Source organism: Juglans regia, chromosome 6 (genome assembly GCF_001411555.2).
Source record: "Juglans regia cultivar Chandler chromosome 6, Walnut 2.0, whole genome shotgun sequence".
NCBI classification, from domain to species: Eukaryota; Viridiplantae; Streptophyta; class Magnoliopsida; order Fagales; family Juglandaceae; genus Juglans; species Juglans regia.
The window spans coordinates 29,918,582-29,979,529 of NC_049906.1; the positions used below are offsets into that span (position 1 = coordinate 29,918,582).

At 35.1% G+C, this 60,948-nt stretch overlaps 3 protein-coding genes across 3 annotated transcripts; 2 read left to right on the forward strand and 1 right to left on the reverse strand.

The window, feature by feature from the left end:
- The first annotated feature begins 35,469 nt into the window (after positions 1-35,469).
- Positions 35,470-37,460, forward strand: LOC108998038 (ethylene-responsive transcription factor ERF118-like). Its single transcript, XM_018974467.2, has 2 exons — positions 35,470-35,934; positions 36,103-37,460. The coding sequence occupies exon 2, from the start codon at positions 36,271-36,273 to the stop codon at positions 37,195-37,197; it is 927 nt and encodes a 308-aa protein (XP_018830012.1). The 5' UTR covers positions 35,470-35,934; positions 36,103-36,270; the 3' UTR covers positions 37,198-37,460.
- A 2,459-nt stretch (positions 37,461-39,919) lies between these two features.
- LOC108998044 (carbon catabolite repressor protein 4 homolog 5) lies at positions 39,920-52,667 on the reverse strand. Its single transcript, XM_018974474.2, has 14 exons — positions 52,181-52,667; positions 51,240-51,403; positions 50,531-50,596; positions 50,387-50,439; positions 49,946-50,027; positions 49,506-49,549; positions 48,605-48,692; positions 48,158-48,250; positions 48,008-48,040; positions 47,770-47,867; positions 47,066-47,204; positions 46,647-46,732; positions 46,475-46,559; positions 39,920-40,332 (listed from the first exon to the last, which is right to left on the reverse strand). The coding sequence occupies exons 1-14, from the start codon at positions 52,518-52,520 to the stop codon at positions 40,261-40,263; spliced, it is 1,443 nt and encodes a 480-aa protein (XP_018830019.2). The 5' UTR covers positions 52,521-52,667; the 3' UTR covers positions 39,920-40,260.
- Positions 52,668-56,994: 4,327 nt separating this feature from the next.
- On the forward strand, positions 56,995-60,050 carry LOC108997963 (lysM domain-containing GPI-anchored protein 1-like). Its single transcript, XM_018974351.2, has 5 exons — positions 56,995-57,828; positions 58,682-58,796; positions 58,969-59,133; positions 59,494-59,519; positions 59,652-60,050. The coding sequence occupies exons 1-5, from the start codon at positions 57,159-57,161 to the stop codon at positions 59,903-59,905; spliced, it is 1,230 nt and encodes a 409-aa protein (XP_018829896.2). The 5' UTR covers positions 56,995-57,158; the 3' UTR covers positions 59,906-60,050.
- The last annotated feature ends 898 nt before the right edge of the window (positions 60,051-60,948 follow it).

The window sequence follows — 60,948 nt, forward strand, 5'->3', positions numbered from 1 at the left end:
GCCAGTTCATAACCATGTAAAATCTGATTCAAACCTGCCCATTCTTGTAAAGGGGCCCTACAGAACAGCAAACTATCATCTGCAAAGAACACATGGTTCATCTTTATTCTTCCTCCTGCCAATGGAACCCCTGAAATTACACCATTCTGTTCTGCTTGGTTTAACTTAGCATTTAATGCTTCAACACAGATTATGAATAAAAAATGAGATAAAGGGCAGCCTTGTCTTAAGCCCCTTGATGGTTTGAAAACTTCTTGAGGTGTCCCATTAAGTAAAACTGAGAATGATGAAGAAGTTATACATCTTTGAATCAGTTCAGTCCACTTTTGATCAAACCCCATTTTAAGCATGGTTTCTTTGAGAAAACTCCATTCTACCCCATCATAGGCCTTGCTCATATCCAGTTTCATTGCCATATAACCTTTGTGACCTTTCAACTTGGTTCTCATAGTGTGAAGAGTCTCATAAGTAGCTAAGATATTATCAGAAATAAGCATTCCTGGAATAAAAGCACACCGATTCTGTGATATGATGGCAGGCATGACCTCCTCCATTCGATTGGCTAAGAGCTTTGTAACAATTTTGTACAACACATTACATAAACTAGTAGGTTTGTACTCAGTAATGTTCTTTGGGTTATTATGCTTTGGTATCATCACAAGATAGGTATAATTAATAGATGATATATCTTGCACAGAATGAAGAAAAGATAGAATGGCATCACATACATCATCACCCACAACAGACCAATATCTTTGGTAAAAACAAGCTCCATAGCTATCTGGGCCTGGTGCCTTGTATGGCACCATTTGAAAAACTGCATCTTTAATTTCATCTTTGCTAAAAGGTAGAAGTAGCTTGTTATTCATCTGTTGAGTAACTTTTCTTTCAGTAGCATTCAGAAATTCCTCAATATGATTAGGCTCAGAAGTAGCAAACAAGCCTTTATAAAATTGAGTAAAAGCCTTTCCAATATCTTTAGAGTTTGTCAAAGTAATTCCTGACTCATCCTCAATTTGCAAAATTATATTCTTATTTTTTCTTTAACTTGTACAGAGATGATAGTATCTTGTATTACGATTCCCTTGTTGCAACCATAGCACCTTAACTCTTTGCTTCCATTTCATATGCTCCCTCCAAAGTATATCATCCACTTCTTTTTGAGTTTGTTTCAACTGCTGCACAGATTCTGCAGTAAAAGTTTGCTGAAGATGTTGCAACCTACTGGATTTCTGAATCAAACTTCCTCTTTCCTCCAATTCCCTTTTATAACTCCATCTCCTCAAAGAGAGTGCTATTTTGAAAGGAAGATTTGTTGGCTATTTGTAAATGAAGCGGTTGATCTTATCCTATCATAATATTTCGATAATTAAATTTTTTACGTAAAGATTACTTTTAAGGAAAATACTAGTCTTCCTACTGGGGGCTCTCGCTTGAATTTTTTTTTTTTTTTTCAATCTTTCATTTAAGAGTTTCCCCTTTTTTTGGGGATATTTTCTATAATTATGAGGGTAGTCATCCAAACCCACCCTTTTTTCGAAATTGTTTCGGATAAAGTTATTCCTCATCCTCCATTTTCTTTTTTATTTGCATCATTAAAAGCATTATAGAACATTTACCGAAGGAAGAATGTTATTATGGAAAAGTTCGATTGTGGGAATGCATCCTTTAATGTCGAAGGGCATAGCCATTGGTCATGACTAATTTGTATGGTCATATGTTTACAATACAGATGATTTTACAATTTTTTATCTGAGCATTTCCATATATTTTTAGATGTTTTCTATAATGAGGGCAATTATCCAATCCTCCATCATTTTGCCATTATTTTTTGGACAAAGTTAATCTCCATCCTTTATTTTTCTTTTCCAATTTGCATCATTAAAATTTAAAAGTATCTCATAAAATATTAAGTAATGTTAGATACAGTTTATGCAAATTCCGCATACTCTTTTAAAAAAATGGGGTCCCAAATTTTTTATTTATGTCTCAAATTTTTCCTACTTTTTTTTAAAGATACTATCCGAAAAAACTGTATAAATAATTTCTCTAAAATATTTACTAAACAATCTCTCAAAATCGAAATATTTAAGAGCCCTTCTCAAAGATACAGACTGTGTAATAACTTTGTTAGGAAAATCTAAGCCCATTAATCGTTGCAAGGAAGCCATATTCCAACCAGATGAATCTACAATTTTAGTAGTTGTTGAGGAAACAAGCCACAAATTATTTCGTTTATGAAGATAAAGTTGATATCCAAAGTTTGGATTAATCTCTCCATCAAGTATAAATGAGAGAAGGATGAACTACTCGCAGGTACTTGCCTTGAAAATACCTAAGCCCAAAAAGAAGAACCATGCATGAAATTTCAGCTTCACATGTAATGTTTTCTTAGGCCCGTTTAGCAACACAATTATCCTAAAGTATTTTTAAAGGGTGATGCTAGCGGGCCGGCCAACAGTTACCGTTGGGCATACCACTAGTATAAATTTGAAGTTAATTCTTTTTTTTCTTTTTTTTATCATTTTTTAAGTATTTTCTTAACATTCTTAATCCTTAAGAAAAAATTTAAAAAATATACAACTTCACTAATAATTATTTTTTTAATCATTAAATAAAAAAATAAAATACTCTAGCAATAACTTTGAGCGGTAACTTTGCGGGGGCTAAGTAGCATTTTCCATTCTTAAATATTCTCATATAATCTCAAATATCTTATTTCTAAATATTATTTAAACATAAATACTTTTCAATTTAAAATTTATAAATTTTTCATCTAATCATTACTTAATCATTACAACATTTTCAAACTCTTAAATAAAACATAAAAAACACTACAATTTTTTCAAGTTTCAAAATAAAAATTATATTAAAAAATTATATCAAATATTTTTTTAACTTTATAATACTTTTATCAAACTTTTTGTTTCTCCTTTCTTAAAATCCAATAAAATATTTTAAATCAAATTATTTCACTATAATTCATAGATATAATAATATATTCAAGTATTCAAACGGGGCCTTAACTTCAAACAAATCTGCAATCCCTAATCCACTTTCTGCCATGATTTGCAAGCATTTCACCTTGGTCATCCCAGTTGCATGTATAATACGTTCTTAATTTAAAAAAATTCTAATTTTAATCCTTATTCTTGTTATCATTAATTTACTTGTTGATGTGGCACATGTTAAATGATTGAGATATAAAATCTTTTAAAGTGTACTGCATGCATCAACAAATGTGACTAAAGAAGATAAGACTTATAATAAGAAATAGCATTTCTTAAACAGTTCTGCGACGGGCAGGAGACTTGATGAAGGAGACTTGCACACGCCTGCCACGTCAGTTAGAATTAAAAAAAAATAAAAAACTAAAATAAAAGATGAAGAGATGAAAAATGTTAATGAAAGATGAAAAATAAGACTATTTTTATATACTGTATTTTAGTGTATTTTAATTAAATAAGTATTTTAATTAATTTAAATACTGGTTATCTTATTTTAAATTTATTAGATTTCTCTTTGGTTTATTTTTATGATTTTTAAGTTGTGAAATTTATTTTGATATGCTTTTTTAATATTAATTATTTTTTTGTATTTAAATTGCTCTTTGCTTTAAATTAGTTTAATGTTGGACTTTAAAATTATTGTATTATTGAATTTTTATTATTATTTTATTTTAATTAGTCACTGCGTTTAAATTATTTTATTCAACTTACTGTTTTAAAATTAATTTCGTTGGATCAATTTTGTGACCCAAGTTGTAAGGATTGGATCTCATTTATTTCCCTCACTTTTTCTTTTCCCCATTTTTCTTTCTACTCTTTTCTTTTTCCTTATTTTCCTTTCTCTCATTCTTTCCCTCAGCTTTTTCCTCCCGCGCGTATGACAACCCCTCCTCACTCCCCATCCGTTTCTCCTTCCTCCTAATGCGCCGTCGTGCACCGCCCGTGGCCTCCACTATCCCTCACATTTTCTTCCCCTCCAACCGGCGACCATGCCCCTCCATTTTCAGCTCCTCCCTCGCTGCCTTTAGCCTCCATGCATGGCTTCAAGTCGCGACCATCTTTTGTTCCAGCATTGCCGTCGTGCAATCATTGGCCACCATCTTTTCACCACACCACCATTGGCCCTTCAGCTACCTAACCCATCCATTCTTAGCTCCAATCTGCCACCGGTGAAACCCCTCCATCCCCATTTTCAATTTGGGTGTTTTGGCCTTCAATTGCAACCCATGGCCAACCACCACCACCAGTAGCTTCACCAACACCCCTAAGCCCTTCCCTAGCCATCCCAAGTCTTCACTTGTTGTCGTTCAAAAGTTTGGTTTTTGAGACTCACAACCCTTGTCCATTTTGCACTGTTGCGTTGATGTGCCACCACTTCTAGCACCTCCTTGATCTTTTGAAAATTATATTCTAGTGCTGTAAGTATATTTCCAAAAAACTTTTGAAATTTAAATGTATTTTTACGCTAACTCATATTTATTGTGATTTGGTTTGGTTGTGTTGGACTGAGTCCGAGAAGTAAGAGAGTAGATTGGATTGGAGGGTGGAGTTGTTGTGTGATTGGATTATGCTGGGATTTGTTGGCTATTAGATATTTGCGTCGTGTCATATACAATGCATAATTGCACGCATGTTCATGTTTGTAAATGAAAATTGAGTTTTCGCATAATTGCATGTATGTTCATGTGTATATTTAAAAACTGGTCTTTTATGTGAGAAATGGTTTTTGGTTGCGTGTGTATCACAACCCCAAGCCGAGATGAGGTATTATCTCGGTGGAGCTCCTCTGGTCACTGTGGAATATACTAAGTGACATCCCCTGGGTTGTCGCCGGTTGACAATGGGATCGGATCGGATGGTAACGCTCTTGTGTCGACTCTGTGGCCCCTATTGCTGGCCGGGGTTAGAGGATGCTTGGCCACAAACGTGCTGGGCACGCAACTGGGCATCACTCATTACGAAGTCACTCGCACGGTCGTTACTCGTGATGTGACAAAGGGAGCCAGGGTGTGCAGATGGTCCTTAAAGGAGATCATGGTGCATACGGTTAAAATGGATTATTGAGCTATTTTTTGAAAAAATGACGTGTGTTAGATAAAAAGATTTTGTGTGAATTATTTTCTAGAAAAATGGTGGATTATTGTTTTGGGTCATTTTCAGGGAAAATGGCGGGATATGTTTTAATGGATATATTCTTAGGCCAGAATGGGATTTTGGCTTGCGTTGGAAGTATTCATTTTAGGGGAAAATGATGTTTTGGGTCTAATGCATATTTCATCATATGCTTGCATAATTATTGGTTGCATTAATGCATTTTTATCTCTTGGGTTGCTTGGTTGATTACTTGCTGAGACTCAAAATCTCACGATATTCAATACCCCGCGGTATTGTTTTATGGTATCGCAAATTTTGATGAAGATGATGCTGATGTTGAGCATGAGAATTCGGCTCTGCCAGAGGAGTGATATGAGATCACTCTCTCGTGTTTGAGATTTGTTTCCCGCTTGTTGAATTATGTATTTTGGTATTATGATGTTTTATGGGATAACTGTTTTGCTTTTTGAAATACTTTGATTTAAGTAAATTTATATTAAATAATTCTGGTACTTAGTCGACTTATTTAAATTATCCGCTGCTTTGTTTTGTTTGTATACTTTTGCATGTATACACACTTGGTACTTATCATTGGGATGCATGACCGTGTTGTCATCATCTAGGCGTCTCGATTCCTGAGTTTCCGTACGTGGGGGTCGGGGGCGCCACACCATCTGAGGAGGTTAAGTTTCATTCAGTTCTCCACAGCGACAAAGATCTTCTAGTTCCATTTGTCTCCATCGTGAGCATCATTTTCCGACCCCAACATTCGTCCTTCCTTCACGACCCACTCCTCGGTTGTGCTGCATTCCTCTGCCACCTACCCCATTGTCATAAGATGTTTTGGAGAGAACTCCACCTCCGTTTGTCATTTGTGTCGGTGTAATCTCTAGTAGCTTCGAACACTTCACCTCCACCAGTCCTCGGCAGCATCTGTGCTATATGCTCAATACTTTGGAATTTGTTGTGTAATTTGTGGAATGTTGATCAGACTGTGGAATGTTGGGGAGAAAATTTTTGAAATAGAAAACACTCACGATGATGTCGATGAAATAGAAAGTTTGCATCTTTCTATAATCATTGTAAAATCTGTGATAAATATTCATCAATGATGTTTCGAAGCTTCAGTTATAAAATGATTTTTAATGTTATAAAATGATAACTATTCTCTAGATAGATGGAGAATGGGAAGGAGCACGCGCATCTCCTATAATACCTCCTACCTCAGATCCATCAAGAAATCCATCAACCTAGGTATTCATCAAGTTCATTTGATTGTTCTAATAATGTCTATATTTATATTACTACATCTTTGTTTCATAATCATTATTGGTTTCCATGTTAGATGATACCAATACAATTTTATTTGGATTTCTCAAACTATATGCATGGTTGCCATCCACTAATGCCACATGCGTGGTTACCACCCTTTATTCCTAGTCCTAATGCCAACCCATCTATATTGACTACTCAAGTGATAAGTTTGTTCCTTAAGTAGTGCGCTTATTTTTCACCATTTTTCTAATAGATTTAAAACATTGATTTGTTTTGTGGGTGTAAACTGCAGGAAAATCTAATGTGCCAATTTCACTTATCAGTTAACCCTTCGATTGGTTTAAACATTACAAGTTCAAGAAATGTGGAAGAGATACTGAGTGCCACACCTAACTCTAAGGAGGTTGAAAGTTTGTCTACGCGACTGTTCCTAATACTGTTGAATCCAAAGATGATGATGAGTCCAGGACACATAATATAGTGCATACTGAGGTGAGCAATAGCAATGAGGAGCCCAAGTTGGGATGGTATTTAAATCCGAAGAAGAATTACTTTCTTATTATAAGAAATATGGGAAACAATGCGGTTTCGGAGTAAGTACGCAATGTTAACAAACTATTCGTATTTATATTATATTATATTTTATTTGTATTTAAAAAAATATTTTGTGTAATCGGGTTACTTTCATCTATTTTTTTGTTATTTAGCCACGTGGAAACATCCCCGAGATTTTTAATACTAGTGGAACCCAATTTGGCGAACCAGTGATTGAGACTCAAGAAAGTGTACTTAATGATTCCATTTTGTTTCATCTCTACTTGATATTTTGGTATTGGCATGATCTTAAATCTAGTTTATAACTGTTAAGTTATGTTATATTATCTTCACAGATGCATCTTGGGGTGGATGAAACATAGCCAAATAATGGGGATGGAACACAGCCAGATGTTGGAGATTTTGCTTTATGGTTTCAAGATGTACTAAGTGTATTTTGGAGATGTATTATGATTGTAAACAATATGTAAGTGAGTGATTGCAATATGTGAGTATTTTGTTATATAAGACGTTTCAGTTTCTTTTTTTTGGACAGTACTATCGTTAAATTTATGTGTCTTCCAATCATTCTTTATTTTGTGCGTAGCTTTACACTAAGACACACAATAAATCTGTTGCATTTAAATAAACCTGTGTCCAGTGATGCATTCACATAGTACACAAAAAAATTCCAAATAGAGTTGAGAAGGGAAGACAACAAACAATTAAGTAGGTTGCATTTAACTCAATCTGCGTCTAGTGGCACATTCTCGTAGTACACAACAACATTTCAAATAGTTCCATAATACACAACATTCCAAATAGTCCCTAACATACAATGTACAAGGTTTCCATTAAGTGGAGCTTCATTTTGATTGTATCAAGTACATGGTTATTAATATGGTAATAACCCAATAGACACGAAGTAGTGTGCGTTAACGCTGGATGTCTGATTGTTGCCTTTCAATTTCAACTTCTTTGTTGTGGACTTCCAACTCCCTCTTCACAATTTCTTCCCCTCTTTGTTGAAGCTCTTCCTCCTTCAAATACAAGTAAGCTTTTATCTTTACCATTTCTGTTTGTCTGCCTTCACTACTATTTGCCCATTAAGATAGTTGCAGTATTGTAATCCCTGATTATGCACGAAGGAGTATGTTAATATTATACTTTGAACACCTAAAGAATGATCGTCCCGAATTTTTTGGCCTATTTGATATTCTAAGTGAAGCTTTCTCACCGCACATGCACGTTGGGCCATCCATCCTCGAATGATTAACAAAAGAAGATGACAAAACTAATGATGTCATTCTAAACTTGTCACCTTAATTTTAAATGGGAGAATCAAAGGGTGCCTAATGCACCTAACCCAAGTCAGTCCATGCCTGAATATGAATATTTTTACATCAACTTGCTCAAGTTTCTCGTAAATTTCACATTGAAAGAAGTTCTATCGTCTTCTTAACTAGTCTGAATTGAAGATTTTTGGAGGAAAAAGAAGTTGGGTCGAATCAACTTGAGATTGCCATACAAGGGCCTTCTAGAGCTAAATGGGCCTGATTTAAAGTTTGAGATGTTTGGAAAAAAGTTCAAGAGTCCATTTTTTGAGCATTTTGATTAAAATTTTGTTTCTTCTCCACATTGACTTTCTTGCTGTATGAAATGATTTTAGTTGACATCTTATCGGTTTCCTTAAAAGTTGAGCAGTCCCTTCTTTTATTGATGTAAGAACCTGCTTTAACTTGTTACTTTTTTGAATTGTTTTAATAATTAAGACATTTTAGAAAAGAACAGTCTATCCCTAATGGGAGGGGAATTCATCTTCTATGCGATAGGTCTCTCTCCATCATGTTTGACCCCTTTGTCTTCCAAATTTCTATGTTATTGCCATTTTTTAGATGGAGCAGTGAAACAAGTGTTGTGATCTATCACCTTTTTGTGAAATTAATTTTTGTTCAATTTTATCATTTTGCTTCTCAACTGTAGCTTGTTTAATTGAGCCTTCTAAGGAAGTATTGCAGTGATGCTATAACTTGGGTTGTTGATGGAGTCCCATGCACTTTAGAAAGACTTGTGAAGTTGAGGGTTTTTTCTGTTGTCTTTATGAATATTATTTTCTTGGATTGACCTTTGTAGCTTGTTATTCTTGTGTTCATGCCTGTGTGTATGGGTGGTGAGTGTTTATACTCTTTTAAATTGCTACTCGGGAAGCAGAACCAAACCAATGCTTGTGAGCCTTTGCCTTTCTTATAAATGAACCACTAGGGAGGTAAACGAGTTGAGTCCAAGCGAATAATAAGTGATCAAGTCTTGTTTGTTTAATTTTTATTGGAATACGAGTCAATCTCAAGCTTTTCATCGAGCTAGATTTTGTGTTCATGAACAAGTCGTTTGTTTAATACTCAAGTGAGTTTGAGTTTATTCATGAGTTGTTTCATCTAGATGAAGTATATTATTTATATTGTATTTTATAATTTTATCTAAGGAGTAAGGGGACCTTCGCTTCATTATAAATTTGATCCATACCTTCTTTCTTCTCCAGCGGAGTTCTAAAAAATCATCGGTAGCCAGTAGCTCTTTTAAGGGAAGAACCACTCATTTCCTTTTCTTTGCAAGCTACCTTCGCCTACCTCCCATCTATAGGTGGCAGGAGCTAGTGCTTCACATTCTATCTAGGTTCCACTCTTACGTATGTGCCACCTAACATAGAAGAAGGGGAACTCTTTTTATAGAAGAACCCGTGTGGATGGGAGGGGATATAAAGTCCTTACAAACAAATTATTACTTCTTACTAATATCTTCATAAAGTTGTATCTACATATATATCTAACAATTAAATTTAGAATGATTTAAGTAATATGTTTAGTATTAGGAGCATAATTTTTTTAATCTCCTTAAATATTTTAAATATTCTCATTTTACATATAGATATAATACGATAAAATAATAAATTAGAAAGTATTCAAGTTTATACAATTTCATACGAGTCAAATATATTTTTGTACGAGTTATATCATTCAATTTTCAGAAACACCAATTTCTCTCAAGAAATAGTCTCCTCTTGTCCTTCTCTCAACGAAAGAATGAAAATATGGAGTTCCATAGTCTGATCTTACTTGAGGAGTAAGAGAGGAAGAGTCCCATAGATTGAGCTTTGCCTTATTCTGTGTGGGTATGGAAGAGATAGAGGAATTATGGTCTCAGTTATGGCTCGCTGAGGAGGAAAACTCAGCGATAAACATAAATACAGAGACGATGGGAAAGGTGCTGAAGAATGGGGAAAAAAACTTGGCAGGAAAACTATGCTTAGATTGTGTGGTTAGGAAAGAAATAGTGAGATCAACAATGGCAAAAATATAGAGAATAAGCAAGGCTTTTGTGTTCCAAGACATTAGCCTGAATTTATTTACCATAACAGCTGATAAGCAAATGGATTGAGATAGGGTACTTGCTGGAAGGCCATGGCTTTTTTACATCAGCCTTGTTAACCTCAAACTGTTTGATGGATTGACACCCCTAAAGATGATGAATTTTGATTATAAAGAATTTTGGATCCAAATGCACAATCTCCCATTGATATGCATGACCAAAGAGATAGGATCGCAAATTGTTAGTACTATTGGGATGGTGAAGGAGGTGAATGTTAATGAAGATGAAATTGGATGGGGAAGTTATCTTATAGTTTGTATCGAGATTGATCTACGGAGAGCAATTTCAAGGGGCAGAACATTTAATTTACTAGGAAAGAAGAGCTGGGTTTCATTTCAGTATGAGAAGATACCTTGAGTATGTTTCATGGGTGTGGAAAATTGGTACATGGGGTTAAAGGTTGCAGTGTTGAAGGGCCATGAAAAAAATAGAGTAACACAAAAAATAGTTAGTTTGGAACATGGTTGAGATCATATTTGAACATGAGGAGGAAGGTCATTGACCGAATGGGAAGGGAAAAATATAAAAAAATTGCAAAAGCTGAGAGGGAGCCAAAACAAAGGCCATCGGAGAATGCTGGGGTGATGAGTCAGAAAACGTTTTCGGCAATGGATGGTGGTACAAAAGCAGTGAAAGCTTTAGGTGGAGGCAAACAAAATGTGAAAATATCAGGAATTCAAATTGTGTTTTGAAAGCTCTGAGATTGGTGGATAAAATAGCAAATTTGAATGAGATAGACCAGAATTTGTTACTGCCTAAAAACAAGGAGAAAATGATAAGAGGATAACATATAAGGGAATTTTCAAAATGTGTGTCAGGTCAGCATGCTCATATAGAAAGGCAACAGGAGAAGGAGGAAAACAGTGCGGGTAACATGGGCTTGGAATACTGATGCCGGACATAATAGTGATTATTATGCAGACTAGTTTCAATAGATAATTCACAAGAAAGGAAGACAAGAGAATCGCCCAAAACATAGAGAAAATGACTCTGATGTTCAATTCAAAATTGTCAATATCCAAGAATGACCAAATCAACCCACAAGTTGGGTAGTTATAGCTGAAAATCGATTATATCAGAATTTTACCAAAAATAGAAAAATCTCAATGATCACACAAAAAATAAATACATAATAAAAGAAGTAATCTATAAAAAATTTGACCCAAATTCAGTTCAGAATCACTTCCTAAAGATAAAAGAAATATTACCATAAAAGGCAACAAATAACTAAAAATAAGGATTCAAAGGGGAAAATAGTAGAATTTGGCCTAAAAAATGATGCACACTGAATATAGTTGGGTGACCACAACGTGCATGCCAAAAAGAGCTTTTCGAATTGGGGTCATATGCACGATTCTGATACTCGTAGCCAAAGTTATGGCGAAAATATTGAAATGTGACTAAAACTGCCCCAATCAAGGAAAGATCATGATTTCCTACCATCTTTGTGCTGATCTGTCACCACAAGGTCTTTCAACGTGTAATATGACAACTCAGTATGATCTGATCCAGATCCTCCTGCATCAATAGAAGGATGATGAGCCTGGGACAACAAATGGGCTTGGAGTATATGAAAAAGAACTGTCATCAGCAACTCAAGCCTTCTGAAATAGAAAAGAGTTTCAGCGAGACAATAGCTTCTGAAGAAAATCTGTTGGGGAGAAAAGACAACAAGAACCCTAGCTCTGAGGATAGTAAAACTATGGTGGGAAGATGGAAGAGGAGAGCCCACAATTCTAGTAAGATTACTAAAATTCCCTTGAGTAGTGTTAGTAAATGTAGAGTTGTATTTGCTGAAATTGGTATTGAGAAAGATGGAAACAGAAAAAATGTAGGAGTAGTGAGGTAGTTCAGGATGATCAAAATCCTTTATTTTTGGCAATAGTTGTGGCTCAGCCTCGCCAATCATTATGAATTCTTTAAGCTTGAAATGTTGGCGGCTTGGGAACCCTCGGACAATTTAAAATCTTTATCTTTTGATAAAGGAAGACACCAAGTAGTTTTTCTTATGGAAACTAAATTACTTGCGAATAAATTTGATGGAATAAAACGTAGACTAGGATTTGAAGGTTGTTTTATAGTAGATTCGATGGGTAGAAAAGGAGGTTTGGCATTGCTTTGAGATAAGGAAGTTGAACGTGAGATTAAAAAAAAAAAAAACTATTCACAACACCACATCCATGCAAAACTGAGTTACCCAAATAAAAATACTAGTTGGTGGCTTACTGGTATGTATGGTCATCTAGAGTGGAATAGAACAAAGGAAACTTGAAATTTGTTATCTCTATTAAAGGCCCTACAAACCAAGCTTGGTGTGTGTTAGGAGACTTTAATTCGATAACTACTCAAGATGAGAATGTTGGAGGTAGGGGTGTAAAAAAACTGGCCAAACTAGAAGTAACCGAGTCAAACCAGCCATTGGAGTAGAGAAATGGTCGAAACTGACAGGAAACAAGTCCGCTGGCGGCAGAAATATCCTAAAACCGACGTTGGCTTGTTTGGTTCTGAAACCGCTGAACCAGTCGATTATATATATTTAAATTATACATATATAAAACGTCGTTTCACTTAAATAAGTGAAATGATGTTGTTTTATTCCTGCAATTTGTAAAAACAAAACTAAATGAAACGAAGCCAAACAACGTTGTTCGACCTAGGGTTTAAACAGCCCCCTTCCCTCCATCTTCTTCTCGATTTCCGCTTCCAGACTTCCCTTCCTCCCCTGGCTCCTCCCCACTTCCACATGGCGCACACAACGATTTCACCCCATTCGTCCCCCTCAGCCATTCCCCTCCCTCTTGTCTACGATACCCATTTTTCACCCCCTCTGTGAATCTATTCCCCTACCTCCATGTGTCATTGTGTTAAAATGCCCCCATGGCGGCACAACCCACTGTCCCAACTCCCACTGTGTGTTAAAATGACGCCCTAACCTCATCACAGTCACCGTCGCATGCAAGTGATTTTCTTGAGGTGGGATTTTGTTCTCACTTCTCATGTCAGCTGTCACCTTTTTTTCTTTTTTAAATTTTTTCCTCCTTTTTAACTTTTAAAGTATTCGGCTTTGATGTGTTTATCATCATATCAAACTATTTTTCATATTATTTTTTGTCTAAATTATTTATTGTGTATGTACAAGGATTAAAAAATTTTGGATCAAATTATTAGACCGTGAACAGTAATTCGAGACCTAATTCCTATCGTGAGTGTTACTGTTAGATCAAATTATTAACTTGTGTGTTGATTTAATATTGTGTTGAAAATTTCGAGGTTGATGATCGAACTAAAATTTATATTAGAGTCTTAGACTTGTGATGTTTGCCATGTTGCAAACTAGCTATTGTGTAATTGTGTTCATGTTTGTTCTTTGTTTGATTTAACTTGTTGTGTTTTGTAATTAATTATGTATTTAACTTTTCACATATTAGTTGGATTTTTCGTCAAATCCAATTGATCTTGATTCAAATGAAAAAATCATTAATTTGGAAGAGACCCAAACACCAAGACCCCAAACTGCCCCTAACATTGCTAGTTGTCAACTTTCTAAAAAACGGAATGAGAAAGATCCATCGATTGTTTGGGACCATTTTACAAAAGTTGAGGGTTGTCCCGTTAATGATCCTAAGGCCAAGTAAAATTATTGTGGCAAGATGTACGCTTCCCACTCAAAGAGGAACGAGACTTCAACCATCCAAAATCATCTGCCTTCATGTCCCAAAAATCCTCACAAACGTGGGTCTTTAGATAGATACCAAAAAATATTGGTAGGTGATGCAACACCTGAGGAAGAGGTTGGAAAGAGTGATGGTAGTGTGGTAAGGAATCTTGTAACCCACAAATATAGTAAAGATGTTGTGAGATTGACGATTGTAGAGAAGATAATCATTGATGAATCGCCATTTAGAATTATTGAAGGGCAAGGATTTAGGATGATGATTAGTTTGCTTGAACCTCAATTTAAAGTACAAAGTTGTTTCATGGTTCTAAGAGATTGTATGAAACTTTTTTGCATCAGAAAAGGCCAAGCTTAAAAAGTTGTTTAAAGATAGGGATATAAGAGTTTCATTGGCTAGTGATACATAGACATAGGTACAAAATCTTAATTATATGTGCTTAACTGCATATTTCATTGATAGTGACTGAAAATTGTAAAAAAAAAAAAATTATTAATTTTTGTTTAATCCCTATTCATCAAGGGGATACTATTGGGAGATTTATTGAATCGTGCCTCCTTGATTAGGGTATTGATAAGATATTTATTGTTATTATTGATAATGCTAGCTCAAGTAATACTACAATTTCAAATTTGAGGTATTTTTTAAACGAGAATGTGTTGGAGGAAAGTATATGCACATAGATGTTGTGCACATATTTTGAATCTTGTCGTAAATGAGGGTCTGAAGGAGTGCAATGACGCCATCACAATGTTTAAAAATGCGGTTAGATGTGTGCGCTCCTCCCCTGCAAGATGAGAAAATTTTAAGAAATGTGCAGAGAAAGAGAAAATTGATTGTAAAAAAATGTTGTCTCTTGATATGCAGACCCGGTAGAATTCAACTTACATGATGTTAGAGGCGGCTGAAAAAGTTGAGAAGGCTTTCAGGTGGATGGAGAGTGAGGACTACAATTCTCTCTCTTACTTTAATGATAGACAAATGGGGGCCTCCTAGAGTTGAGGAGTGTGAGACAATGCGAGTTTTTCTAAAATTTTTGAAGATGTTTTATGTTGTTACTAATCGATTTTCTAGGTCATTATATGTCATGAGAAAAACCAGTTTTTTTGGAGATTTATATGCTCCAAAAAGAGTTGGTTAGGCTGAGTGAGAGTGAAAATAGCTGTTTGATGAATATGACCATAAGCATGAGAATGAAATATGATAAGTATTGTGGTTCATTAGAGAGGATGAACTTGTTGTTGTTGATTGTAGTTGTGCTTGATCCACATAGTAAGTTAGCATTTCTTATTTTCCACTTGAAAAAAATTCATGATGAGACTCAGGCTAAAGAGTTGGTGACGAATGTGAGACAATTATTAGCATACTTGTACGTGGAGTATAATGCTACGTTCGGTTCTACCTTGACTAGCCGAGAACATGAGCTCCCTCCAACATTTACAACCACAAAAGATGGTGAAGACAATCACGAGTCACAATTGTTTTATGAGTGGTTGCTAGCATCTTCTGCCACTGGACCTACAGTTGCCAAAACATAGGTGGACCAATATTTATCAAATGGTTGTGAGGCACTCATTCCATCTTTTGACTTATTGATTTGGTGGAGAATTAATGAGTCTAACTATCCTATAGTTAAGAAGACGGCACTAGACTTGTTGGTCATGTCTGTTTCCATGGTTGCATCAAACTCATTAGTACAGGAGGTCATGTACTTGATCATTTTCAGAGTTTGCAGGCTCCGAGAACTGTTGAGACACTTATTTGCGCTCGGAATTGGTTGCGACATCCGTCAACGCAAATTCATTCATATTTGATATTTTAAACTTATTAATGTTTCTATATAGAGTTGGGAGCACAATCAGGCGTCACAACTATTGAAAACTGAAGACTACGCTTGGGAATCTATTTGGATGTTGAAGATTTAACATAATTTTATTCAAGAACAATTATTGCTTACTTGTTTAAGACAATTTGTTTTGGTTTGTAATGTGTGCTAAACATCTAGTGGAGTTTTTATTTATTTTAATTATCTAGTAGTTAGTATAGTAGTATATACGTAGTAGTTACTGGTTAGTAATAGTATCAATGACATTAAAGTTAAAATGAAATTGAATATTTAAAATAGATTTTAAAAATTCAACAAAAAAAGCCCGAATGATCTTGAATAATGAATTAAGGAAAAAAATGCCCTAAAAGATGTTGAATTGGGTAAAAACAAAGGCAAAAAAAGAGCACTAAAAGATTGACCCAAACCAGCCAAAACAGACAAACCGACCATGAACTAGCCAAAATCGGTCCGGCCGGTTCTACCCGCTTTATCGGCCAATATTTCCCTAAAAAACATCGGTTGGTCGGTTTCGATTTTAGGCCAAAACCGAACCGACCATGTCTGTTTTCACCCTTAGTAGGAGGCAGACAAAGGCTAGAACAACAAATGGAAGAATTTCGTGTAGCTCTTGAGATTAATAATTTGTTTTATTTGGGATGGAAGGGGGAGAAATATACAATGAGCAATAAGCATGAGGATGAAACCTTTACAAAGAAGAAATTTGATAGAGTAGTAGCTAACTCTCAATGGTCAAATCTGTTAAAAAATGTGGAGGTTGAGATACTACCTGCAAGCTATTCAGACTATAAGCTACTCCTACTTTTGATCAGAAGCGAGATTGCCCAAATAAGAAGAAAGAAGTGATTATTTAGATATGAAGCAAAATGGTCTTTAGAGGAGGAGGGAGAGACTATTATAAAAGAAGCTTGGAGAAAGAATGTTGTTGAACCAGATGGCTTCAAAGTAGTAAAGAACAAACTTAAATGGTGTAGAGGAGCTTTATTGAGATGGAGCTCTCAAAATAGGCAAGAATCAGAGAAGAAAATAAATATATTAACCAAAGAATTAACAGGGAGCAAAAACATGAAGGGTCTCATAATGCAGTATTCATAAAAAATTTACAAGAGAAATTAGGATTACTGCTCGAGCAAGAAGATATGAAGTGGAGGTAAAGAGCAAAAACAAATTGGTATCAATTAGGGGACAAAAATACCAAGTTCATTCTTGCATGTGCCAGTCAAAGAAGAAAAAAGAACTGGATTAAGACGATTATTGATTCACAAGGCAAGACATTGACAAATCAAACAGAAATAAAAGGGCATTCACTCAATTTTTCAAAGAGATATTCAAGTCTACAAATCCTACTGTGGAGAATATAGCTTCTTTTCTAGAATCAGTTGCACCAAGAATCACAATATCTATGAATGTAAAACTGGAAAGGGAATTCAAAGCAGAAGAAGTTGAGGCAGCAATGAAACAGATGGCTCCACTCAAATCTCCAAGGCCTGATGGCTATGGGGATTGCTTCTATCAAACCAACTGGAACACAGTAGGGGAGGAGGTATGTCAAGCTATCTTGAGTTTCTTAAATGGGGGAAGGTTAGATGTGGGTAGTAACTTTACTTATCTAGTTTTAATTCTAAAAGTTAATAATCCTTCTATTGTAAGTAAGTTCAGACCAATAACTTTATGTAATGTTCTTTACAAACTTGTATTAAAGGTGTTAGCCAATAGATTAAAAAAGGTCATGCCCTATATTATTTCAAGTAGCCAAAGTGCATTCATCCCGGGAAGACTCATGAGAGATAATGTTATAGTGGCATACGAGACTATGAAAAGTAGACAGAAAAGAAAGCAAGGTATCATGGCCCTCAAGCTTGAGATGTCAAAAGCTTATGACAAAATTGAATGGTGTTATTTGGAGGCCATTATAAGGAAGCTTGGGTTTGGAGACAAATGGATTTCTTTAATTATGGAGTGTGTTACTACTGTAACATATTCTATATTGGTGAATGGACAACGATAAAGTAATAAAACCTTCAAGAGGGTTAAGACAAGGGGACCCTATATCTCTATATCTATTTATCTTATGTGTTAAAAGACTTACTGCATTAATAGAAGCATCTGAAAAAAATAGAGAAACTAAGGGAGTAGTTGTCACAAGGGGGTAGAAGAATAAACCATTTGCTATTTGCTGATGATTGTGTCTTTTTGGGAGAACTCATATTGTAGAATGAGAAAAAAATCAAAATCTGTTGAACACATATGAGATGGCATTAGGTCAGTTTTTGAACAAGTAGAAAACCACAATATTTTTTTAGTTCCAATATTGAATGTGCTACTAGAACACAAATCTTGCAAGTTGCTGGAGTCTCTGCATGTGGAAGTTATGAAAGATATTTAGGCTTACCATCCATAGTAGGTAAGTCTAAGTACAATACATTCGGGCACTTATAGGAGAGGGTGTGGATAAAGATAAATAATTGGAAGAATATCTTCCTCTCCAAAGATGGGAAGGAGATTCTAATCAAAGCAGTAATCCAAGCTTTGCCAACCTTTTAATGAGTGTATTCAAGATGCCTCAAAAGCTGTGTAAAGAAATAACATCCATGATGTCTAGGTTTTGTCGGGGAGTCAAGAACAATGGAACAAAAATTCAGTGGAGAAGTTGGAAGAAAATGGGTGTTTCAAAAAAATGGGAGGGCTAGGTTGTAGAGATCTAAAAAGCTTTAATAAGGCCTTACTTGCAAAACAATGATGGAGGATAATACAAAATCCTTCTACTTTGATTACTGCAATAATGAAGGGAAAATACTACAAGAATGGAGATCTACTGGAAGCAAAGCTAGGATCAAGACCATCCTCGATATGGAGAAGCCTTTTTTCATCTCTTGAACTTATCAGATTAGGCATGGTATGGGGAGTAGGTAATGGCAGACGAATAAAGATATGGCATGATAAATGGCTCCTAGTACAAACTACAAACAAACTCGAATCTCAGGTGAAAGTTTTGGATAGTGAGGCAAGGGTAAGTGACATCATTGAGGAAGAAACAAGGCAGTGGAAGGAAGATTTAGTATAAGAAATATTTAGAAGGGAAGAAGCTCAGGTTATAAGGAATATACCAGTAAGCATCACAAGTGCTGAGGATAAACTTATTTCGGGCCCCAGTTCTAAAAGCATCTTCACGGTAAAAAATGCATACCATGTAGAACAAAATAAAGTGAGATTAATGAGAGGGGAGCCTTCTAGCCTCTCTGAATCACAAACTGGTTGGTAACAGATATGGAAGCTTGGTGTACTAGGTTCTGTCAAACACTTTATTTGGAACGTAGCTTATAATATTCTTTCAACTAGAAGTAACTGGTTCAAGAGGAAGATTATTGATTCGACTTTGTGCCCAAGTTTTTTTTTTTTTTTTTTTTAGAAGAGTAGGAAGTCACATGTCCAATAGTGTCCCCTCCCAAATTTTATTAATAAAGCCCTCACTTATGGCGGAGGAATACCGTGGTTACAAGAAAGGATCATGGAAAACAGATCCAAAAAGAAGAACAAACTAGAACAAAAATAAAAGACCATTATTAAAAACAAAAAACACCACAACCCAAACCAAGGCTTACAAAATAACACCAACTTATACAAAAACTAACATCTCAAGGAAGGAAAGCCCAAAGAATCCAAACGGATCAAACCTCTAAGAACCCGAGGCAAATTATAACTACTCGAAAAAACCCACTCAGATCCTAAGGCCCCTGCCTTTGCTAACCAATCTGCCACCCTATTACCTTCACGATAAACATGCTGAAACCGACAACGAACCGTGCAAACTAATTCAACAATTTCCTCCCAAAAATCCTCCAGATACCAAACTCCACATCGCCCTTTACTCCACCAAGAAATAACTATCATAGAATCCATTTCAACTATCACATTTGATATATTCAGCGATTTACATCTTCTCAACCCATAAAGAAGTGCCATAAGCTCCGCCTTATTATTAGAACCAAACCCAACATAAGAAGCATAAGCCTGAACCATTCCACCAGAAGCATCCCTAATAACCCCACCAATACCACAAGAGCCCGGATTACCCATACTACTACCATCCGTATTCAATTTAAACCACCCCAGCGGAGGTTTATCCCACCTCACCACTTTACAATTTGGAGTTTTCGGAACCACCGGAACTATCCGCAAAGCATCCAAAATCATAGCATCTCGAGAAGAGAAATTATTAATTTGCTTAGCCACCTATGAAATGGAACCTAACCACACACAAATAGAATGAACAATAGAATTATGCGATTCCACAATACCTTCCATTCGAGCAAGACACCTTCTTCTCCATAATCGCCAAGTAATAATAATGGGAATAATGCCAACAATAAAGCCCACCTGTGAGGAAGAGCTAGCCCTCCTAAACCCAATCTCCACATTCTGTCTCCAAGTTCTACCAAGAGGGATTCCAATAAGATTACCAAAAAAAGACCACACTCTGAATGGAAATTCGCCCTAAAAAAACACATGATTAATATCTTCAATATGACCATGACTACAGCAATTACATTTAGAAACCAAAGGAATACCAATACGGCGTAATCTGTCATCCACACTCAAGGCAACAGATGTATGGTCTGAAATGGAGAGCCCAATTAAAAAAGGTCAACTACAGAGGAAGACTTTATGGAGTTGTGGAAGAGAATTAATGAAAGATTAAAGATTGAAGAGAAAGAATTGGTGGCTTATGTGATGAAAAGACTGTGGTTAAGAAGAAATCTACTAATATATGAATAGAAAGTTGAGAACCAAACACAAGTTTTCAAGATTGCAAAACAATGCTTACAAGTCTTTAGATCTGCTCAGAGCCATAGGCGAGATGAATATCACTTTAGCAGTATAGTGAGACAATAGACAAAGTGGAGCACTCAAAAGAACTATGATATTCTGTATGGAATTGGGACTTGGTTTTAGAATGAGATGCTAAGGCTGTAGTGAAAGCTATTACAAACAATGAAGAAATAAACACAAAGTATGGAGTATTAATTGAAGATGCAAGAAGAATGCTTGTGGTAGACCAAATTGGAGTCTAAAATTCATCAATAGAGAAGGAAACATGATAGCTCATAAACTTATTACACACTACAAATGATCAAGCTGCAGGTCGTGCATCTTCAAAAGAAACTACAAGTCATTTGAGCCTAAAGTTAGAAAAGGGATAAATTGTATTTATTCGAGTTTGCTTCTTTCCATTACTCTAATTCTTTTTTTTTTTTTTTTTTGTAAATGATTCTTATTCTTTTATTTAGCTAGCTGCTACTTTTAGTATAGACGGTTACTCTGTACAGTGCTCAATACACAGAGAATATTCAGAAAACTTTTCCTTCATCCTTCGTGCAATTGCTCTCTGCCTTCCTCCTTCTTCTTCTTTGAACTCTTACATGGCATCAGAGCTCCGAGAGCAACATCTATGGAGGATATTGAAGGTTCCGATAGCTCATCAAACAATTCCTCTGTTAGTTTAGGCAAAACCTCAAACACCACTCGTGCCACATATATGGCCAAATACTCGAACCTCGCCGATCCCAGCAACCCCTTCAGCCTGGATACTGGCAATAACCCTGCCATTATTATGGTCACCGACCTACTCACCAACGACAATTATGCTACTTGGTTCCGCGCAATGAGAAGAGCCCTCCGTGCCAAAAACAAGTTGGGCTTCATCATCGGTTTAATCCCTTAACCCACAAACCCAGACGATCCTTTTCTTGACATTTGGGAGCGCTGCAACGATACGATTGTCTCATGGCTTCACAAATCTATCAGCTCATCCATCAAATCCAGCGTTGCCTTCATTGACGATGCCCATGCCATTTGGCTTGATCTCTAGGATCAGTTCTCGCACTAGAATGCACCTCGCATCTACCAGCTCAAAAAGACCATCACCAGCCTCCTTCAAGAATCTGACACTATAAGTGTGTACTATGACAACTTTAAAACTCTTTGGGATGAATTGCTCATTTACAATCTCATTCCCATTTGTGCTTGTGGTTCAATGAAAACCCTCTCAGACTGTTTCCAACGTGAATGTGTGTTTCAATTTTTGATGGGTTTAAACACCACCTATTCTTCTGTTCGAGACCAAATCATGCTCCTAGATCCTCTCCCTCCCATCACAATTTTTTTTTCCTTCATTCAACAGCAAGAACGCCACCACCAACTAATCCCTAATTCCAGCCCATCTGACTCAATGGCTTTTTCCATTCGAAAACCTTTTCAATACTCTACCAGAAACTCGCCCCAACCCAAATCCAAGAAAGAAAAAGCCTATTGCTCTCACTGCAAAATCACATGACATTCCTTTGAAAACTGTTTCAAGGCCGCTAATGTTGAGGCATCCATCTGTTCTCATTGTCACATGTCTGGACACACCATGGAGAAATGTTACAAGCTCCATGGCTACCCCCCTAGACACAAACTTTTTAATAAGTCTCAGGGATCTAATGCTCTTGTTGCTCAAATTGCTCCTAACCTTGAGGACATCTGTGATGATCGAGTAGGTATTACTAAGTCTCAGCACCAGCAATTAATGGCTTTACTTACCAATGGAGTCTTCCACCACTGTTCAGCCCTCTGCTAACCAGATCCAATCCAACATTCCCTCTACTTCAATTGCCCACATATCTGGTATCCCTCTTTGTTTGTCCTCATGCAAACACAATTCCTTGTTCTTTGAAAATGTCCCTTGGATAATTGATACTGGTGCAACTGACCATATGGTCTATTACACCACCTTCTTCACTACCATTACTACCACTGCAACTCACTTTGTTAAATTATCAAATGGCACAAATGTGCCTGTTACACACACTGGCACAGTCCACTTAACACCCTCCATTTGTCTCACAGAAGTCTTGTGTGTTCCATCTTTCAATTTTAATTTAATTTCAGCCAAAAAGTTGGCTGCCAATCTCACTGGTTGCCTAGTGTTTTTCTATTATTTTTGTCTAATTCAGAATCTTTTATCTTGGACAACGATTGGGAATGGTGAAGTGAAGAATGACCTATATCACCTACTTAACACTATTGTCTCTACTTTTACACTAGTCACCACACTTTCACACTTATCAAATGTCAAGAACTCTGCTACAACTTCTGTTTTACATACTAAAAATGTTACTGACCTATGGGATTGTCGCCTAGGTCACATTTCCTTTCCAGTTTTAAATCCGATTTTATATCCCATTGTAAAGCAAAACATTTCTACTTCTAATACAAAGCCTTCTTACATCTGTCTATTGGCCAAATTTAATAGACTTCCCTTTCCTCATAGCACACATAAAACATCAAGACCCTTTGAAATTGTGCACTGTGATCTCTGGGGACCTTGTTCAGTCTCTGCTTATGATGGTTCAAAATATTTCCTGACATTAGTTGATGACTTCACTCGAAATACATGGCTATATCTCCTTCATACTAAAGCAGAAACCAAAAACAACATTGACACCTTTGCCAATATGGTTGAAACTCAATTTAACCTTAAAATGAATTTTTTAAGAGGTGATAATGGATGAGAATTCCAAATGCAAGCCTTTTTCCACACCAAAGGAATCATTCATTAAACTAGTTGTGTGGCCACTCCACAACAAAATGGAGTTGTGGAGAGAAAACACCAACACTTGCTTAATGTGGCTCGTGCCCTAAAATTTCAAGCTGGTCTCCCTCTTGAATATTGGAATGATTGTGTCTTAACAACCACATATCTCATAAATAGGACTCCTAGTCCTTTACTTCAAAACAAGACACCCTTTGAACTCTTGTTTAAGTCCCCACCCACTTATGCTCACTTAAAAGTTTTTGGATCTCTTTGTTTTACTGCCACACTTTCCCAAGGTAGGAAAAAATTTGATCCCCGAACTCGCATGTGCATTTTTCTTGGGTACCTATTTGGCACCAAATGTTATAAACTACTTGACCTTGAGTCCAAAACCACTTTCACCTATCGAGATGTGCTTTTCCATGAGTCCATCTTTCCCTTTCAATCTTCGCCTCATCTCTCACCAACTCCCTCTCAAAATCCCTCCCTTGTCTTTACACAACCCTTGCCTGATTCCCTTGATTTCCCTACCACATCTGCCCCCTCAAATCTGCCACTTCTTTTCCCCACCATCCAGCGACTTCACCTTCCATTTCAGTTCCAAACTCATCACACCAACCTGTCACTACATCCCACAATTCCCTCCCCTCTTCCCATCATGATGACCCTTCCATTTTCACCCATTGTTCCCCACCTTCTCCTCCTCTTTGCAAGTCAAACAGGGTAAGGAGAGGTCCACAATACTTGCAGGAATTTCACTACCACCAAACTTCACTTCCAGCCCCTTCTCAATTGTTGTCCAGGTCTCCATCATCCTTTACTGGTAATCTTTGTTCCCTAGCTAATTTTCTGACATACTAGAATTTTCCCCCGTCATTTACTATTATTTCCAACTCTATTTCCATTGTTTCTGACCCAACAACTTACAAACAAGTTGTCAAACACCCTGGTTGGTCTCAAGCTATGAAAACTAAACTATCAGCCTTAAAACAGAACCAGACTTTGACTAACACTAACTTGCCTCCTAGAAAAGAGGCAATTCACTATAAATACGTCTACAAAACGAAATCTCATGCTGATGGGTCTGTAGAAAGGTTGAAAGCAAGGCTTGTTGCCAAAGGTTTCACACAACAAGAAGGGATAGATTGTACGGAGACCTTATCTCCAGTAGCCAAGCTTGTTACTGTCAGAGTTTTGTTATCTGTGGCAACAGTACAAGGCTAGTCACTTCTCTAATTTGATGTTCACAACACCTTTCTTCATGGCGATTTGGATGAGGAAATATATATGCGAAAATGACCTGGATATAACAAAGGAGGACCCATTCAAGTATGCAAGCTTTTCAAGAGTCTTTATGGCCTTAAACAAGCTTTCAGATAATGGTATTCTAAATTTTCCTCCTCTCTTATTGCCTTTGGATTTGAGCAATCTAAAGCTTATTACAGCTTGTTTACTAAACTAGATGGTTCATCCTCCACTGCCTTACTAGTTTATGTAGATGATGGTAACTGTCCTTCTTCCATCACATTAGGGCTGTGCATAATGGGCCGTAAGCCCGATCTGTCCGAAAAAATAGATTTTCCCAACCCGTGAAAGACAGGCTCATCTGGTGAAAGGTATGATTTTGGGTTTTAGAAATTCAACCCGTCGAAACCGAAAAACACTACTGAAGACGAAAACCCTCAGAAGTTTGAACTAAATACGAAAACACTCTTCTCTCGACTGCGGAAACCCTAGTCACTATCGATGTTCGACGTTCGCCGTCGCCAGTCGCAGAGGTCATCGCAGAGGTGCGTTCTCTCTCTCAGTAAGATTTAAGTTTTCTACTTGGGTCTGTTGTGGGATGAAGAGTTTATGATTTTGTGGTGGATTTGTGTAGCTTTAAATGGTGGAGCTTACTATTAGACTGATGGTTTATTAAACTTCTTGCGAGTTCATCAGGTGCAGAGGATCTGTTTCTCATTTGGGTTTTGCGATTCTTGGTTAGTTTTCTTTTTTTAATCCTTTCTGTATTCATTTTCTAATTCTGCCAGTAATGTTATTTCAACGAGCATTTGTACTTGAATCTTCGTATGAAATCAACTTATATTTTCTAGTTTTATTTAAAAAAAGATGCTAAGAAAATGAAATGGGTCTAAACATTGAACCTTGTTGAAATGCTATTTTTGCTTTTGATGGGCTTTTTCGTAGTTCTGTTTCTTATATTCCCCATGGATTACAACTATTTTGGTGTTATGTATATTCTAAATCTGTGGTTCCTCAGGCATGTAAATGTAAATTAGAAACTTCCACTACCTAAATATTATTTGTTTGGCACAAACAATACATACTAAATCGGAAGTTCCTTCATGAAGGAAAATATACCTCTTGAAGAACTTATTGGATAGGTTGAATAGATTTGTGGTTAACAGACCCAGGCAAAACTGGACAACAGAAATGGGTAACTCCTGCTGGCCTGGCCATGTCAAACAGATGAATGAAACGCTTTTACTGACTCAAAGCTGGCTCTTTCCTTCCTTCCTTGTTAAGCCCAAAATACTTGTCAATATATAGTCTGTGTATCAGCCCGTTAGAAATTCATTGGTGGAATTTCTATTGACTTTAGGAATCTCGTAAATACCCCATAAGTTTTTACGAATCGACCAATCGTATAGGTTTTAGTCTGTCAACATAGTCAGTATTATCACTCACTATGGTGCTAGAAATATGAGTTTTATTTATTTCAGCTGGTTAGAAGTGTCAGAATGCATTATGGTCTACGCCATTAGACTCAGTGGATTATTTAGGATTTTATGGCGCAATAGCCTATTTTCATAATTCTAGATAAAACGCCTGTTGGAAATTGTGAAATTATTTTTAGGAGCACTTCGAGGTTGAATTTCAGTAAAAGATTTTCACTATAGGTTAATATGAATATTTAGGAATTTTTAGTGTTAAGTTTATGATTCACTTTTTCGAAATGAATAGTAACCTCGATAAGCGCACCAATTGCAGTGTTTCAAAATCACAATGTGGAATGTCCAAATTCGATTAGAGAAATTTTATTTGGACACTTGGCAAGATCTTAGCCACACTTAGTGAATAATATTAGACACTTGGCACCATGAGGAGCGTTTGATGGATTTGAAGGAATCAAGCTGTGAAATCATGCCACTTAAACAAAACTTTGTTTCATCTGCTCAACCAAATTGTGCCATATCAAAGAGGTTTTCAATCCTAGTGAAATCCTAAATGGTGGGAGTCCAATTGAAAGCCCAAAAGCATGGTTGAAATCAGAACCCTAAATGGTTTCCCCAAAACCCTAAAGTTGGCCTCTAAACATTTTCTAATCCGATTTCTAGCATTGTGTTTAATCACTTGATTAAATCACTTCCGCATGCTATTAATCCTTCAAATTTGTGTTAGAATATCATTATCCAACCTTGTTCACGTTAAAAATTGATTGGGCCAAGTGATATTGGATTTGGGCTTGATAGCAACCGAAACCCTCAACCCCAAAATTTAGGCCCATTCGGTTTAGGCCCACTAAGGCCCGCGAAATTGACCACATTAGCATTGCTTCATGGCTAAGTTTTGTACCCCCACTTGGCTGGGCAGATCTTTACAAGAAAGGCCTAGAAGGTTCTTGAAGTACAAAGCTAAAGGGCCACCTCACTCTTTTACTCTTACACTCCACTTTGAGAAAAGATTTTGGACTGATTTTTATGAGAAGAAAAGGCCAACACTCAACCTTTCCTTCAGTCCTATCACTTTCCATAACTTGTGTAAGAGGCTCTCCAGTCCACTTCCCACAAAAAGCAACTCTCCTTTACACTTTTCCTTCATAGAACATAAAAGACACTCTCGGACAGTTTTTCGTACCTCTATTGAACGCCCGTTTCGAAGCTTTTTTAAGTGTTTTCTCGCAAATTTTTCTTCATTAAAGGTGTTTCTTTTGGAGTCTAGTTTACGTGAATATCTTATTAATTCCATTTGGAGATCATTTGATTGGTCAAAAGTTGTTTAGACCCCAAAAAGGTCATTCTGGGCGATAAACTAGAGAGTGTGTTATATTTTAGAGTTTTTGACCAAGCTAATGAATAGATCTTGGTCCGAAATTTTTATGGAGTACTTTTAACATGTGTATATGATTATTTGTTGAGGATTTGTTGCATGATTAAAAGTTTTGGTGAAATATTTTCTTAGGTCTAGAAACTTAGAAACTGGAAGAGGAAAAACAGTTTCTGTTTTGAGAAAGTTTAAATCTTTTATGGTTTAATCTTATTCCAATGGCTTTGATATTTTTATTGGAAGATCCTAAGCATCTTATATACATGTTAGAATATTATTTTGAAGATATTTGATGTTAGTTTCGAAGATATGAAATTTTATGCATTGAGATATTTGGTTAGGCCAAAGTGATGATGTTCTTGGCTACATTTATGTTTTGGGTGATGTTTAACCATGTGGTCTTGAGTTTGAAGCTTGGATCTGTTTTAGGACACTTTTTTAAACTATGTGATGTTTTGGTTTGAAGATGACTTCTTTATAAGTCATGGAACAAGAAGTTGATCAAAACAAGTTAGAAACAAAATTCTATTTTGAACTTAGAAGAAAAACCAAAAAGTGCAAGTATGGTTTTAGTGATTTTGATGACTTTTATTCATGATTCAAAACATGATTATTCTTAGGAATATGTTATGAGTATAGTAGAAGAAAAATTTTGATTTAATCATGAGTTTTGAGATTTGAAAGAATTACAACAAAAATTAAAGGAAATAGCCTTTGTAAGTTTCGGCCCTACAGAGTTTTAATGGTTGTATTTAGTTTTAAATTTTTCTGAATTAATATTTGAGTTTAGGACAAAATTTACATAAGGTATGTAAATTTTGGTGATTTTTGGAGTTAGGATGCAAAATCCTTAAGTTAGGGGTAAAATGGTCATTTTCCTACATGTAGAGAATAAAATGGTAATTTTACTCTAAGTTGATATTTCTCCATATTCCTAATTGTTAGTGATTAAGTTCTAATTTTTAGAAATCACTACTTTCAGTTTCTCGTGATCGCACTTGAGTTTTGTCTAAAAGTGCGAAGATCGAGGTAAGTTAGCTTTTAACTTACTTTCAGTTTAATGTGTATGAGTGATAAGTAACGGAACTAAAGTATATGTATGCATGTTATCATATGTGTCATGCCAAGTCATTACATATTTATCTGTTACACAGAATTTATTCTATCATGAATTATTCATCTATTATACAAGATATTCTGTCACGTATTACTACACATTGCTATACAGTGCAAGTATGTCATGTTAAGTTAAGTATGCCATCTGTTACATGCATTTCATGTCATGTAATATTCACTGTCACATGTTACGCCATGTTACAAAATATTGTCTGTTACATGTTATGCCAAGTTACAGAATATTGTCTGTTACATGTATGTCATGTTATGAAATATTGTCTGTTATATTTATGTCTTAAAGTATGTCATGTCTATTGTCTTAAGTTCATGTCACGTTATGCTACATCAAGACTTCTGTCTTTTATGTCACGTTCATATTACGTCACGTTACGAAATGTCATGTATGCCAGTTAAGTTATTCATGTCAATCACGACCCTAAGCGCTAGGATGAGAAAATATCCTAGTGGAACTCCTTTGTTCACGTTGGAGTGTCTAAATAGGTGTAAATTCCCTGTGTTGACGAAGTACAGTCAACAGGTTGCGAATGGGGCCTAATTAGCCGATCACTGGAGCGCGCCAGGCACTAACGTCGATGGTGCTACACATTATGTTACGTGTGTCCACAGCAAGTATGGCACAAACAAATAAGTCATGGGGCCACAACAACTGTGAAGCATACACTACATGAGACACAGCAATTGTGACACGTAGAATACGTGGGGCCACAACAACTGTGGAGTACGTATTAACGCACTCACAACTGGTATAGAAACCTGTGATGTGATGCGATAATCGATAGGGACACAGGGTTCAAGGAGACCTGTGTAGCACCCATATGGTCACTTTAATGATTAAGTCTATTGAATAAGATTCCAAGTTCAAGTCATGTTTCACGTTATGTTATGTTCAAATTTACGTTCACGCAATCATGATAATCTCATGAGACAAGAATATGTTTCAAGTTCATGTTATGTTATGTTCACGTTTACGTTATATTCCAAGTTCACATTTATGTTATATCATGCTCAAGTTCATGTTATGTTTCAAGTTCATGTTCAAGTTCATGTTATGTTTCAAGTCTATGTTATGTTCCAAGTTCACGTTCATGCTATGTTTCAAGTCCATGTTATGTTCCAAGTTCACGTTCATGCTATGTTTCAAGTCCACGTTATGTTTCAAGTCACGTTCATGCTAAGCTTAAGTTTCAGTTTAAGTTATGTCAGTTATGTTATGTTGTATGTCAAGTTATGCTATGATTACTTATGATTTGATTATGCATTCATACTTTTACTGCGATGCATGCATCATTAACCTGTGTGGAAGTTTCCTGTTAACTTGCTGAGATTTGTAATCAAATCTCACTGTAGTAGTCCCAACTACATTCCCCCCGAATGGTAAATTTTGTTATAGGATCTGAAGGAGAATCGGGAATCGACCAACTGGAAATGATCGACTAAACAATGGTGTGACGTAGATGGTAGTATAGTAGTTACCTCATTACTACTTGTATTTGTGGTGTTCAATCTCCAACACTCTTTTTATCACAACCATTTTGGACTAGTGTTGTGATCTCAGTTGTTTAGTACGTCATTATGTATGAAGTATGTTTTAAGTATTTGGGATATTTCGGTTTGGTGTATAGTATTGCTGAAGAAAAAAATTATCCACTGCGAATATTGCATAATGCTAGATGCATGTTAGGAATATTGCATCTTATATGTCATGAATGGGGGCAGGTAACCTTGTGTTGTATGTCTCTACGCTTCAAATATCCGTCCGATCCCAAGCGGAATTTGGGGGCGTCACAGTCTGTATTCACATCTTTTGCAAAAAGAAGTAAGAACCACATAATTGAATTTGTATGCATGTTGATGTTGGTAACGTCTGTTTGATTACTAAATCAATTCCTGATTTGGTTCACTGGTTTTCCATATGGATCAACCCAACATTTGTCCTCCTTTGTAGCATTACTCCACCTTTCCTTAAATATTTTCATTTCAACGTAAGACTGCCACCTCACCTACACCAAAATCATTTTTCCTCTACTAAGTTTTTGGAAAAGAATGGAGAATCTTATATGCTAACCAGACAAAACATCTCATTAACATAGGATCAATGGTCTGGGAGTCATATGATACCTACAAAACTCAAACAAGAATAGTTTGAGTTTGTTCAATGTTCGCTGCAGTGGTAATAGTTTGTTGTCTAAAGTTTACAAAGTTCTATGAAACAAAGGCATAATAATGAGAGAGCTTGACTTTCTATGCGCATTGGCATTTGCATCTTGTCTTTTTCAGCCCAAACTATAATTGTTATTTAATTATATTAATATAATGAAAAATATACGTGAGTGATAGTAGTTTTTCTTTCTTTTGAGCTTCTTTAAATCATAAAGATAAAGTAATTTTCAGTTTATATCCTAATATCTTAATTTATATATGTTATATTATATGTCAGCTCATATATGGATTGTTTCGAAAGTGACACTCATACAAATTTGAGATAATGAGACTGTTACCCCTTTGAAAAACTGATCACGAATGGTTTCAAATATTAACTTGTCTAGTGACAAAAGTCTCACAGTCCCTCCTCGTAAAAGGAAGGCAAATAAAGACCCCTCAGCAGTGTGGGACCATTTCACTAAAATAGATGGATGCCCTTTAAATGACCCAAAAGCAAAGTGTAATTATTGTCACAAGATTTACTCTTGTCATCCCAAAAGATATGATACATCAAGTATGCTACAGCATCTTAGTACTTGTAAGCAACATCCTCATAGAATCAGACTTACGGATCAACAGACTATGAGTCGTGAGGGAGCTCTTGAGGGAATTGGAGATAGTGATGTCAATAACTCGGCAAATGCACATAAGTTTGATTCAGAAAATGTACAAATGACAATTGCTAAAATGATAATTTGTGATGAGCTTCCATTTAGGATAGTAGAAGCCCAGGGATTTAGGAAAGTATGTAGATCACTTGAACTAAAGTTCCAAGTGCCATCTCGAACTCCTGCAGCGAGAGACTGTATTAAACTATTTAAAATGGAAAATGAGAAGTTAAGGAAAATATTTAAGACGGTTGGGCGGGTTAGTTTAACCACTGACACATGGATATCGATTCAAAACTTAATTATATGTGTCTTACTGCACACTTTATCAACTGTGAATGGAAACTCCACAAAAGAATTCTAAACTTTTGTATGATCCCTAATCACAAAGGAGAAACTATTGGAAAGTACGTAGATTCATGTCTACAAGATTGGGTATTGACAAGATGTTTACTGTTACAGTTGACAATACTTCCTCAAACGATATTGCCATTAAGTATTTGAGAAAGTTCGTAGGAGGTCATTTGTTGGAAGGGAAGTATATTCACATTAGGTGTTGTCCCATATTATGAACCTCATTGTGAATGATGGGCTCAAAGATTGTGATGTTTCAATCACAAGGGTGCGCAATGCGGTTAGGTATGTTAGATCATCTCCCACAAGAATGGATAAATTCAAAAAGTGTATAGAGAATGAGAAAATTGGTTGCACAAAATTGGTATGCCTTGATGTTTCCACAAGATGGAATTCGACTTATCTAATGCTAGAAGTTCCATAAGCATTTAAAAAATCATTTCTACAATTGGAGATGGATGATGATTCTATTTTTCGTTATTGTCATAGTGTGAACTTGAGCCCTCCAAACTCTAGTGATTGGGAGAGAGTTAGAGTATTGATAAAGTTTTTGAAGATTTTTTATGATGCTACTGTAAGACTTTCTGGTTCTTTGTATGTCACATCTAATGCATATTTCCAAGAGCTTTGTGACATCCAATCACATTTGTAAAAAATGTGACAAAGTAATGATGTAGTGTTGAAATGTATGGTGGCGACTATGAAGATTAAGTATGATAAATATTGGGGATCAATCGAGAAGACTAACTTGATGATATTTATTGCTGTTGTTCTTGATCCAAGATACAAATTTAATCTTTTGAATTTTTGGTTCAAAAAAATATATGGTGGTAATTTAGTCGAAGAAATGATGGTAAAAATGAAACAATTGATGATTGACATTTATTGAGAATATAGTGTTGTGTATGGGAGTTCAAGTGGAGTTTCCCATTCTAAGCCTCATTCCTTAGTTGATCCTAGTATGATTGATTCTGATTCTCAATAAAGTTTTTGGGTTGAGTATGAGCAAGAAATAATTGAATCTAATTTGATGAACAAATCGGAGATCGATCAGTACTTGAAACATGGTTGTGAGACACGAGCTCCAAATTTTGAAATTTTAGATTAGTGGAAGATCAATGAAGTAAAGTATCCTATTTTGGCAAGAGTTGCATAGGATGTGAAGGCCATTCCCATTTCTACTGTTTCTTCTGAGTCAGCCTTCAGTACAGGGCCCGAGTGCTTAACCCATTTCGTAGTTCACTATCTCCAAGAACAGTCGAGGCACTCGTTTGTACACAAAATTGGTTGAGGGATCCAATACCCATTGATCTTCGTGCCTCCTTGGATAATATTGAAAGTTTTGAGGCAGAATTGGGTAATAAAATTATTTCTTATTTACATATTTATTAAACCTTTTCATAATGTTTATTTTTACATCATTTAATAATTATCATGCGTTTTTTTAGAGTTTGATCCAAAATCAAGTTTTACTTACGTTGATGAGGAGTAACTCAAGGCTTATGGTCTACATGATGGTATGCTTTTCATTTTCACTCTTTTGTTAGAGAAACTAAACCACTTTGTGTTGCCTTGAATTATTTGATGTGGTATTATTGATTTGGTGTTAGACTTTTTATAATGGCAGATATAGAGGAAAATATGGGAAGCTACTATAATTTGATCGTTGGATGCTCCTCAGTCATTTATCAGTTGATGTTCATATTTTTCTAATTTAGACAGTTTTTGTAATAGATGGCTTTTGTATATTTTTTTTATTAGTTCTAAGGAAGGACCTGAGGTGATTACTAATTAAGATTTGAATGCAATGTGATAGGCCTAAATAGTTCTTTGATTATGCTTCTTTTTAATTCACATCATGCCTTTGCACCTTTACTTCTTTCTTGGAAGAATTAATATTCTAGTTCTTCTGGTTTATTTGTTTTTATTCATCTGGTTTATGTCAATAACTGAGATTACCTCCTGTATATAATAAGTTCATCTTTATATTTTTCACATCTTACTGACCTGTTTTGCATGCAATAACCCTGCCAGATACCAACATGCATATAGAGAGGAAAAAAAAAAAACCAAAGGTGCAAAGGCAAACAGTGTCGGGCCGGTTTGGCATGCAAACAGTGTCGGGTCAGGTCGAACCGGGTCCAAACCCGGTTGGAGTTGATCGGGTTGCAACCCTACATCACATCACTCAAATCTTTTCTTAACACTCAGTTTACGATCAAAGATCTTGGTTGTTTGCGCTATTTTCTTTGTTTGGAAGTTGCAAGGTCTTCCAAAGGTATTCGCTTGTGCCAAAGAAAATATATCTTAGATATCTTGGCTGACTCAGGGACACTTGGTAGCAAACCTCTCAAGCTGCCACTTGAGCAGAATTTTAAGCTAAGCAAATATTCGGGGTGCTCTACTCTCAGAACTGAGCTCTTATAGAAGACTTATTGGCCATTCGCTATATTTGACCACACTAGGCCTGATATATGTTATGTTGTCCGGCTTTTTAGTCAATTTATGGATCATCCCACGACTTCACATTTGGTTGCAGCTCATAAAATACTTCAGTACATCAAAGCAACACCTGGACAGGGCATCTTGCTCTCATCTTCCTCTCAACTTCAACTCAAGGCCTATTATGATTCTAATTAGGCCTTGTGTCCTAACACACGTCGTTCTATTACCGGGTATTGCATTCTTCTTGAAGACTCACTTATTTCTTGGATGTCCAAGAAACAATCTATGGTGTCTCGTTATGCTCCATGGCCTCCACATGTTCTGAGCTCACTTAGCTTCAATATTTGCTTCTTGATTTTTGGGTTTCTCATCCTCAAGCTACATTACTTTACTGTGACAATCAAGCAGCCCCTCCACATCGCTACCAATCCAATCTTCCACGAACGTACAAAGCATATCGAGTTAGATTGTCACTTAATCAGAGACAAGATCCAAGAGGGCAACATCATCACAGGCCATGTTTCCTCAAAATGTCAACTCGTTGTTATCTTTACAAAGGCTTTGCCTTCATTTATTCTTCAGTTATATTTGTCCAAGATGGGAATAGTGAACTTCTATTCTCCATCTTGTCAGCGGCTAGTACACACTACAGATGATCAAGCTGCAAGTCGTGCATCTTTAAAAGAAACTACAAGTCTTTTGAGCCTAAAGTTAGAAAAGGGATAAATTGTATTTATTCGAGTTTGCTTATTTCCATCACTCTGATTCTGTTTTTTGTAAATGATTCTTATTCTTTTATTTAGCTAGCTGCTACTTTTAGTATAGAAACGGTTAGTTTCTTACACATAAGTGTATATGTAGGACAGATTGTATAGTACTCAATACACAGAGAATATTCAAAAAACTTTTCCTTCATCCTTCGCGCAATTGCTCTCTACCTTCCTCCTCCTTCTTTGAACTCTTACAAAACTAGCTAAGTTAGCTATCAATATATCTAAAGAAACTGTATTGATTGAAGAAGGTCCTAGTCGAATTGTTAGCTAGTCATGAGCGAGAAAGCTTGTAATGAATATTCTATTGATTCTTATGAATAAAACTATAAGGTATGCTTTTACTTTTAAAAAATAAATAAATAAATAAATAAACAAATCTAGTAAAAATCGAATTTGACCGAATTAATGTTAAGTGGTTTGTTGATCATTATTATTTTATTTCCAGCCCAATGGACTAGTTTTCAAATATCTCTTTCACCCTCCCGAGGGAAAAGGTACGAACAGAGAGGGAGTGATAAAAATCAAGGAGAGGAAACGGGGATGGGCTTTCCAACCAGAAAGCCATCCTCAACTGAAAGTTACTTCCTTTTTGTTTTTTCTGGAAGCAAATCTTGAAAGTTCGAAAACTTTTAAGGTCTCCTTCTAAATTTGCTGTGCTTATTTTACACCAGACTCTCTCTCTCTCTCTCTCTCTAACAAGAAGAAGGCTTACCAAGAAGCAGAGGAGTGCGAAGCAGAGTATTTATGTCGTCTTGGTTTGATCTGCTATATGGAGCACTGAAGCAGCTCCAGTTGTTCTATTTTCAGTCTCTGTTAGTCCCAACTTTTGTCACACTCCTTTTGTTCTTCTCCTTTTGCATGCAATCTTGGTGCCATAGTCAAACCGAAACACAGACTTCCCCGACCTTTTCCATGCGATTAAGATCAAAACGGTATCTGCTTTTTTGTTTGACCTTTAGTTATGTTTCATACTGATTATTGTATTTCTATCATCCAATGCAGCATGCAACATTCGTTTTGTATTCATGGAAAGGATTTTGATAGGTTTTAGGATCTTTATACTATTTTGTCTTGTTTTTGAGGAGTAGATTTTTGTGCAGGACTTGTTCTGGAGTAGAGTGCTTTTGTGCTTATCTCAGAAAACATTGTTGCTCTTTCACTTTGAGTTTGAAGGGTTCTAGATTTGGGGTTCTCTTTATATCCAAGATTGACAAAGATATAATTTTTCCCGGATTTTTAACTTACTTCCTCTGGGCTTTCAACCCACAATGCCAGACCTCAAGAATCATTATCTTATTCTAGACAATAACTATCAGAAATTGAGGAGAAAAATAAATGAAACAAACTTCATGCCTATGAAGAGAATTCGTATTACATACCATGATCCTTATGCTACCGATTCTTCAAGCGATGATGAAGAAGAATATGAGTTTAAGAAAGACGAATCAATGGGTATTAAGCGCTTTGTCAGGGAGATTTCTCTTCCAGATTTCCAATATGATGATTATTCATGTGCAGAGACTTCTCCACAAAACAATTCCGATGAAAGCAAGGGAAAAATTAGCACTAGTACTAGGATTAATGCCAAGGTTTTCAATGATAAAAAGGTGCTAAGATCGTCCTCTTTATACAAGGGTGTTCGGCGCAGGAAGTATGGGAAGTATGTAGCAGAGATTCGAGACCCGCTTCAACGCCGCCGGTTGTGGCTTGGTACTTATGACACCGCCGAGGAGGCTGCTGTTGCTTATCAGATCAAGAGGGTTGAGATTGAAAGATTGCAATTACTTGTGAAGAATGAGATGAATTCATTATCAACTGATCATCCATCACCATCATCTGTGCTTGATGTCTCTGCTTCAGCTCTACTTGGTTGTGGAACTGAAAGTCCAATCAAAGAGGAAGGCAATGCAGAACCACTTCTGGAGGGAGAAGAATCAGTTCTGGCTTTGTCAGAGGTGCCAGTAGTGCGGCCATTAGAGAGTCCTCAAGAGTTAAAGTTGGGATGTTATTCATATGACTGCTCGCTCTTCGGGGATGATTTCATCGGAGATTTCAATTGTAGGAATGACATGGATTTCTATCCAGAGTATGAGGTTGAACATGATTTGGCATGCGATCTTCCTTATCTTGATATTGATTTTGCTAAGCAGGATTTTTCTTGGATTGATGAAACCCTAAATGTGGCATGCCCTTAAGTTTTGCAATTAGGAAGTAGTGTAAGAGTATTTGTATTGTAGGTACTCATACTTGAAAGTTTATATCTATCATCTTCAAAATAATAACACAACATCCTGTAGAGCTGTTGAGGCTTTAGCTATTTTGTGGAGACTGGATTACTAAAGCCAAAAGGTCTCCCAAATTCCTGAATGAGCATCTAAATTAGGTGTATGTTTGAGTTTTCTCTGTTCCTGTAAAGGCCATCAACTGATTTTGATTCTCAGCCACCGTTGTTCTATATGAGTTCTTTGTAGCATGAAATTTTCTGTTAAGAATAAAAGAGATGTATATTGCTTTCTATTGAGAATATGATTTGAAATTCCAAAGAAAGCTACTATAATCACAAAGAGATTACACAAAAGCAATTCCACAAGCTGACGTAGTTTTATATGATCCGTTAAATCTACTTTATAATAAAAGTAACTTTACAATCTAACAAAACATATGAAGACACATCAGTTTGTGAGATTATTTTTGTATAATCTATTTGTGGCTAAAGTATTTCTCAGTTTGCAATGGAGACAAAATCTTTGAAGTCCAAGTTTCCATGTCATTGTTTGATTCTTCAGGAACCACTTGAAGATGGCATATTTTTTTTGCCTTTATGTTTCCAAGTCACTGTCTGTCATAGTTTCTTTAGATACCTTGTCTGTTGTTTTTGTACCCATTTATCTTCCAAATTGTTTATTCAACTCTTTGAGTTTTTAACATGCTTGGCTCGAAAGTAAGGTCTAGAGCCATACTGAGGAAGGGTTTAACTAGTGAGGTTGAGAAAGATTTGATTTGAAGTTTATTGCCAAAAAGCAGAATAATGGTGCGTGGACAGTATTAAAATATAAAAATAAATAATAAAATCTACATCTTCCTATCTGTTTAAACTTTTATGATAAATAATGATTTCACATCGTATCATAACAAAGATTCTGAGTTCGAATCTTAACTCTATAATTTCAATTAGCTTGTTTTGTATTGTTTCTTGATAATATCAGATGATTTTACATAGTTTTTTTTTTTTTTTTTAATTCTATCTCTCATCTAAGCTAAAAATGAAAGAAAAAGTCCAAGACCACCTGCCGCCATGAAAATCATGGATCTCTTTCAAGTCTTAACTAAATGTGAAAGCTTTAAACCTACAATAACAGAGCTCAGAGCATAGGGTCGTTGATTTAGCTTGTCAATTTTGACAATATTGTTTGCGGAGTATATCTGGCAAACACTCAGCCATGTTTTAGAAGTCGGCCATTTTCATATAAATAAAAATGCTTGAAGAAATCAAGAGGCATGACTTTTTCCAGCAACTTTTAAACCTGTTCGGTTTCTGCATTTATTTCTTATTCCTTCGTCAGCTTAAGAAATGTTTTATCTTATTTTATCTTATCATTATAATCTTTTAAATTTTTATATAAAATATAATAAACAATTTAATTTTTTTTAAATTTCAAAAATAATAATATTAAAAAATAATATTCTAATAATATTTTATTCAACTTTTAACTTTCATCTTAATTCATTTTATCTCAACTTACTATCCAAACCGCACCAAATAAAAGATTTGAATCCTCCCAACTTTCATATTATATCTCGATTTTTCCCCCCAAACAAAGGGCATGTTGATTTTGTTGGGCCCTCTCTTCCAACTTAAGCTAAGCAATGACGTGCCAAAGGTCCCTTTCTTCCCCCACAAAAGACTTTTTCTCTTAGTGGTAGTTATTTGGACAGCAAAACAGAAATTATTTGACCATTGCCTAATAATAATAATAGCTCAAGCTGGGAATGATATAGCATATACCCCATGGGGAGATGGCGGAAGACGAGTGAAAATTATTTGATCACAAATGAGTAAGAATAAGGTGCAGTTTGGATACTGAGTTGAGATAAGATGAGTTAAAATGAAAGTTGAATAAAATATTATTTTTTAATATTATTATTGTTTTAAAATTTGAAAAAATTGAATTGTTTATTATATTTTGTGTGAAAATTTAAAAAATTTGTAATGATTATATGAAGTGAGATAAATTGAAATCAATTATGACTTCAAACGGGGCCTAAAAGGCAATAAAAGCAAGTAAGAATTTACGTGATTCGATATTGAAACTTATTTCGAATTGCAAAAAAAAATTCAGCTATAAAAATATAAAGATTACAAAGCTCTAAATCACTCTTTATAAAGAGGAAGGCCTCCTTATACAAGTAGTTCCCCTTTGAATTTGATGTTTGCCCTTTACTTGTGAGTGTGTTGTTTTTCTCGTCTTTACACCTTTTAAATGCATGGGCTAGAATTGTCGCCCTAGCACCTTAAAACTAAGAATTTCAACAATCGCGTTATATTCAAATAAATATTAGGGTTTTTTTTTTAAATAAATTTAGTATTTGATTTTATCTAAATCTCTTTTGTAAGCGTTTTTAAGGTCTATATTAATATTAAAGGATGGAACATTGAATCAATTTTGTTAGTAAACTTTGTATGTTAGTCCGAGGACTAGGATTCCAAGAAGTGTCCTAACACGTAACACAATATCACTTTAGCACTATGCTATCACAGCAAGCTTCAAGATGTGAAATGGCTCAGTAGCTACTGTGCATCTCAAAACACGAAACACATTAAAGAGGGTTCAGAACTGCATAGAAACCACAAATGAAAAACTTCCATCTCAACAAAATTGCGGCAACATAAAAGGTATATGAATCAGATGAGCACAGTAATACAATATGGCGTGCTCATAAATTGTAAAATTGAAAGTTTCAAGGCTACATTGGGACATACATAGAATGGATGCGGCATCAAAGTTGCATTAACATTTCCTGTTAGAATGAATTATGTTCAGATATATTACAAAGCTTCTTTTAACATGGTGAAGTCAATTTGACATGAAAATCCTACCGAAATGCAAAACAAGGAGAGCCCCACTTTTGCAGGACAGAATAAACAATGCCTAAGAAGTACCACCATCAAAACGTGGCAGATTGCTGGTTCCCAAAATCTTTGAAACTCCAAGAAATAGAGCCACACCCCGGTGCCCGGGGTTGATTCAGAAGCAGCACTATTCGGTTCCGTTGACATCATCTGCAAAAGCCAATTCACACACAAGAGCAAGATGGTCGCTGCCCCATTTCTGCAAATTTACATTGATAGTTCATGAATCCAGCCTTATGCGGAGACCACAGATCATGTATCAAGCTCACATCATTTATAACTGCATATATTTAAATGGCTAGCCTCGTCTAACAGACGAAAGATAATATAGGCCAATCATCATTCATTGATGTCACAAACAATTTGCATAAGAAACTACAAAACCCTAGATGAATAGCATGTGCTGAATTTGGTGTATATCCATGCAAAGTAATCCCTGCATTGTAACATGACTGCCTGGCCTTTAGGGACCTCAAACCATTGTTACAGAGATACTTTTACAGAGATGCTTTCTATATCTAGATAGTATAGCAGATAAATAGCTTGGCTGTAAATAGACTTAACGTGTAAATAGATAATGTGTACAGTAAACTAAATAGATAACGTGTACAGTAAAACCAGCAGCAATTAATCGCTGGAATGAACAGACAGTGCTCGGTTGTAACCCTTTTTATATAAATGAAGGAAAACAATGGAAAGAGGTATTCAGACCAACTTTGACATGGTATCAGAGCTTTTACTCTGATTATCGTTTCTCTATGATCTTTATCCCTGAGAGTTTCTGAGTTGCGACAGTAGGAATTGTTTTCCTTCTCTGTTCTCGCACGTTGGTAAGTTTCTAAGTTTGTGGTGAGTGTTTTTCTCGCACGACTGTTGAGTTCCGACTTGTGGGCTCGTCACCTTGGTGGCTTTGAGGCTGTTGGCAGGTTCTGCGGAGTGGTTTGCCGTGATCCAGTTCTGGGCAGTGCAGTTTGGTGCTTGTCGGCAGTTTCTGGGTAGTTTCTGGTGGCTGAAGATGTGCGGGTATCTCCTTTGGTGAGTATCGGCAATTTCCGTGGAGGTTTTGTGGCGGTCCGAAAGTTTCTGGGTGGCTGTGTTGCAGTCGGCTCTCTCAGGGTGGTTCTCCGAAATTTTCTAGGCAGGTATCGAAGTATTTCTCCTTTGGTCCGTAAGGTATTTCTCTCCTATACGTTGGCGCCTTGTTTCGTGACTTTGGGCAACAGAAGTGCCTTTTATTTTCGTGACTTTGGGCCCTTTATTTTCAGTCTGGGCCTTTTATTTTGGGCGTGGACTTATTTAGGACCTTGGCCCCACCCCCCCGTTACCATGACTTTGGGCCTTTTTCACTTTTGGCTTATTTTGGTCCTAAAATAGGCTTGCCACTTATTTGATTGACTACTTGAGCATATTTCTCTAAGTGTTTTTCATCATATCTATTGAAAATACTATTATTCGCTTTACTAGAAAGAATTTTTCTACGTGGGAATTTCAGTTTAAGATGTAAAATTCCCACTGATGAAAAAGAATTTATTCAATGGGAGGTCAAGGATGCCAAAGTAATCTCTTGGCTATTGGGGACGATTGAGTCTCACCTTGTGACCAATCTTCTCTATTTTACTACGGCTTAAGCTATGTGGGATTATGTTCACCATATTTACCACCAAGATCATAATGCTTGAAAGTTCCAATTAGAATTGGAAATTAGTAATTATAGTCAAGGCAATTTACCTATCACACAATTTTAATTTGGTTTTATTAACCTTTGGTGCGAATATTCTATCATTGTTTATGCTAAGGTTCCTACTACGGCACTCTCGGCTCTTCAAGCAGTTCATGCTAAGAGTCAACGCAATCAGTTTTCAATGAAGCTTCGACCCGAATTTGAGCCCGTTCGAGCTGGTTTGTTGAAATGTAATCTGGTTCCTTCTTTGGATATTTGTTTGGGAGATTTGTTGCATGAAGAACAATGGTTATCCACTCAGATGGGTATGACTTCTGAAAATGTCTTTTCTAAGACTGTGAATGTAGCCTATGCAACACAAGGGAGAGGGAGGAACAAATTGCAATGTTTCAGCTGCAAGGAATTTGGTCATATCTCTTGCAACTGTCCTGAGAAAGTTTGCAACTACTGCAAGAAAAATGGCCATATCATCAAAGACTGTCGAGTACGGCCTCAGAATTGCCAATCTCAAGCTTTTCAGGCTGTTGTACAATCCTCTTCTTCTTTTGCGCCGCCTATTGTAAGCTCTGATTTATATGTTCTCACACCAGCCATGGTCCAACAAATGATTGTGTCTGCTTTTATGGCCTTAGGCCTGCAAGGTACAGGTACTAACTCAACTTCTTGGATTGTTGATTCGGGTGCTTATAATCATATGACTGGTAATACGATGGGTCTCTATGGTGTTCGTAAGTATAGAGGCACGCAAAATATTCAAATCGCTGATGGCAGTACTCTTCCTATTACTGTTGTTGGTAATTTGGGCTCTTCATTTTGCAATGTTTTTCTCTCTTGGATTGTCTACCAATTTGATTTCTGTTGGACAATTGGTAGATAATAATTGTGATGTTCACTTTTCTCGTGGTGGTTGTCTTGTGCAAGATCAGGTGTCGGGGACGGTGACGGTGATCGCGAAGAGACCTAAAATAGGACGTTTATTTCCTTTACAGTTTTCTATTCCAAATGTTGTTTCTCTTGCTTGTACGGCTACTGCCAATACTAATGAAGTCTGGCATAAGAAATTAGGTCATCCTAATTCTATTATCTTGACTCATCTTATGAAACATGGTTTTTTGGGCAATAAAGATTTATTTTCTTCTCCTCCTGTATCTTTTGATTGTGTTACTTATCGTCTTGGTAAAAATAAAACTTTACCTTTTCCTGCTCATGGTAGTCGTGCTTCTAACTATTTTGAGATTGTGCATACTGACGTTTGGGATGTGAGTCCTGTTATTTCTCATGGTCAATATTGTTATTTTGTGACATTTATCGATGATTACAGTCGATTCACCTGGATATATTTTCTCCGTTCTAAAAGTAACGTGTTTTCTGTCTTTCAAAAATTGGTTGCACTTGTTGAGACACAGTTCAGTACTTGTATCAAAACTTTACGCTCCGACTCAGGGGGAGAGTACATGTCTCATTCTTTTCAAACTTTTCTTCAGTAAAAGGAGATCATTTCACAGAGTTCTTGTCCTTACACTCCTCAACAAAATGGAGTCACTGAGCGTAAAAATCGTCATCTTTTAGATGTCCGTACTTTGTTGATTGATTCTTCTGTACCTTCTAAGTTCTGGGCAGAAGCTTTATTTACTACTGTCTATTTGATCAATCGTTTGCCTACTACTACTCTAGATTATGATTCTCCCTATTTTCAATTATTTGACATATCTCCTGAGTATCAATCCTTTCATACATTTGGGTGTGTTTGTTTTGTTCATCTACCACCTGTTGAGTGTCACAAGCTTGCTGCACAGTCTGTCACGTGTGCCTTTAGTCCTACTCAGAAAGGATTTGTTTATTATGATACTCGTACAAATAAATATCGAATCTCACGGAATGTGATTTTCTTCGAAAGTCAATATTTCTTTCAGTCTCAGGTTATTTTTTATCCTCCTATTACTCTTCTTCCTACTTTTGATGATGTGTCTTCTTCTATTGAGCGATTTCAACCAGATATGGTGTATCATCGACATCTTCCCCCTTCTTCAATGCCCCTTCCAGACACTGATCCGTCATCTGATTCTACGGTTCCTATATCTCGGCACTCCACCCGGGTTACACATCCACCAGATAGTATGGTTTTGCTCACATCTCACTTACTGCCACTCTCAACACTATTTATATTCCTCACTCTTATACCCAGGCATCCACCCAAGCGTGTTGGCAACAGGCCATGCAAGAGGAAATCCAAGCTCTTTAAGACAACCACACGTGGGACCTTATAATTTATCCCTCTGATGTCAAACCTATTGATTGTAAATGGGTGTACTTAGTCAAGTTTCGAGCTGATGGCTCACTGGACAGATATAAGACCCGTCTCGTGGTTCTTGAGAACCGACAAGAGTATGGTATTGATTATGAAGAAATATTTGCACCTGTTGCCAAAATGACTACCGTGCGGACTATCTTGGCACTTGCTGCGTCGCAAGGATGGTCTCTCCGGCAGATGGATGTGAAGAATGTTTTTCTACATGGGGATTTGAAGGAAGAAAGCTATATGTCCCCACCTCCTGGCATGTTTGCTACACCTTCCTCAGAGGTTTGTCGGCTACGCCGATCCTTGTATGGACTGAAACAAGCTCCGCGTGCATGGTTTGACAAATTTCACTCTAACCTGCTTGCTTGTCATTTTATTCAAAGTCAGTTTTATTCCTCTCTTTTTCTTCGCAAGACTTCTACAGGAATAGTATTGCTTCTCATATATGTCAATGACATTGTGATCACTGGCGCCGATACTAAGTTAATTAAGCAATTACAACAGCATCTCAAGACCTCTTTTCACATAAAAGATCTTGGTCCCCTGCAGCACTTTCTTGGCCTTGAGGTACAACTTACTCCAACTGGTACGTTGTTACATCAGCACAAATACATGCAGGACGTTAGTTCATTGGGTGGTCTCCAATCAGGTAACTCTGTTTTTACTCCCTTGGAGGTAAATCTTAAGCTTCGTCAAGAAGAAGGGGAGCTTTTATCAGATCCATCCTTATATCAATAGCTTGTTGGGAGTTTGAACTACTTGGCGATTACTCGTCCTAACATTTCTTTTGTTGTACAGCAAGTTAGTCAATTTATGCAGGCTCCCCGACATCTTCATTTAGCCGCTGTCCATCGCATTATCCAATATCTGAAGGGCACCTCTACGAGCAGGTTGTTCTTTCCAAAAAAATCTTCTTTACAGTTGGTAGGGTATAGTGATACTGATTGGGCCAGAAGTGCATATACTCATCGCTCTGTTACTGGCTAGTGCATGTTTTTAGGCAATGCACTCATTTCTTGGAAGAGTAACAAGCAAGACAGAATTTCCAAGTCCTCTACTGAGTCTGAGTATCGTGCTATGTTTTCTGCATGCTCTGAGATCACATGGCTTCGTGGATTATTGGGTGAACTTGGTTTTCCTCATCTACATCTCACTCCTCTTCATGCTAATTATACCAGTGCTATTCAGATCGCTATTAATCCTGTCTTCCATGAGCGTATGAAACATATCGAAATCGATTGTCATTCTATACGTGAATCCTTTGACAAACATGTGATTACTCTCCCTCACATTTCCACTAAACGTCAAACTGCAAATATATTCACTAAAGCTCTTTCTCGACACCGGCATCAGTTCTTAGTTGACAAATTGATGCTTCTTGATCCACCAGCATCAATTTGAAGGGGGATGTTACAGAGATACTTTTACAAAGATGCTTTCTATATCTAGATAGTATAGCAGATAAATAGCTTGGCTGTAAATAGACTTAACGGTGTAAATAGATAATGTGTACAGTAAAACCAGCAGCAATTAATCGCTGGAATCACGCTGAACAGACAGTGCTAGGTCGTAACCCTTTTCTATATAAATGGAGGAAAACAATGGAAAGAGGTATTCAAACCAACTTTGACAACCATTATTCGTAGTATCAAAAACAAGTAACTACTAGGAACTCTAAGTATACAGACACTATAACACTAGTCCTATTAGAAGATAGCATTTCATTAAATATTAGTGCTTATATAAGTAATCTTAATAGCATGACATTTTACAATAGGATGGAAGTAACACATCAGCCATACTTCCAGAGTACTTAATAATTTTCCATAAAAAAAAAAAAAGAGCTACTAGACATCATTTATGTTATCTTCTCCTTTCCACCTATTAACTGAAATTTTATGTTGCTTACACTTAGTTGAATTAAAGACAAAAATGAGGTGGTCCAGGAAATTGAAATTACTATCACCCACCACCAGCTGTTCCTTGAACAACCCATGTGTCTTAGAAACGTAAAAACTATAGAGCATACTCTTCCAAAAGTCCTGGAGAAGAATTGTGACTGATGCAGAAATGGTCATATCCAAATGCTCTCAATTAAACTTAGCTTATAATTGCATAACTGAGTTTGAAACTGATGCAGAAATGGCCATATCAAAAAAAAGAATTGTGACCGATGCAGAAGTGGCCATATCCAAATCCAATTGTTTTTTTCTTTGAAGAATTAAGATGCTAAAATAAAATTTGTTACTAATTTAAAAAAACTCCCATAATATTGCAAGAGAAGCATCTCAAACAAAATATTTACATAATTTAATTATCACGTGATAGATCAAGCTCAGTAGTTACAGATATGAAAGGTACCTCACTTGGGAGCCCTCCACTTCTTCTTAAACTATTAATGGGTAAGGTCTCAAGAACTCTCACAGGAACAAGTTCTTCTGTATGCCTGTGTTGATCAAACACATCATTAACAAAATTTTCAGAGGAAAACATGGTATTATATAATTTTATATTTTTGGTAAAATTGAACTACCAAATATAATCAACTCTTCCCATAAACTTAGAGTGGTATGACGTTGCCAAGGGTTCCCCATGATTATCTCTAGTTCTAGAGCTTCCCTGCGTCATTTAAGTACGGATTATGATAAAAAACAGAAAGAAATACACAAAGGAAAATATTTAGCTGAACAGGAGATGTGGAAAAAAGAAACTGCTATCACAAATATTTTGGAAGACTTCCTGTGCAAGACACTGACATACATGTCTGTGTCTATCATACAAATTTTTTCTTTAAGGAGATTGCAGTATTCATGGTCTCACTTGTGTCGGGCATCAACCTCAAGATTCATCAAGTACATATCTACTTCCCTTGAATAAGTAAATTGCAATATCCCGACAGAACTTGAAAATTTGACCTATACAAGAAATTATGAGAAGATACAGGCTTCTTACAGGAACCCCAATATATGCACTGCAGAGCTTTAATTGGTGTTGAACATGGGTGACTCCTCCAATACCGGTTGCAAGCCTTAATTCTTCATCACTCCATCTATACAACAATGGCTTCGGGTTGGGCATCCAAGCACCACGTCTGATATAAACCAATCAAATTATGGTAACTGTGATAGTGATGACAAATAACATGAATTGCTTAAAATTTACCACCATACTATAAACATTGAAGATGCAATGGAAACCTGCCTTGTATTTTATTAAAGTACACTTCCATGAAAAAATATAAAAGGGTGAAGGATGAATGCCTCTTCATAATTCTGTTCATATTTAAGAGTGAACCTTTTTTTCCACCTGCTGGGTCACTCCAGCCGCTGGCAGTGGGCGAGAGACTCAGAACCACAGTTTCTTTCCAAAGAACAGGATACATACATACATAAATATGTACACACACACAAGCAGATGCTCTCCTTTGATATATTACAATGCTTTTTTATTTATAGTTATGGAAAACACCCCCATTCTAAATTTCAAAGGATCTCATTTACATATCTGACTAGTGTGCTCAATTTAATTATATATTTATTTGAACATATAGGTGCTAAGATGAAAAGGAACTTAGAGATTAAATTGTTTTAAGTCCATGTCGCATCAATTTAATGACCAAGAATCCAAGATCAATCACCAGGAATTCCAGAAAAAACCTGGCTGCATTCTCATTCTGAAATCTGAAGTCTCTACACTGATATGCATATTCAAGCTGTCCTGAAATTTTCCTGCGGTCATATAGTTGGACGTCCAACTGCAAAAATTACAGCAACTTAAGCAAGTCATATAAGACCCCCCCTCCACTGGCATAGACAACTCAGGCTGTCCCAGGAATGTGGAAACATAAACATACAAGGATTACTGGCTTGACCAACTAGAAGAACGAGAACTCACCTCTGATGAGGCCAGAAACTGATAAATTGGACTCTGACCACAGGATGAAAAGAAAACTTAAGATATAATAAAGTGATAATGAAATTTAAGTTTCGCATTGTATCTCAAATTGGAAACTGTTTAATCAATAATGTCCTTGCTAGATCTCACCTGCGGAATGCTATTTAGATCCCCGCCAATTACTACTGGAATGTCACCCCATTGCCGTGATAGCTTGTAAGCTCTTTCAAGAAACATTCGGACCTACAGCATTGTAGATTGGATGCTAACATACTCCCAGAGTTAAAATAAGAAGCATACCTATCTGATTGAAAATCAAAATATCCTTGTTCTTTTCTAGTAAGTTGATGCAACGGAATATCATGGCATCACAACCATGAGTTCAAAGATACAATTTGACGCTATTTCCATTCCCAAAAAAAGGGAGAACAAATTAAGGAAAAAAAAACAGACGCAAAGGTAATTTGCACACACAGCACATATGTACAAGCAGAGAGGGGAAAGGGAACTATAAACCCTTGAGAATCCCCAATCTTATAAACTGAAAACATTCTACAGGAATTTTGCCTTTTTTGCAGTGAGTAAAACAGTTAGTACCTGACCTAGCTTGATGTCTCCACGATTTGGGTTGAAGAGTACATGTATATTTCCAACCAGTAATCTTCGATTTCGAATGGGCGGAGACCTATCGTTGTGTGCTTAAGTCAGTGATTAAAGTGGCAATATGTTCTCCTAAATAACATAGACAACAGACTAATATATTGATTTGTTATGACAAATTATGTACAGCACTTGAGGAAAAATCACACGTACATATATCAATCTTTTTTTTTATAAGTAAATCTTACGAATAATAATAGTTTAAAACAGATTACATATGAAATAACACATTGCTTCGTATAATCAGCAAGGTATGTCAAACAGTATGAGCGAACGAGAAGGCAAAATTCTTGTAGAAATTTTGTGGTGCAGATTTTTTTTTTCTCGAGTGTGCAAGAAAAGTTTACCTTCAGGTTAAACTGTCAACGACAAAGCAAAAAGTAACTTTGTTCATGGATTCAAATACTACATTTTCCAGCAGCAAAACTTCTTCAGGATATGCACAGGTGAGGGTGAAATTGTTTTCCTTTATATTTTTATAAAGGATGGGTTGAAGGTTTCTCCCATAATATATTATCCTTAGACTCTAAGGGGTTCTCAAAGCAGGCTTGGTAGAAGACTTTCCAGTTTTTTTTTTCTCTTTTTTTCTTTTTTTTTTTTTACTTATTTTGTTTGAACCAGTTCTTTTCAATAACTTACATTTTTATAAGAAGAATAAATTAAAATAGAAAGCATAAAATGGTGTAAAATGATAGAGACACATGAGATTCGTCTCTTCTCAGTTCAGCCCCAATGAAGTAAGATATCAAATTTCACAATGCTCATACTTTTTCCACAGTTGCATGAGATTTTTTATGCATATACACAACAAATACAAGCATAAAAAAATATAACTTACATGGATGCTTGGGTATATTTGGACTCTGATTGATTCTGAATCAGCTGTGTATGCAAAAAGAGAATATAAATGTATAAAACTGTTACTAATAAAAAAAAGTATAACATCTAAAAGGAAAACATATGACCAAACTGAAGCATAAAAGGATTTCCCGCAACAAGAAAGCAAGTAAAGTAGAATAATACAAAAGACATCACAGAAATAAAAGTAAATATAAGGACAAAACGTAAAAAGAATTGGATGATGCCAGGGTGTCTACATGCATTTCTCAGCAAACTGAGAAACACCATTTATATTTAAGAACCATAGCCCATAAAGTTACACCAAAGCATCAGGCCATAAAAGTAAACCATCGGAAGAGATTATACAAATTATACAAATTAACACCAGCGGAAGAGATCAAAGGAAAACCAGATTACAATAAATTGAACTCTGCATACCTCTAAAACACACAGTTGAGCAACATTGTCACGAAGGCCAAAACTCCGGAACTCTATGTTTTCTTGATGCAAAAGGGTAAATCTGTTCCGAATATGATTTTGGTAAAATTACGATATTCAATACAATGAAAATGATAATGAACAAGAATAATTAAGCTTACTGCAAAAGATGTGCTCTTCAGCTATAAAACTGAAGTTGCAAGATGGTGAGATGCATGCTCAAAATAAAAAATGGAAATGCCTCCATGCTTCTTTTTAGATGTTTGAAGTTTGAATTTACCACAGTAAAAGAAGAAAGAAAAGAGGTGAACAAAAAAGTTAATTCCAATAAGATAAATAACAGATGAGTTGCATGATAAAACTGATTACTTAAATCACTATTAGTTAAGACTATAGTAAGACAAAAGGAGTTCGCAAGTTACAAAAGGGTCAAGGCCTTACAATTTGTCTTTCCAGAATATTGCACACCCATCACATGCTTCACCCGTTCGAGCCTGTAAATCATTTTTAAGCAACTAATCTGGATTTCACAACGAAAACACAGTAGTTGGACTAGACATAATCGTAAAAAATACCTTAGTTTACCTTGTAAACACCTACAAAGCCTTCTGTTTGAAAAAGATCATCTAAATCTTCAAAACGATCAACCTCCTGCTACCATGAGAGTGGGTATGAGAATGTAAATGGAAAAGAAAAAAAACCATTATAATAGGCCTCAATCTCAAGTGCCGTTGAATGTGTAGCTGATATGATATGAATCTTAGACGATTGTTAGAAAGCAGATTCAACTTTCAACTTCCTAAAGACAGAGTCACAGAGAAGCTACATAACAGAGTACGGCTCACCTATTTTCCCTTCAAAAAAATGAGAAGCATTCACAGTATAGCAAACAACTGACTCAAATAGAAAAATCTTGATGAAAAGAGATCAAGGAACACTATATAACAGTAATTGCTTTTCTCATGATATTTTTTTTTTTAAAAGTAATTGCTTTTCTCATGATATCAAACCAATAGCTTTAGGTTTATTAACAAATAAGAATCCAACTCTTGCAACTGTATGAGATTAATATCATCCACCATTCATAAAGGAATTTGAGCGAATTACCGTTAAAGTCTAGGAAAGCCTATGTATAAATGTTATAAAAGTTCACAATGAATGTCAAAGAGAAAGAAAAAAAATGTTATCTCAATTCCCTTTTGATAATTTAAAACGTTCACAAACAACCACACAGACAACAACAACAACTCTGCATATACATATGTGCATAAACAATGAAAAACACGTAATTTACCTGGAAACACAGAATGCTTGCATTGTAATTATTGATCTCCTCATGTATAAGGATTTTTCGCTGATCCCACTCCAAGAACTCAGGAGGGACTTTACAATACAAATCTGGATGGTTTGATGCATTGTTGACACCTAGTATATTGTATGAAACAATCACAAGCTTATCTGCAGGGGAGATGAAAATGGTTATGGCATAACAAAAGTGATAAATATGTGTCTAGCCCACCATGCCCACCCACCACAAACACACACGGATGGATAGATAGTCCATATTCATTTATTGTTAGTTCCAAAGTATAGTTAATCATTATTCCATTATGAATATCAGTTCATCCTCAAGCAGCCTTATTGCAGGATCACTAGAATAATGAAAGCTTTGATCAAGTCAAAATGCTGTCACTCGGATTCCACATAGTTTTGATGCGTAACTTCAAAGTAGTCATATGGTACTAACTAATAGGAAAGAAATAAAATCCATAGGATTCATTAGTATTTTTTTTTTTCTTTTTTTCCTTTTTTTTATTCTCAAATCAAAGACGCCATTAGAAGACCTCATTAAAATTGGATTTTTTGTAACTTGCTGGACTGTAGATCACCAAAAAAAAAATCCAAATTACCATCGGTCAAACTGTAAACCAACACAATAGAAAATTAGAAATTTATCTACAACTTCAAATTATGCACTTTTAAGTCAAAACGTTTTCTTTTCCAGTATTTGAAAATTCACGGAAGTAAACTGGCAAAAAACCAAAAACAAAAACTTATGAACTAAGATGTGAATTTACTAGGAAATATTGCACGCATTGACAATCAATTATACAGCTAAAAATGAAAATAGTTAAACTAAACTTGGTAATTGGAATACAAACATTTAAACATGTATAATTTATGTTTATAATTTAAAAATAAAAATAAAAAATTACTGTTAGAGCCATGTATTACCTTTGCAGTCCGAAAAATCGCAGGAAGAGGAAACCCATTTGCGGTAAGTACCCTCTGTAGCTCTCGAGTTTCTAACCCTTTTCTTCCTGCGCTTTCTTGGCGAAGAACTCAAGTGGTCGAACCGGTTACAATTGGGTGAGATTCGAGGCGAGTCGGGTATTAGGGTTTGGGTTTCCAGTCCGGAGACTATTCCACTTCTGCGGTTCTTAGTGCGGTTGCTATTCTTATCACTACAATGAGATTCTTCAGCGTCATCATGGCGGTGCTTGCGCTTGGTCTGATTGGCGACGCGTGAGTTTGAGGGCTCCGGAGGCGGTTTTTGGTGGTGGCCTCGAGTCATGGTGCCAGAGATTCAGATGGTGGTGTGCGGGATAAAGATTCTTACAGCTTTTGACCGGCGGAGTGGCTGTTGCTCCGACGGTTTTGTAGGTTTCTGTGGGTTTGGCATGGGAGTAAAAATTAGAGTAACGATAGAAGTAAAAAATTAAAAAACCTTCTACAAGACCTGATCCTAATTCTTTGACGTAATCCTATTAATATTACTATTTGGCTATTTAATTATTTGATGAAAATATTATTAGTTTTGATATTAATTATAAAATATTTTATTATGAATCTAATTTTAATTAAAAATGATTTATATAATTAAGAATGTATGAGATATAAATATATAGGTTAGTTCAAGCCATTTATATAAAACAGATTAAGCAAATTAAAATGGATTTAACAAGTTGAAATAAGTTAAACCGGTTTTAATTTTAAGTTAATCCAATAAAAATTTATTATTAAATAGATTATACAACTCGTGTTGTGTCGCCCGTTATTTATATGAATTCTATTAGAATTTTAGGATCTAATCTATTTAATTAAGGGCTCATTTGAATAGTGAGGTGAGATAAAATGATTTTAAATGAATTAAATAAAATATTATTTTTTAATATTATTATTATTTTGATATTTGAAAAAATTGAATTATTTATTATATTTTATATGATAATTTGATAAATTTATAATGATGAGATGAGATAGATTGAGAGTGTTTCTGTATCCAAACGAAACCTTAGTAATGTTTATGTTGATCCCTATACTATAATTCTTATAATTTGACAAGATATGAACATTGAACACAACTTGCAAACATAAATTATCACTCTTAGATCAACTCTAGAGCCCTATTTGAATTTTGATCTTAGTTCAGTTTAATTTTAAACTGAGTTTAGGGTCAGTTTGGATCTTAAATCCATCTCAACTCATCTTATCTAATGATTACAATTTTTTCAAATTACAACACAAAATTTAATAAACAATTCAACTTTTTTAAATTCTAAAATAATAATATTAAAAAATAATATTCTAGCAATATTTTATTTAATTTTCAACTTTTATCTCAACTCAATTCAACATCCAACGCAACCTAACATCTAAACACTCAACTCTCAAATCATTAAACTAATCTCAACTCAAAATTTCTTTACATGTAGGACCCATAATTTTTTTCAACTCAACATATATTTACACGCAAAACCTATAGTTCTTTTCAATTTCTCATAAAATACATTTATATTTATCTTAACATTAAAACACATCTAAACTAATCTTAAGTGAGTCCCACAAAACTTACTCAATCATCTCAACTCAACTCAACTCAACATTCAAATGAAACTGAAGTTCTGTTTGGTTGCAAGACTCAGCTGAGATCAACTTAGTTCAGTTTAATTTTAAACTGAATTTAACATCCAAACACTCAATTCTCAAATTACTAAACTCATATCAACTCAAAACTTCCTTACACGTGAGATCTATAACTTTTTTAACTTAACACATCTTTATATATGAGATCCACAATATCTTTTAATTTTTTATAAATAATATTAAATTTATCTTAATATCTAAACACATTTAAACTCATTTTAAATTAACCTCGCATGACTCACCTTACCTATTCAATTTATTACTATTTAGAAAACACTCGACATCAGCATATGTGATGGATTGGAATACATCAATCGTGTGATGGATTTCTCCCGATGGGTGCTTCGTCCGGACCACATTCATGGGATGTGTGATGGATACCTCCGCCCTTGTCTTCAATTGTTTTTTTAATATAATTTTGACATTTTTGGACGTTAGGCTCACGTACTACTTGTGAAGTTGAATTGACATGATTTAAGACGTGTGCCACCATTCTTTTGGTTTTTTCAAGGACGTTGCTACGATTCGAAATCTTCTACCAAACATTATAAATCTTTTTTTTAATATTTTCTATCTTTTCTTTTATTATTTTTTTAAACTATTTAAATATTTAAAAAAAATACATATTTATTTAAAAATATTTATTTAATCATTAAATAAAAAAATAAAATTAAAAAAAGATTCGGTAGAGAATTTCTATAAATATCTTCTATAAAAATAGTATTTTCCTTTTAAAAAAATGCTAGATGTCCTGCTGAGGGCTCTCGTTTGGAGTTCCTGCTGGACTCTAGTATTTTTTTATATGTTTTTTATTTAATTTTTTTATATAGATATTTTTAATAATTTTAAATATTTAAAAAAAATAAAATAAAATAAAATAAAAATTAAAAAATAAAATATTATTAAAAAATACTTCTTTAATCACGAAGACTTCATGATTAAGAAATTATTTTTTAATTATTTTTTTTTGCTTTTTGATTAAAAAAATATTTTTTAATAATATTTTAAATTTATTTTATTTTTTAAAAATATTTAAAAATATAAAAAAATTTATGTAAAAATAAATTTAAAAAATACACATAAAAAAATAAAGAGCTCCGGCGGGAGCTATAGCATGATCTTTTCCCTTTTTCAAAATTATAGTACATGATAAGATCGAAAGCAATTACTAAATAGTACTGTACCCGCAAACTTTTAAGGTTATATTTGACATCACTTTATATTACTTTAATATTATTTATAAATTATTCATAACTTTTTTTATTATTAATTTTAAATTAAAGCAGGTTTGAAAAGTAAGATAAGAATTTTTTATTCTATTTAAAAGTTTAAAATATTGTATTTTAATATTATTATTATTTTAAGATTTGAAAAAAGTGAATTGAGATTTGAAAAAGTTGAATTGTTTATTATATTTTGTATAGAGATTTGAAAAATATGTAATGATGAAATGAGAATTTTGTGTCTCATCCTACCCCGAAATCTGTCCACATTTAGTCTAAATTATCGTAATAAAGATAAATAATGCATTTAAAGGTATTTTGATCTTATTTATTTTAAAAAGAATAATAATATCTATACAATATATTTCATAACATAAGTTATAAAATAAAGATATTTTAATAAAATAATATTACTTTTACAAGTTAATTTATAAAAATAATATTTCTCTTAAAATATTATTATATAAAATATTATAAAAAGTGAAGTGGATTTATCATTTTTCTTTTAGAAAACTATCCTTGCTAGTTGGAACCTATGTATCAAATTAGAGTTTGTCGATAAAGAAAATGATTGGAAAATAGTTATAGAGAAATTGTAATTTGTAAGTGTATCATTGCGCGTGTCGATAGATCCAACATATATGACCGGATTGGCACGTGCGTGTGCCCACACTTGCATGCATCTTCCTTACTAACGTTATCCTAATTAATTTCATCCATCGATCATGTCTGCACGCATTCGATCTCTTTCATTATCTTTCTTTGCCTTCGCTCCTAAGTATCCATTTTTCACCCTCACAACTTGACATGACCCGTCGATTTGGGCGGTCAATTACTCAGATATCAACTGATCCAAAGCCAGTCAATTTGGTTCAAACAAAAAAGAAAAATAGAAACCTGACCAAGTGTGTTTTACGAAAAAATTTATCGGTCTAACTCATTTTATAAAATCGGTTCAATAAAAGATAATTATTCATTTTTTATAAACATGCTCAAGATCTTATCCATAAGTAATCATGTGAGATTATTCTTCAATATTATTCCTCACGTGTAGGTTAGTATTTTTTCTGATCCTTGTCACGGAGTAAGTAGCGTGAGTACTCCTCATTTATCTTGTGGCAGACTCTGATATCATGAAAAAATTTATTGATATCACTCATCTCATAAACTGATTCAACAAGAGATAATTGTTCATTCCTTATAAATATATCAAAAACCTTATCTATAAATAATGTAAAATTATTCCTCAATATTTTAGACTTTAATCACAGAGGTCTTGCATATAATCTTGTAAACACAAATAGATAAGATCATCGAGGAGTAGGTTGGACTCGTTATGGGTATGGGAACTTGTGTGATTCATGGCTATTTTCATTTTCTTCTTGACGTGACCCACCCGATTGTGTTTGACATGAAATCGGACAAATGAAGTCCATATTCATAAGTAATTAGATGCGGAAATGCTTTGGATTCTGAATTCTGGACTCAAAATGTGTCCCGAATGTAATTTTTTTTATTTTTATTGAATGATTAAAAAAATATTTTTTAATGATATTGTGATTTTTTTATTTTTTTAAAAAATATTTATGATGATTAAAAAAATATATAAAAATAAAATAAAAAACCTATTCGAGACACATTTTGAGTCATTCGGACCCATATATAGCAGTTTCCAATTAGATGAGGCTGATCATGAATATGTCAACCGGCCGGGTTGTACTAATTATCATCATTTGTTTTTAATTTATTATGTTTTTGCCTTTTTCATGATCTGGAGAAGGACTTGCCTGAACAATTGCCCAATCTACTGAGTGATCTCTTGATATATGACTGGTTGGTCTCAGCACATGATCTACCTGAGTGTTAGATCATGCCCTACCTTACCATCATATCCTCCTTTCAAAGTTTCTCTTCAGTTATCCAAAATGCCACCCTGTTTTTCAGCAAGTTTAATGCATGCACCTAACAGCTTTTTCAGTCCAAAATGATTGAAACAATGCAGAAGATGAAGTTTTCCAACACTTCGTGTTTCAACACCATCCAAGCTAGCTCACGTTAGCACAATGAGCAACCTATTGCAGCAACTTCTACTTCCTTTACTCCTCCCCATTCTTTCAATATTCTTCATTCTTCCTTCTCTAATGCATGCAAAATCTGTCATTGAACCATGTAGATCTTCAAACTCATGCACCTCTCTTCTCTCTTATATCTTACCCTTTGACTCCAAAATCTCAGAGATTGCATATCGATTCCAAGTAAATATTACTGATATCCTTGCCACAAACTCCATCACCCCAGCAATACCAACCCTTGGAAACAAAATTCTTCGAGCTAATTCCCTTGTGAAAATACCCATTTCGTGTCCCTGCGTGGATGGTATCAGACGGTCTCTGTCAACCGAATATATAGTTCGAGAAGCTGACACTGCAGATTCCATAGCAGATGGATATGGAGGGCTTGTTAGTGCTGAGCAAATTGGGATTGTGAATGGCATCAATGCGAAGAACCCTTTGTTGAGCAGGCAAAGCCTCGTGATACCATTGCCATGCACATGCTTCGACAACAGTAACAATGGGATCACCACAGTGTACATGTCGTATGTGGTGCGGAGAGGAGAGAGCTTGAGCAGCATTGGACTGGAATTCGGCGCCACTGTCATGGACTTGGAGGCCATCAATGGGCTCGGACAACCTGTGGTTGATCCTGGAGACATACTAGCTGTTCCAGTTCCAGGTCAGTACAACATATATAAATAATTCACTTGTGAACAGATTGGACTGACTAAATGTAGTTACTGCATTAAGGCTGCCAGAACAAGTTAATTAGGCGAATCAAACAACCTTGCAGAAGAAAAAAACAAAATCACTCGTGTGACTTTTCCACACTTAAATTAATAACTTGGTTTAGCTTGTCACTTTGCTGATAGATACATAATGTAAAAAATAGACATATCTGGATCAATATCAATGTATCATGTCGAGTTCTTTTCCAAACTTGAAAACTTTAAATGCAAGATAGATAAATACATAAAGTGAGTTACATAATATTTATTGACAAGAATAATGCTAGATACAATTATAGATCAGCATACAAATCCCGCGCAATCTCTTTGAAAAAAAAGTAGAGTCTACTATTAAAAAATTATTTTTATATGGATTTCAAATTTACTTATTTTTTTAAAAATGAATGTGCAAAACTTGCAAACCTAAGACTGTAAATATTATTTATCTATTGAAAATTTAATATTCCTCAAAAATTGATGAGCAACAACAAATTTTTATGGATCCTTTGGCTCGATTTGGATTGAGAAACGCTCTGAACCCACTTCATCTCATCATTACAACTTTCACAAATTCTTACATAAAATACAATAAACAATTCAACTTTTTCAAATTTTAAAACAATAATAATATTAAAAAATAATATTCTAACAAAATTTTATTCAATTTTTAACTTTCATCTCATCTCAACTCACTGTTCAAACCTAACCATGCATATATTTGTGTAATCAATGGCAGGAAATGCAAAAGTTCTTATATTTATTGGTTGATTTGGTTTCTTAACATTGATGCATATATGAATGCAGCATGTTCTTCGGCGAATCTGAACTGGTACAATGAGAGCCTAATCGTGCCAAATGGTTCTTATGCTCTTACTGCCAACAACTGCATCAAATGCATCTGTGGAACAGACGACCTCAAGTGAGATATTTTTTCATGATATTTTCTTTTATTAATTTCTGATCATTCATTTACATGTATACATATATATATATATATATATATATATATATACATACATACATATAGGTTGACATCGATCTGCATGTGTTTATTAATTCTTGGTGACCCACACACACATGCACACATACAGCTTGCAGTGTTTTCCATCTGGCAACACAGCCCCATGCTCTCGTTTGCAGTGCAAAGGATCTACTCTTTTTATTGGGGATGCATATGTTCAGCACACTGTTGCTGGTAATTGTAATGTCACTACCTGCGTCTACCGTGGCCATACTGGCCGCAAAATTTTCCGAAGGTACGTAAATTACCTAAATTAATGTTTCTATAAGGTACATTTAATAATTAAACAGAAAATATAAAGTTAGAATTCGAACTCAAGATCGCCTCGTTTGTTTTTACAACCATTCTTATCTGATCTAATTATTATAACTTTTTTCAAATTCTAAAATGAAAACAATATTAAAAAAACATATTCTAACAATATAATTTTATTCAACTTTTAACTTTTATCTTAACTCATCTCATTTGATCATCTGCAAAAACAAACGAGACAAATTAATAACATATTAAACATTAATAGCTATTCATTTTATTTTGATTCATGTTTATAAACAAGCTGGTCATAATGCATACCTCATTTCTCCTGGATCTGCAGTTTGGCAAGTTCTTCTCAGTGCCCAGGTAAATAGCCTGCTGCATCAATATAGGATATATGAATCTGCATGCCAAACTTCTTTTAGGATTAGTTTTGATTAGACTCGATTTATCTGAAGTACTAGTACTGCTGTAACATAGAATAGTTTTTTGATGCAGATAAGCACAAGGCCGCATCCTCAACAATATCTGGATCTCCAATGTCATCCCGTGATCCGGTAGTCCCATTTATAAGTACAGTACCGTCTCCATCTCCATCTCCAGCTTATTTTAATCCAAGTACTATTGGGACTGGTACTGCCTCTGGTCCTACGAGTTATATTTCTGGTGATGGTGGCCGATTGCTTGGCGAAGCTTCATGTTACAATTTATTGCTTCCAGCCCTTCTAGTACTTCATTATTTCACGTGGTAAATATATGGCATCTTCAATTACTTCCTAGTTGAAAGAAGCAAAAAACTCATTATTGCTTTTGATTTATAATAATAAAAATAATAATAATAATAATATTTATGTCGAGTTATTTGCGACATAAATGATTATTTATGATAAGAATAAATTATTTTTGACAAAAATTAATTATTTTTGTAAGAAATAACTTGATACAAATTATATACAATTTTCTTATAGTGTTTTATGGACATGATTATATATATATATATATATATATATTTATATATATAGGCCAGAAAATTCATTGTTGGATTCGGTTTTTTGGATTGGGTTGAGAAGGATCCTTCTAGCTTTGCTTGTTATCATAATTTATCTCAATTTATCTTAGTTCATAATTATAACTTTATCAAATTTTATATAAAATATAATAAATAATTTAATTTTTTAAAATTTTAAAATAAAAATAATATTAAAAAATATATTTTAATAATATTTTATTTAATTTTCATCTCAATTCAATTTATCACATCTTAAAAATCAAACGAGTTCTAGACAACCCGGAGTCGTTTCGATCCAACACGATTAATAAGAGGTCAAAATAAATTAACTGATCCTCTCTCTCTGATTACTACCATGAACGGACGTAAGCTTCCTTAGGATTCAGGATTCACTCTGTACGGATAAACTATTTCTTATGGAAACGGTCATGCATGGATGTTGTTTTCAAAATGCTTTCTCAGATTTTGCAAGATGACAAAATTGTAAACAGTAACTTTTCATAAAGCTGCCAGCGGAAAAGAAGACAAACTTGCAGCTTGTTTGAATATTTCATAACTTTACTGTACACTTGATTTTTAACTTCCGTACAGTTGATTTTATAAATATTTCATAATTATTTAAGAATATTATAAATAAAATATATTTTTATTTCATATTTTTTTATATAATTTAATTTTAAAAACTATTATCATCTTATAATATTATTATAAAAAAATTGGATATGTAATTTATAAATTATATTTATTTATTTATAAATAAAACAAAATTATTATAAATACTATACA

Excerpts from the sequence above, each read along its gene's own strand:
- LOC108998044 (XM_018974474.2), bottom strand. The coding sequence starts at position 52,520 with ATGACTCGAGGCCACCACCAAAAACCGCCTCCGGAGCCCTCAAACTCA. Across the intron at positions 50,440-50,530 it reads GCTTTGTAGGTGTTTACAAG|GCTCGAACGGGTGAAGCATG; the intron begins GTAAACTAAGGT and ends AATGATTTACAG. Across the intron at positions 47,205-47,769 it reads CAGAATGAGAATGCAGCCAG|ACGTGGTGCTTGGATGCCCA; the intron begins GTTTTTTCTGGA and ends GGTTTATATCAG.
- LOC108997963 (XM_018974351.2), top strand. The coding sequence starts at position 57,159 with ATGAGCAACCTATTGCAGCAACTTCTACTTCCTTTACTCCTCCCCATT. Across the intron at positions 57,829-58,681 it reads ACTAGCTGTTCCAGTTCCAG|CATGTTCTTCGGCGAATCTG; the intron begins GTCAGTACAACA and ends ATATGAATGCAG. Across the intron at positions 58,797-58,968 it reads TGTGGAACAGACGACCTCAA|CTTGCAGTGTTTTCCATCTG; the intron begins GTGAGATATTTT and ends GCACACATACAG.
- LOC108998038 (XM_018974467.2), top strand. The coding sequence starts at position 36,271 with ATGCCAGACCTCAAGAATCATTATCTTATTCTAGACAATAACTATCAG.